This window comes from Vicia villosa, unplaced genomic scaffold (assembly GCF_029867415.1).
Source record: "Vicia villosa cultivar HV-30 ecotype Madison, WI unplaced genomic scaffold, Vvil1.0 ctg.000010F_1_1, whole genome shotgun sequence".
Classification (NCBI taxonomy): Eukaryota; Viridiplantae; Streptophyta; class Magnoliopsida; order Fabales; family Fabaceae; genus Vicia; species Vicia villosa.
Window position 1 is genome coordinate 829,505 of NW_026704940.1, and position 71,316 is coordinate 900,820.

At 34.0% G+C, this 71,316-nt stretch overlaps 7 protein-coding genes and 1 pseudogene across 7 annotated transcripts; 5 read left to right on the forward strand and 3 right to left on the reverse strand.

Moving 5' to 3' along the window:
- The first annotated feature begins 1,319 nt into the window (after positions 1-1,319).
- Positions 1,320-2,495, forward strand: LOC131621690 (auxin-induced protein 22E-like). The gene is made up of 4 exons (XM_058892722.1): positions 1,320-1,610; positions 1,705-1,904; positions 1,996-2,095; positions 2,191-2,495. Exons 1-4 carry the CDS (start codon positions 1,375-1,377, stop codon positions 2,261-2,263), a joined length of 609 nt encoding a protein of 202 aa, XP_058748705.1. The 5' UTR covers positions 1,320-1,374; the 3' UTR covers positions 2,264-2,495.
- A 492-nt stretch (positions 2,496-2,987) lies between these two features.
- LOC131621634 (uncharacterized) lies at positions 2,988-6,227 on the forward strand (annotated as a pseudogene).
- A 10,393-nt stretch (positions 6,228-16,620) lies between these two features.
- Positions 16,621-17,982, forward strand: LOC131621689 (auxin-induced protein 22E-like). The gene is made up of 4 exons (XM_058892721.1): positions 16,621-16,915; positions 17,009-17,208; positions 17,303-17,381; positions 17,481-17,982. The coding sequence occupies exons 1-4, from the start codon at positions 16,680-16,682 to the stop codon at positions 17,551-17,553; spliced, it is 588 nt and encodes a 195-aa protein (XP_058748704.1). The 5' UTR covers positions 16,621-16,679; the 3' UTR covers positions 17,554-17,982.
- Positions 17,983-19,401: 1,419 nt separating this feature from the next.
- Positions 19,402-19,803, reverse strand: LOC131621635 (uncharacterized). Its single transcript, XM_058892669.1, has one exon. It carries the CDS (start codon positions 19,801-19,803, stop codon positions 19,402-19,404), a length of 402 nt encoding a protein of 133 aa, XP_058748652.1.
- Positions 19,804-20,948, reverse strand: LOC131621636 (uncharacterized). The gene is made up of 3 exons (XM_058892670.1): positions 20,880-20,948; positions 20,395-20,727; positions 19,804-20,274 (listed from the first exon to the last, which is right to left on the reverse strand). Exons 1-3 carry the CDS (start codon positions 20,946-20,948, stop codon positions 19,804-19,806), a joined length of 873 nt encoding a protein of 290 aa, XP_058748653.1.
- Positions 20,949-39,936: 18,988 nt separating this feature from the next.
- LOC131621583 (auxin-induced protein 22E-like) lies at positions 39,937-41,359 on the forward strand. Its single transcript, XM_058892624.1, has 4 exons — positions 39,937-40,223; positions 40,319-40,518; positions 40,613-40,691; positions 40,785-41,359. Exons 1-4 carry the CDS (start codon positions 39,991-39,993, stop codon positions 40,831-40,833), a joined length of 561 nt encoding a protein of 186 aa, XP_058748607.1. The 5' UTR covers positions 39,937-39,990; the 3' UTR covers positions 40,834-41,359.
- A 12,524-nt stretch (positions 41,360-53,883) lies between these two features.
- On the reverse strand, positions 53,884-57,199 carry LOC131621691 (transcription factor UNE12-like). Its single transcript, XM_058892723.1, has 6 exons — positions 56,753-57,199; positions 55,993-56,112; positions 55,841-55,906; positions 55,233-55,298; positions 54,929-55,006; positions 53,884-54,749 (listed from the first exon to the last, which is right to left on the reverse strand). Exons 1-6 carry the CDS (start codon positions 57,068-57,070, stop codon positions 54,513-54,515), a joined length of 885 nt encoding a protein of 294 aa, XP_058748706.1. The 5' UTR covers positions 57,071-57,199; the 3' UTR covers positions 53,884-54,512.
- A 7,871-nt stretch (positions 57,200-65,070) lies between these two features.
- On the forward strand, positions 65,071-67,275 carry LOC131621584 (tryptophan synthase alpha chain-like). The gene is made up of 9 exons (XM_058892625.1): positions 65,071-65,296; positions 65,486-65,632; positions 65,736-65,801; positions 65,895-66,003; positions 66,223-66,299; positions 66,399-66,476; positions 66,548-66,625; positions 66,839-66,898; positions 67,010-67,275. Exons 1-9 carry the CDS (start codon positions 65,099-65,101, stop codon positions 67,142-67,144), a joined length of 948 nt encoding a protein of 315 aa, XP_058748608.1. The 5' UTR covers positions 65,071-65,098; the 3' UTR covers positions 67,145-67,275.
- The last annotated feature ends 4,041 nt before the right edge of the window (positions 67,276-71,316 follow it).

Below are 71,316 nucleotides of genomic sequence, written 5' to 3' on the forward strand. Positions count from 1 at the left end.
AAAGAGGTCGCTCACCGCACTAAGTTTGTTGGTTGTTTTGTCAAACAAATTCGGAAAAACAACTCGGAGAGGTTGATCAACCAACCAACAACTAAACCAAAAAAGAATATTGTTTCCTCTCTTGAACTCACATTTCACCCATTCATTAAAACCTTCTCCTAAATCATCTTCTTTGAAGTCATTAAGGACTATGTCTCGCCACCAACGTGAGTCCTCCCTATTTAAAAGGTCCTTGCTAGAAGCTAACACTTTTAATTTGGGATTATGGTATCTCAAGAGTAAGAATCTACTCCAAATAGCCTTATCTTCCTTTAAAATTCTCCATTTCCATTTAAGAAGTGGGGATTTATTCATATCTCCAATATCCCTAATACCTAACCCACCTTTCTCTCTTGGTTTGCATACATTCTCCCACTTCACCCAATGAATGCATCTTGATTTAGTGTTCCCGCACCACAAAAATTGCTAAGAAGGCTTCTTATAGTTTGGATGATTTTACTCGGAGCTTTGTAGAAGGAAAGAGTGAAAATAGGAATAGCATTAAGAACGGAGCCAATTAAAGTCACCCTCCCTCCTATGGAGATGTTCCTTCCCTTCCAATTGGAAAGTCTTGATTTTATTTTGTCGATCACCTCTTGCCAAACCTTCTTCTTATTCGCGCCTTCTCCCACCCAAATACCGAGGAATTTAAATGGAAAACAACCTTTTTTGCAAGCAAGGAACTTTGTCGCCGAATTTATGAACCAATCTCCTATGTGAGTTCCATAAAAGTTGCTTTTATGGAAATTGATCTTCAATCCGGAAACCAATTCAAAACCTCTCAACAACACTTTTATACTCCAAAGGTTATCGTAAGAAGGTTCTCCTAGAATGATGGTATCATCCGCGAATTGGAGGATGTCCACAAAGTCGTTGGCTCCATACTTGAAAGGTTTAAAATCACCCACCGCCACGGAGTTCTTAGTTAGAGCGGTTAAACCTTCCATAGCAAGAACAAACAAGAAGGGTGATAACGGGTCTCCTTGCCTAAGACCTCTTTGAACCTTGAATTCTCTAGTTGCACTCCCATTAACCATCACGGACATGAAATTGGTAAAAATGCTAGCTTCCATCCATTTCATCCATCTTTTACCAAAACCCATTTTCACCAAAATCCACCTTAAGTAATTCCAAGAAAGTGAGTCATACGCCTTTTCGAAGTCCACTTTAAGTAATAAACACCCCTTCTTCTTCCTCTTCGCCCAATCAAGAATTTCATTCACCATAACCACTCCATCCATCATACTTCTTCCCGGAACAAAAGCGGTTTGGTTGGTAGAGACCAAAAAATCAACAACTCCTCTCATTAGAATTTATCAAGACATATATCAAGAAATGGAGAGCTATATTGAAACAGAATTGATTATTAATCACAAGGACACAGAGTTAAGGTTGGGATTACCTGGAAACGATGATGAACAAGATAAACATTCATGCAATATTGGATCTGTTGTTAGAAGCAATAAGAGGTCTTTTTCACCGGAAACAAGTGTTGAAGAGTCTTCCATCTGCAATGCTTCTAGTTCCTCAACCACAAGTGATCATGACCAATGCACTCTTCAACCTTCAAAGTAAGTGGTGAACAATATATTGGTTAGAATAATTAAACTTTTGCTGATTTTGGGAATTATATAATTAATGAATGAAAATTGATGGATATTGCAGGGTACAAGTAGTTGGATGGCCATCAATTAGATCGTTTAGGAAGAACAGTTTACAACAAAAGAAAGTGGAAGATGGAAGTAGAATGTACGTGAAAGTGAGCATGGCTGGTGCACCTTACTTGAGAAAGATAGATCTCAATGTTTACAAAAGCTATTCAGAACTTCTCTTAGCTTTGGAAAATTTGTTCAAGTGCACAATTGGTAAGAAGCATGCAGGAACAAACAATAATCAATTGGTCAATTTTTTTATTACTTTGTTATCATTAATATTAATTTGTGGTTAATGAAACAGGTGAATATTCAGAAAGAGAAGGGTATAATGGATCTGAGCATGCACCTACTTATGAAGATAGGGATGGTGATTGGATGTTGGTTGGAGATGTTCCATGGAAGTAAGTTACATTAGTTAAATCAGCTTCTTTTAATTTTTTATTTTATGTTTCGTGCAATACAGTAATTAATATGTGTGTATTTGTATTGATTACAGCATGTTCATATCCTCTTGCAAGAGGTTTAAGATAGTGAAAGGATCAGAGGCAAAGGGGTTAGCATGTTTATGACCAAAAAATCATGGATGCATCTTCTAAAGCATGCGCGAAGCATATGAAGTTAAACATAGAGAACGGATGGTCCAGTAAATGTGAATGTGGAAAACATCTGATCTCGATCTCGATCTCAACAATACAATCATAGCGTGAAAAACATAGCTGTCAGAGAAATGGAATTTGAGTTCTATATAAGTGGCTTTTGAGGCTTCATTTCTTAATATAATAAGCCTTTCAGAGACTTCTAAGACCATGTGCAATGGATCATTTATTTGAAGTCAACACTACAAAAACATGTGCAATGGGGTGTGTAGTATGGTGTTGAGTGTGTGTTGGAGGAGAGAGATGTTTAGAAAACTCAACACCAATGAATCTGACCGAGGGGCTGACGTGGCAGCGCTCCATTGGTCTACCTCAGGAGCGTGCAGTCCACTCGCCTGGTGTGAGAGTGGGGCTTAATCCACGCAGAGAGAGAAAGAGAAAAGGGATAAGTGGAGCCACGTGGCTGTGTTTGATTGGCTGGCCAGATTTTTATCCATTTAATACTTTGAACTCAATTATTTCGTTGCAAATTAATTTTTTATTTTTTATTTTTTTTACCAAAATTCATGATTTTTTTTTCTCTATAAATAGAGACTTGGTTCATTTGATTTGGGCACCGAAAAAAAAACCAAGTTTTTCACTATCTTAATTTTATTATTAGTGTTTATTTTGAAGTTAAGTGTCTTTTTTTAGTGAAATGGATCCCAATAATCATTTTAACACTCAAAATTCTGCTAATTTTCCATTTAACCAAAATCCCAACAATTTTCCAAATCCCAACAATTATCAAAATCCCAACTATTATCAAAATCCAAATCAATTTTCCAACCAACATCCTCAAAACATACCTAATTTTGGTTTTCCACCAAATTTCAACCAGTCATCCTCTGTTCCAAACTTTCAAACATATTATGGATCTATGCCGAGAAATCCATCTCAAACACCCCCGTTTAATGGTTATGTGACAATGGCGAATGCAAATTTTCCAAGTGGTGGTGTACCTGAATTTCCCGAGTTTTCAACACAACTAACTATTGGTGGCATGATAGTTTCTAATGAAGTAGGTCCAAATTCAGAGGATTCAACTCCTAAGAGCAGGAAAACTCAGCAACCAGCATGGAACACTGAACAAAATTTGGTGCTAATTAGTGGGTGGATTAAATTTGGAACAAGCAGTGTTGTCGGGAGAAACCAGAAAGGTGAAACATATTGGGGTAAAATTGCTGAGTATTGTAATGAGCATTGCTCATTCGATCCTCCGCGTGATGGACCTGCAAGCCGAAACCGTTTTAATTATATGAATAAAGTGTTGGGTAAATGGATTGGCGCTTATGATGGCGCTAAGCGTATGCAAGGAAGTGGTTGGTCGGAGAATGATGTTTTGGCAAAAACGCAGGAATTATATGCATGTGGGAAGAATGTTAGATTCACTTTAATGGAAGAATGGCACGCTCTCCGTGATCAACCACGTTATGGTAGTCAAGTAGGAGGAAATATTGGCTCAGGAAGTAGTGGATCTAAGAGATCTCGCGAGAGTGATGCATGTGGCTCAAATACTGTAGAATCCAGTGCTCGTCCTATAGGAAGGGAGGCAGCTAAAAAAAAGGGTAAAAAGAAAAGCAAGGAATATGCCTCGGAGGTGGTGGACAAAGAATGGGCTGAATACAAAGAATTCAAGACGAAAGAGCTTGAACGATTGGACAACATAGCCTTGATGCAACAGCAGGCTAACAATATAGCCTTGGAAAAGACTAAAACCAAGAAAATGAAGATGTATCTAAAGCTAACTTCCGAAGAGCATCTAGATGACCGGAAGAACCAGCTGTTGAAAAAGTTGGAGGCAGAACTGTTTGATAATTAATTTCAATGAAGTATTTGTCAGTGTAGTGTTTGCTTTAATTATTGTTGTTTCAATATGTCAGTGTAGTGTTTGCTTTAATTATTGTTGTTTCAATATGTCAGTGTAGTGTTTGCTTTAATTATTGTTGTTTCTATATGTCAGTGTAGTGTTTGCTTTAATTATTGTCGAATCTATATGTCAGTGTAGTGTTTGCTTTAATTATTGTTGTTTCAATATGCCAGTGTAGTGTTTGCTTTAATTATTGTCGAATCTATTCCTTATCTGATAATTAACTCTATACAATAAATTATTTCGAATCCGTCAGTGGTCCACCACCCAATTCGAATCTATTCCTTATCTGATAATTAACTCTATACAATAAATTATTTCGAATCCTTCAGTGGTCCACCACCCAATTCGAATCTATTCCTTATCTGATAATTAACTCTATACAATAAATTATTTCGAATCCGTCAGTGGTCCACCACCCAATTCGAATCTATTCCTTATCTGATAATTAACACCTATACAATAAATTATTTCGAATCCGTCAGTGGTCCACCACCCAATTCGAATCTATTCCTTATCTGATAATTAACTCTATACAATAAATTATTTCGAATCCGTCAGTGGTCTACCACCCAATTCGAATCTATTCCTTATCTGATAATTAACTCTATACAATAAATTATTTCGAATCCGTCAGTGGTCCACCACCCACATCCATTTATATATAGGGACTCATACATCCATTTATGTACCAATATCCCAAATCCCATCCAATTTACCTCCAATATCACAAAAAATGGATCCATCACAATATCATTTTGATATCGCAGCCTACAATCAAAATCGTGAAATTGAAGAAAATTATATAGTCAATCGATTTAGAGAGCGTAGAAACAAAATATCAGAAGATAATGCACCTCGTAGTAGAAAATATCTCAATAGAGATCATGCAGCGGCAAACCAAAGACTAATTGACGACTACTTTGCCAATGAGCCTACATATGACGATGCAATGTTTCGTCGTCGGTACCGGATGAAAAAAAATGTTTTCCTTTGAATCGTTGGGGACCTTTCAAGTAGTGATAACTACTTCACCCAGCGAGTTGATGCAGCCAATAAAGAAGGTATATCACCCTTAGCAAAATGTACCACAGCAATGCGAATGTTAGCATATGGTGTGGCAGCGGATGCGGTAGATGAGTACATCAAAATAGGAGGTACTACAGCATTGGAGTGCTTACGTAGATTCTGTAAAGGAATCATACGCTTGTACAAGCAAGTGTATCTGAGAGCACCAACCCAAGATGACCTGCAAAGAATACTGCATGTTAGTGAAATGCGGGGGTTCCCAGGGATGATTGGGAGTATTGACTGCATGCACTGGGAGTGGAAAAATTGTCCTAAAGCATGGGAAGGACAATTTACTAGAGGGGATAAGGGAACCACCACAGTTATTCTTGAAGCAGTTGCATCTCATGACCTATGGATCTGGCATGCCTTTTTTGGATGTCCGGGAACGTTGAACGATATAAACGTTCTAGACCGGTCACCAGTGTTTGATGACGTGGAACAGGGAAAGGCTCCAAGTGTGAATTTCTTTGTGAATCAACGTCCATATAATATGGCATACTATCTAGCTGATGGTATCTACCCTTCTTATCCAACTTTCGTCAAATCGATTAGACTTCCTCAAAGTGAACCCGATAAATTATTTGTAAAATTTCAGGAGGGATGTCGGAAGGACATCGAACGTGTATTTGGAGTGCTCCAAGCTCGATTTAAAATCATCCGTGAACCAGCTCGCTTGTGGGACATAGCTGATTTGGGTATCATCATGAGGTCATGCATCATATTACATAATATGATTGTTGAGGATGAACGAGATTCATATTCTCAACGTTGGACGGATTTTGAGCAATCTGGGGAAGTGGATCTAGTGCACCACAACCATACTCGACCGAGGTGTTACCCGCTTTTGCAAATCATGTGCGTGCTAGATCAGAGTTCCGTGATCCAAATGTTCATCAACAATTGCAAGCCGATCTAGTGAAGCACATATGGACAAAGTTTGGAATGTTCCGTGATTGAATTATTTGTGTGTTGTATTGCATTTTAAATTATTTGTATCGTACTAATTATGTTACTTGTGTGTTGTATTGCATTTTAAATTATTTGTAACGTACTAATTACGTTAATTGTGTGTTGTATTTTAAATTAATTTAAGATGATTTGTATCGTATCCAATTATTTAAATAAATTTTGTTTTTATTACAAAAAAATAAAAAATAAATTATTAAGTATTTATTATTTTAATTTAATTTTAATCGATAATTGTAATTTTATGTAATCATAAAAATAAAAATAAAATTTAAATAAGAATATGAAAATAAAAAGTGGTGGGGTAGGGTGTTGAGTGAAAAACCATTGGAGAGGGTAAAAGTTGAATGGGTGTTGAGTTATTAGGTGGAAGAAAGAGAAAATGATGTGGAGTGTTGGGAGTTGAAAAAGTGGGTGTTGAGTTTTACAACCATTGTAAATGGTCTAAAGCCAATGCTATTTTGATTGTATACATGATATGTATAATTATACTTCATTATAAGTATATTTTGGAGGATCAACTAAACTTAGTTGGCTTATTTTTTTTGGCACTTAGAAGATAGTTAGAAGTGGATAAAGTAGTTATGAGTTTATTAGAACTCAACCAATTTATAACTCCTTTATATATTACAAACCATACCTTTGTAATCATTGAATTTTTATCAATAAACTAACATGAATCATATATATATATATATATATATATATTTTATTAATCACCATCGGTCCTTCTTTCGTTAGCCCTTTCTTTCTCTTCTCTCTCTCTCTGTTGTTCGAAGGTCTAGTCAATCGTCAATGGGGGAAATTGATGAGTCAACCCCATATGTCAAAGAACCGAGCCTCATCACAAGTTATAGGTTTATTGTTTGGCAGATTATCATCAACCTCCTTTAATGTGGTCCGAAATTGTCTATTAATTTGAAGGTGTAAACTTCATATATTCCATCGTTATGTTATTAATTCAAAGATTCCTCATATGCTCAAAGCAGGTGAAGATCGTTTAAGAAACATTATCAAAGAGAAGTATGAGACATGAATTGTAATACCCAAACATGATAATGTCTAGAATATATCATAATTAGAGCATTAAAATATTGACACAGTTACATCAACATAATATAGATCCAACATACAATGAAATACATCACTTATGCTTTCAAAATACAGTGTGTCAAATACAAATTAAGCTGAATACACAACGGAAGGTAACATAAACATAAAGCTACAACAATTTTCAAGCCATTTAAGCTTACTGTTTTCGACAACGGCCAAAAATTCGCTAGGCCCGCAAGTGCACGACTTTCCCGATTTAAGTAAAAAATATATCAAATCCCACATAGACCAAGTGACAAGTATCCTTCTCTACTACTACTACTACTACAGTGTTTATCTAAGGCGGTGCTAACAATTTGAATTTTGCGTAGACTAAAAGTTAAGGGTTTTGAACTTAATTAAAAACAAGAGGCCGGAATGCAATTTCCGTCAATCATTAGTACTTATAAAAATTGCAAATTTTACAATAACAAGAATATTTGATTGTGCCAATAAAATTAAGTTAGAGGTATCTAGTATCGGATGTCAATCCCATAATCTATCGCTTTCGCGTGATAATCGAGTTACGGCTTGAAATCTTTTTTAGAAAATATTTTATCGATTAAAGATTAATTTTATAATAGAAAACTAAGTTAAAAATAACGTCAGCTTTCGCGTGTCTGTTATTGGATTTTATACTCATAAACGCCTGTTATGGCGTGGTATAGTTTATAAGTCTAAAATCACTTTTGCAAATTAGATTTTCTTAATTAACTTAAAAATTGCTTTCAATGTGTTTAAAAGTTAATTTCTCAATTTTTTATAGTCAGATACCGTTTTTGCTCTTTCGATTCGAAATTGGTATTGCAGTATTTCTACTTTTGTAGTAAATTGCGGTTTTAAATCAGCATTTTAAGATCAAAAAAATTACTCTCGTAATGAATATATTTCATGCAATTTATATGAACATCGTCAGTACGATGGTTCTCGACTCGACAAAATTACTCACTCATGTAGGGATGTCAACGGGGCAAGGAATATTCAGAGGATGCTTCCCCGCTCCCCGCCCCACCCCAGACTTTTTCCCTGTCCCCATCCCCAATCCCCACCACGGGGGAATATTTTCCCACATCCTCATTCCCATCCCCATTGAGATCCACAGATATCAAATCTAAAAAAAAATCTTTATTTTTTATCAAAACTGTAACACTAGTACTTCGTTATTTTTTTTCTTCCTTTTTTCACACTCTTTCGATAATTTACAGCTACATTATCATAGTCGTCTAACACAAGTGATTGATTATGCTTGAGTGTGAAAAATTCACAGGTATTGGATTCATTCACACTAATCACTAAACATAACCACTAATTTATTAATTGAATGAAAATTGTGTTACTAACGAAACTAAAGTGAACTTAAAGAGGAGTTACCATAAGTACAATGAATAAAGGAGAATGATTGTTGTGATGATGATGAGAACATAGGAGATGGTGAATGAGGAGACAGAGGGTTGAGAAAATAAAAAGAGGATACAAAGTGTACATTGTATGTATTGGATGCACTTTTCTAGAGTTTGGTAATTGGAGTAGTGAAATAATACATTATTCAATAAAACAAAACAAAAATGATTCATCCACTAATGACTCTTCATTTTCTAGTACATTAATATTTTTTTAATAAAAAAACATGTAAAATTATATGATTATATATTAAATAATATATAAAATATAAAATTTAAATAATATGTTCGTGGTCGGGGAATCATACTTTTCCAATCCCCGTCCCAAAGTATCATCGGAGGAACTTTTCCCTCCATCCCCGTCCCACGGAGGAAAAAATCCCCAACTTCGGAGCTCCGAACAGATAATCCCCACGGGGATCCCCGTTAACAAATGCAAATTGACATCCCTACACTCATGTTTAAAGGGGTAAAAACAAAGCATATTTCATTAATAGCAGTAAACATGATACGTGAAATTTATTAAAAAAATCAAAGAAGTAAAGTAAAATAGAAGAAATTGGAACCTGAAATTGTAAATAATACTTGAATAAAATAGAATGCTCTGGTCGAAGGCTTTAATTCTAGTACAATTAAGAAAGCAGCGGCAACAAAATTAACAACAACAATAATTCAATAACAACAATAACAAAATACAGCAACAACATTTTGTAGAAAATAATGCTCCAAGCACCTAAAACTATGGTTGTAAGAACACCTTAATGCAAGATGTAAATGCTTTTACAAATGAATTTTTGGCTATATCAAAGCTTGAATGCTCAAATTTTAGTTCTAAAGGCCTGTTTATAGGCTCGAAATCATACTAGAAGTTATACAAAACGTGCTAAAGTAGTGGAGAAAGTGGTGGAGATTGAAAATTGATTTGTGAAACTTGGAACAAAAATTTGGGCTTTAGCGTCACGACAGGCGTCTATTGGGTTGTTGGCCAGTCCGTCATGACCTATTCAAGGGGAACACAAGATTGTGGACCCTAACGGGCATCAGATGGGCTGACGACCTTCCCGTCAGGGTACTTTTGACTTTTTTTTCCTTGTTTTATTGACTAGATGCAGACGGTTTAACCTTCCCTTGGGTATGACGACCATCATGACAGTAGTGCACCCGTCATGACAGTAGAAAACTTGTATTTTCTTCCCATTTTCGTCGTTTTTCATCATTTTAGTGCGCAAAGGCCTCTAATTAACATATACCTAAAATGAACACATCATACCAGCATAGCGCTACAAAAATCTATAAAATTGATACTGAAACATGTGCAAATCGAGTTATTCAAGTAGTTCAATTTACGTGTTATCAGAGCCATTCCTTCCTCACTTCCCATCGTGGAGATGGTAAGACTTCATCTACTACATCCCGATCAGGGGAGACCCAAACTTCAATTTGAGTATGGGGCTAAGTAGTTTGAACAACTTGTACATGTCTAGCAACCAGACTAGAGTTGTATTTGCAGGTGTACCCACGGTTGAACTCCCTTAGCATGCGTGGTACCCGAACTACTGATCAAAATATAAGCAACCTGAATCTCTTTCCTTATTTACCGCATTGCATCTTCGATCTTCATCGTGTCTTCACAATCAACAAATGAGACATCATAAAAGATTCAATAAAATAAAAAGGGAAAATAAGGCTTTTGTATCACTAGAGATTTTCTTCCTTTTCTTCTCTAATTCGGTATCCATTAACCAATGTGTCTGAATGCACTTTTTCTGCTATTTTCTTGACATTGCATTAGAATGGGCGATTCTACCAATGTTGCCAAGCTCCTTATAAAAGATCACCAGGTTTTTCTTCAAGTAAAACTCCTCTTGAGTCAGGTCCCCTACTTGTAAAAATTGGAAGTCGCCCTAGTCAAGTAGTGACTTTGGGTCCAATACTTAGAGAATATTTTTGTGCACACTGGTGGAAGTCCAGATTCTAAGTTGCATATCATTGCATGTTCTTCTTCATTAAGAGGAGTACCCGGGTAAAATTGATCTTAGAAATTCTTCTAACTGTCAAAATAAGTCTCGAAGTATCTAATATTTTTCCTTAAGGAGAGAAATACATAACCGCTTACATAGTTGGGGCAATTTTGTGTTTTAAAAAAGATGAAAGAACAACTTCACAGTCGACGTACCCCCCCCATTACTCCTACCAGTGTTAAAAAAAATTAAGAAATGCCCATTTAAATGGATGTAACTGGGAAAGTGGTGATCAACAAATGATTTAAGGGTTAATAGCTATTTACCCCTGCCATATGGGGCCTTTACAAAAAACCCCCTTGTAAAAAAAAGTCACATGGATGACCCTAAAATTTGGAAAAAGTCAGTTTTAAAACCTTTCCCTGGCCAAGTCACCCAAAAGGCTAACGTGTCAATTTTTTTCTGATTTTTCCATTTTTTTAAATGCCACATGTGTTTAGTTAGTTTTGCTTGGACATCTTTACCCTCTCTACAACAAAATGGTGAAACCACCATTTCTTCACCTCAAAACAACCATCATCATCTCAGAAACTCAAATACCACTTTTTCCACCTCCAAACATAAACCATAACAGTCTGTTTCTCTCAATCATGAGCCACCACCACACCTCTCAAACATCAGCAAACCACCCTTACTGCAAAATTAACAACCACACAAAAAACATAATACCATCGTCTTCATTACACATTCCATGAAAATCACCATCTTCCCCTCTGCACACCCTCAACACTCGCTTCATTTCAAAGCACACTCCAAAGACCAAACATCAAACACCTTCTCTGCAAGCTATAACTGGAAAATTAGAAAAAAAATTGAAGATGCAGAGATTCACAGCTCTGCTCGCTCTATTCTCATCCTCAAGCTTTCTCAGCTCAACTAGATTACGCCAAACAATACGAAGACGAAGAACAGATCGCAAGAGGGGGAAAAGGAGAAAATACTTGAGGTTTTGTTTCATGTTTGGTTCAAATCTGAACTGAGATGAGAGGACTGAAGAGAGATGAACGAGTAGGCTTGGAAGATGAGGGATGGGACCTTCACGGTTACAGTGGTCGCGTTTCGAATACGAGTTGGTGAGGAGTAGATGTTTCTGCCGTCGCGCCAGGGAGGGGAAGGCCGTCGCTGCGTCCTGAGTTGATGAAGATGAATTTGGCGCCATTCGTTCCGAAGAGGGAGAAGACGAAGAACGTGATACTTGTCATCCCGAATCCTTTTTCCATTTTAATGAAGTTATTATATTAAATCTAAATTATGCATTATCAAGAAACTAGGTTAGGTATATTTAGGGTTTAGGTTGATCAACGACGAGGGGAAGGAAATGGAAGTGAATAGTTTTTTGGGATTAGGTTTTGATTCAAACGTGAGGGTAAAAATGTCCAAGAAAAACTAACTAAACACGTGTGGCATTTAAAAAAATGGAAAAATCAGAAAAACATTGACACATCAGCATTTTGGGCGACTTGGCCTGGGAAAGGTTTTAAGAGTGACTTTTTCCAAATTTTAGGGTCATCCATGTGACTTTTTTTTACAGGGGTTTTTCGCAAAGGCCCCATATGGCAGGGGGTAAATAGCTATTAACCTATTATTTAATACACTAACTTCAAATTCATTGAAAGATAGGCGATATCCTATCAGGGAGAATAAGCATTCATGAAAAGGGATGACACGCCCATCATATTGGAAACTTACCCTCTTATCTCTATTAGAGAGAAACACTCCCAGTCAATTGAAGGACCAACGTCAATCAAAGCAAAAACACATTCACGAATAATAGCAAAAACAGTCTCCTGTATATCTTGATCTATCTAGCTGCCTGAATCCTTACAGGCCTTCTTTGTCAATGTTGACACAATCTCCATGATTAAAATCTGTTTTAAATAAAAATAAATGCATGTTGAATGTAGCAAGCAAGCAAGCTTAAACATTGTTTCCTTAGAAGAAAACACCAACAACGGAGAAAATTTTCCAAGAAAGAAGATAAGAGATTAAACACTCGCTATCTTAGAAACCTTAGAAAAATTAAACAAGAGAAAATGGATAAAGTGGAACTTTGGGACTCAAAAGAAGGACCAATCTTGCATGCAAGATTAGTGTCAACAAATAAAGTTGTTTGAACTTAATCGAATGCTAGAACAAGAGCGCCATCAGAGAAGAATGATAAAGGAATGGGAAAATCACTTTTGCATGTCGTTAATAGTAGAAAAGGTAAAAATGACGCTTTAAAACCCTTTACACCTTGTTCGAACATTGAGGATAGTACGATTCATTGCGCACCATCAATAGTTGAGATTTCCTTCAAAATTGTCAACAAAAAAACACATAATTACTCTAAAGAATAATCATCATCATTCCTGAGTAGGGTATAAAGACATGTTATTTAATCCCAACGAAACGTTACCTCTAACTAAAAAGGCATTTAATGCGCCTATACCCAAGAACAACAATGTCCCATTGAGAGATTCCACGCCCATGAATTTCATGGTCGAATAAGAATATGTGTCACAAATCTCGCTCTACAAAGAAGAAACGAGGGCTTGGAGACAACTATTCTAGTTGGTCTGCAAGGTATAGAAGACAAAGGTTCAATAACAAAGCAGCAGAGCACATAATGCAAAACAAGTAGACTCTTTCTTTCCACTGACTTGGCAGTGTTAGAAAAATAATTTAAATCAAATGGTCTGAGGCTAGATCCGTGAACGAAATCATTTTTCTTATAAGTATTTCAAGCGCTCTCAAATTTCTTAGAGTTGGAACGCAAGAATATCCAAGATATTCTGCCTTTTATCGAGGTTGCGCAAGACTGACGAAAACTCGATTGTAGCGATGAGTGTCTGGAATTTTGGTGAAGATGATAGGCTTTTCTGAAGTGTTTTTCTGAATCTGGAATGCATAATTTAAAGGCCAAACCTTTGTTGTTTCATAAGTTTGCGACCCTTGATGAAACACACACTTTCAACAACATTTTTGCTAAGTGTTTGCATTGTTTCGTCTAAAGCAGCACTTTTCAAATGTTGCACTGTTTTGTCTACAGCAAAATATTTCAAAGGTTGTATTGTTTCGCATTCTGCAACGCTTCACGAATTATTGCCTATTTCATAATTCAAAATACAAACTGCCTACTGCAATAATTCACGAAGTGTTGCCTATTTTCAAGTTCAAAATACAAACTTTACATGCATATTTTCTTGTCATTTTAGAACACACTCATGGTGATTAAATATTAATACTTTACAACTGACAATCCCTCCACGAGTATCATGCTAACCGTCCAAATTAATGTGACGCTGACTGCATCCTATGTCGTGCCTCTCACGTTCATTTCTCAACCGTTTCTCCTATTTAAAAAGCAAAATGGGTCATTCCTCATGTATTCAAATCCTTTCTCATACAAACACCACATTTCACTTTCATACGAACTTGTGCATTGAAATGCTAACTTTGCAGATCAACTCCCACTTCACCGTATCAAAAGCTTAAAACCATTGCAACAAACTTTGCATCTTCACTATCGGATTAACTCTAATTCCACTCTGAAACATTAAGAAACAAAATTTTCCAACCAAACATATCACTTTTTTAATTCTTTTCTTACCAATAAGACTAAGTATTTAAGTGTATTCTAAAAATTGGCATTGTACCACTAATTTCGTTTTGATTTACGCCTATATTTTACCGCTAATTGAAAATTTACTTAACTAGATATGTTTTTTTTACTGAACTTAACTAGATAAGTTGCTGACAGAAATTCAAATTGAAGAAGATAATTTACAATTTTAATTTAAAACTTTAATCCAATCAAAAACTATTTGGTGGGTGGAATGTGAAACAAGTGGTACACACAAACAAGAGGAATTCTTGTATGAAAAAAATCATAAATTCATATTCTTAAAACAACTAATAAAAAAGTAAAAAAATTAATTAATTTCTTTAATTTTTAATTTTTTTTATTTAAATTTATGAGGTTGTTGTGATTATAAAGGAGAGAGAAAATTATGTAATTATTTTTTAATTAATTAAAATTTTATAATTGATTGTATGTAAAAGAATTTCTTATGTTTACCTAAGAATTTTTCCACAAAGAATACAAAATGAAATTAAAATGTCAAGAAAGTAATGCCTATCCAATCAAAAACATCCACGTAGGACCCTACCCAATCATAAATCCCTCGTGATCAAACGCTCTTAAATTCCTTCCTCAAACCTCCACCTTCAATCCGAGCCGTCAGTTAGTAGTGGTTGTCCATTGTATTCACCGTCTATTATCTATAATATAAGAAAATTAATGGTTGTGGAAAAGTCAAAAATACCCTTATTTGATTTTTTGCCACCACATTAAAATTGTGGTTTTTTGGTCTTTGCACCATAAAGTTCTTAATTTTATTATTAAAATAATACAACTCTTATATTTTAACAAACTTATCAAATCTCTCTCCATTCTCTATTTTTTATCTTTCATCACTTTCTCATTTCTTTCTTCCACAAAAAAAAATCTATTACTGATATATTTTTTATATATACGAAAAATGGTATTTATGATCGAAATATTTTTAAGTCAAAAATGATATACGGGAAAAATTTACTCAAAAAATCTATTATTGATCTAAATATTTTTATATATGAAAATTTAATGTTGATTCAAATATTTTTGTAAATGATACCTAAATAAAAATAATATTTGTTTACGGAAAGAATCTACTATTTACGAAAAATGGTATTTATGATCCAAATTTTTTTATTCAAAAATGATATACGGGAAAAAATATATTATTGATCTAAATATTTTTATATACAAAATTTACTATTGATCCAAATATTTTTGTAAATGATATCTAAACAAAAGTGAAGTTTGTATATGGGGAAAAAAATCTATTATTAATCTAAATATTTTTATATACGAAAAATGTTATTTATGATCTAAATATTTTTTATTCAAAAATGGAATAGGCAAAAAAAATTATTATTGATCTAAATATTTTTATAAACGAAAATTTGATATTGATCCAAATATTTTTGTAAATGACACCTAAACAAAAATAATATTTTTATATGGAAAAAAAATCTATTATTTACGAAAAATGGTATTTATGATCCAAATATTTTTATTCCAAAATAATATACGGGAAAATAGTCTACTATTGATCTAAATATTTTTATATACGAAAATTTAATATTGATCCAAATATTTTTGTAAATGATACCTAAACAAAAATAATATTTGTATACGGAAAAAAATCTATTATTTACGAAAAATGGTATTTATGACTCAAATATTTTGTTTTAAAAAATCGTGTACGGAAAAAAATTTACTATTGATCTAAATATTTTTATATACGAAATTTACTATAAATCCAAATATTTTTGTAAATGATACCTAACAAAAATGAAGTCTGCATACGGGAGAAAATCTATTATTGATCTAAATATTTTTATATATGAAAAATGGTATTTATGATCAAATATTTTTTATCCAAAAATAATATACGGGAAAAATTTATTATTAATCTAAATATTTTTATATACGAAATAATCAATTATTTATTTAATTTTTTTTTAACATTTTTATTTAAAATAAATGATGTATCAACCCGTGCGTATGCACGTATGCACGGGTTTGTTACTAGTTAATTATACATGTTTCTTGATTGTCCCTTCTGACTTAAACAGCATGTTCTTCCATGTCCTTTATCTGATAGACAGTCACGCCGTGTGGAGTGGACCTACATCCTTAAACATTGTTCTGTCAATAGTTGATTGGTCGGTGACGATGCGCGTGTGACAGACTATGGTCGGTTTATTATCCTCCACACAAGAATAAGAGATATGTTAGTATAAAATTCACGAGATACCTATCTTTCTTCCTATCTCATTCCATATTCTCTCTCACATTCATTCTCTAAGAAATTCATAACATAGCAGTAAATTATCAAGAAATGGAAAGCTATATTGAAACTGATTTGATTATTAATCACAAGGACACCGAGTTAAGGTTGGGATTACCGGGAAACGATGATGAACAAGATAAACATTCATGCAATATTGGATCGGTTGTTAGAAGCAACAAGAGATCTTTTTCACAGGAAACCAGTGCTGAAGAGTCTTCCATCTGCAATGCTTCTAGTTCCTCAACTACAAGTGATCATAACCAATGCACTGTTCAACCTTCAAAGTAAGTGGTGAATAATATATGGAATGGATAATTAAACTTTTGTTGATTTTTGAGATTATATAATTAATGAATGAAAATTGATGGATATTGCAGGGTGCAAGTAGTTGGATGGCCACCGATTAGATCGTTTAGGAAGAACAGTTTACAGCAAAAGAAAATGGAAGATGGAAGTGGAATGTACGTGAAAGTGAGCATGGCTGGTGCACCTTACTTGAGAAAGATAGATCTCAATGTTTACAAAAGCTATTCAGAACTTCTCATAGCTTTGGAAAATTTGTTCAAGTGCACATTTGGTAAGAACCATGCAGTATAACAAACAAGTATCAGTTGCTCAATATTTCTCTATTTTTTAGTATCATTAATATTAACTTGTGGTTAATCAAACAGGTGAGCATTCAGGTGAACATGCTCCTACTTATGAGGACAAGGATGGTGATTGGATGCTGGTTGGAGATGTTCCTTGGAAGTAAGTTACATTAGTTAAATCAACTTCTTTTAATTTTTATTTTATTTTATGTTTCGTGCAATACAGTAATTAATATGTGTGTATTTGTATTGATTACAGCATGTTCATATCCTCTTGCAAGAGGTTGAAGATAGTGAAAGGATCAGAGGCAAAGGGGTTAGCATGTTTATGACCAAAAATGATGGATGCATCTTCTAAAGCATGCACGAAGCATATGAAGTTAAACATAGAGAACGGATGGTCCAGTAGATGTGAATGTGGAAATCGTCCGATCTCGATCTCGATCTCGATCTCGATCTCAACAATACAATCATAGCGTGAAAAACATAGCTGTCAGAGAAATGGAATTTGAGTTTTAAATAAGTAGCTTTTGAGGCCTCATTTCTTAATATAATAAGCCTTTCAGAGACTTCTAAAGGCAATGCTATTTTGATTGTATACATGATATGTATAATTATACTTCATTATAAGTATATTTTGGAGGATCAACTAAACTTAGTTGGCTTATTTTTTTTGGCACTTAGAAGATAGTTAGAAGTGAATAAAGTAGTTATGAGTTTATTGGAACTCAACCAATTTATAACTCCTTTATATATTACAAACCATACCTTTGTAATCATTGAATTTTTATCAATAAACTAACATGAATTATATATATATATATATATATATATATATATATATATATATATATATATATATATAGTATCAATCACCATCGGTCCTTCTTTCGTTAGCCCTTTCTTTCTCTTCTCTCTCTCTGTTGTTCGAAGGTCTCGTTAATCGTCAATGGTGGAAATTGATGAGTCACCCCCATACGTCAAAGAACCGAGCCTCATCACAAGTTATAGGTTTATTGTTTGGCAGATTATCATCAACCTCCTTTAATGTGGTCCGAAATTGTCTATTAATTTGCAGGACAACAATTACATGCTCTAGAATCAGCAAGTTGAAGGTGTAATCTTCATATATTCCATCGTTATGTTATTAATTCAAAGATTCCTCATATGTTCAAAGCAGGTGAAGATCGTTTAAGAAACATTATCAAAGAGAAGTATGAGACATGAATTGTAATACCCAAACATGATAATGTCTAGAATATATCATAATTAGAGCATTAAAATATTGACACAGTTACATCAACATAATATAGATCCAACATACAATGAAATACATCACTTATGCTTTCAAAATACAGTATGTCAAATACAAATTAAGCTGAATACACAACGGAAGGTAACATAAACATAAAGCTACAACAATTTTCAAGCCATTTAAGCTTACTGTTTTCGACAACGGCCAAAAATTCAATAGGCCCGCAAGTGCACGACTTTACCGATTTAAGTAAAAAATATATCGAATCCCACATAGACCAAGTGAAAAGTATCCTTCTCTACTACTACTACCACAGTGTTTATCTAAGGCGGTGCTAACAATTTGAACTGTGCGTAGACTAAAAGTTAAGGGTTTTGAACTTAATTAAAAAAAAAGGCCGGAATGCAATTTCCGTCAATCATTAGTAATTATAAAAATTGCAAATTTTACAATAACAAGATATTTGATTGTGCCAATAAAATTAAGTTTTTTTTTTTTTGATAATCAATGGTAAATAGCATATAAAATAGAGTACAAACTGTACTCAACACATTAGAGTAGAATGGAGTGTTTTGCCAAACTCCTGACCCAGCAATCTACAACTAATTACGTAAAATCTAGAGGACAATGGTTCCATTCATAGAAATTACAAGTTACTTTTTGTTTGTTCCCAATTGCCAACCACCACCAAGAGTACATCTTTATATTATGCAGAATTTCCTCCATGTCTACCTCGGCATTGTTGAAGATTACTTCGTTGCGATGTTTCCATATACACCAACATGTTGCCATCCAAATAACACCTGTTCTCCTTGATGAGCACTGATATTTCAATATCTCCACCATGTGTTTAAAATGACTGCAACAAATAAATCCTTCTAAAACTTCAATTCCAAGCCATGTCTGAATCTTATCCCATAGACCCTTAATTTTGATACAGTTCAGAAAACACATGGTTAGTGTCTTCCAACTGCAAACAGCCAAACACGCATAAACTTTCCTCATCAGTCACAATAATTCCTCTTTTCACCAGTTGGTCTCTTGTTGCAAGTCTTTCTTTCATTAATCTCCACCCGAACACTTGAACTTTCGATGGCATCCAAGACTTCCAAATAACTTTCAGCATTTCCTTTTCCGTTGTATCTACGACTTCCTCTGTTGATTCCTGTAAGAGCTTGTTGTAGTAGCCACGGACAGAATAATCAGACGTTCCATCCACCGGCCACACGAATCCATCAGACTCATTTCTTTTTGGAGCCACCTCTGTCAAAATCTTCCGCAATTCCAACCATTCCCCTCTTCCCTCGTCAGCCCCATTTAAAATCATTTATTCCCACCTCCACTGCCAAATATTTTCTACCCAGTCTCCCATTTCCTGCACACTAGCCTTCTTATTTTCCACACCTTGAAACAACACTGGGAATGTATCACATAGCGGGCTCTGACCAATCCAACGAATAGTCCAAAAAGGCTCATTTACACCATCGCCTAATTTGATCGATAGCTGCTTTGTAAACCCTGTAGCCTCACTATTATCTGCAATTTTCATCAAGTCTCTCCACCAAGTTGATTCCATAGCTTTGTTACCAAACTGTCTTTTGAACAGTATCCTTGCATGAAAAGTTCCATACCTTGCCTCTAAGATCCCTTTCCAAGATGGCTCATGGTTATTCAGTAGCCTCCATAACCATTTTGTTAGTAGCGCAATATTGAATAAATCCAGGTCTTTCACACCTAGGCCGCCATCTTCGTGATGCTTACAAACTGTTGCCCAACTGATCCAGTCCACACCTTTTTTCTGCTCAGCATTGTGTCACAAAAAGTTTCTCTGCAATTTTATGAATGCAGCCTTGACCTTCTTAGGTATTCTAAAGAAGGACAAATAATACACCGGTAAGTTCGAAATGACAGAATTAACGAGTGCAACTCTTCCACCAATGGATAATAATCTTCCTATCCATGGTGACAATTTTGCTTTCATGTTATCCAAGATTGGATTCCAAAACCTTGCTCTTCTCGGATTACCACCTACGACCACCCCTAAGAATTTAAATGGGATGCTATCCACTTTGCAACACAGGAACTGGCTCGCCGCTTGAAGGAAATAATGTTCAATTTCAATCCCATACAGCTTGCTTTTCAACATATTCACACGTAAACCTGACACCATCTCGAATCCACGAAGAATAACTTTTATAGCCCACAAATTACTCCAAGTACCTTCGCCCGCCAAGATTGTATCATCCGCAAACTGTAAAACATCGTACGAGACTTCTTCAGAAATTTTAAACCCTTTGAACAGCCCGTTAGAGTTACTTGTCGTACTAAACCTGCTAAACCTTCTGCCACTATCGTGAAAAGGAAAGGGGATAGTGGGTCACCTTGCCTTAGTCCTCTATATACTTTGAACTCATCAGTGGGACTACCATTTACTAAGACCGACAAATTACAGTTAAAAACTCCATCCGCCATCCATTTTAACCATTTGTCGCCAAACCCCGTTTTAACTAGCATTTCTTTCAAGAACAGATAATCAACACAATCATAAGCCTGAGCGAAATCAACCTTGAACAATAGACACGATTTCTTCCTCCTCTGTGCAAAGTCTATGATTTACAGTTTGAAATATTTGAGTTACAGTTTGAAATATTAAGTTAGAGGTATCTAGTATCGGATGTCAATCCCATAATCTATCGCTTTCGCGTGATAATTGAGTTACAGTTTGAAATCTTTTTTAGAAAATATTTTATCGATTAAAGATTAATTTTATAGTAGAAAACTAAGTTAAAAATAACGTCAACTTTCGCGTGTGTGTTATCGGATTTTAGACTCATAAACGCCCGTTATGGCGTGGTATAGTTTATAAGTCTAAAATCACTTTTGCAAATTAGATTTTCTTAATTAACTTAAATATTGCTTTCAATGTGTTTAAAATTTAATTTCTCAATTTTGTATAGTCAGATACCGTTTTTTCTCTTTCGATTCGAAATCGGTATTGCAGTATTTCTACTTTTGTAGTAAATTGCGGTTTTAAATCAGCATTTTAAGATCAAAAAAATTACTCTTGTAATGAATATATTTCATGCAATTTATATGAACACCGTCAGTACGATGGTTCTCGACTCGACAAAATTACTCACTCATGTAAGGATGTCAATGGGGCAAGGAATGTTCGGAGGATGCTTCCCCGCTCCCCGCCCCACCCCCAGACTTTTTCCCCATCCCCATCCCCAATCTCCACCTCGGGGGAATATTTTCCCCCATCCCCATCCCCATAGAGATCCACGGATATCAAATCTCAAAAAAAAATCTTTACTTTTTTATCAAAACTGTAATACTAGTATTTCATTATTTTTTTTCTTCCTTTTTTCACACTCTTTCTTTAATTTACAGCTACATTATCATAGTCGTCTAACACAAGTGATTGATTATGCTTGAGTGTGAGAAATTCACAAGTATTGGATTCATTCACACTCATCATTAAACATAACCACTAATTTATTAATTGAATGAAAAATGTGTTACTAACGAAAGCAAAGTGAACTTAAAGAGGAGTTACCATAAGTACAATGAATAAAGGAGAATGATTGTTGTGATGATGATGAGAACATAGGAGATGGTGAATGAGGAGATAGAGGATTGAGAAAATAAAAGGAGGATACAAAGTGTACATTGTATGTATTGGATGCATTTTTCTAGGGTTTGGTAATTGGAGTAGTGAAATAATACATTATTCAATAAAACAAAACAAAAATGATTCATCCACTAATGACTCTTCATTTTCTAGTACATTGATATTTTTTTAATCAAAAAACATGTAAAATTATATGATTATATATTAAATAATATATACAATATAAAATTTAAATAATATGTTCGTGGTCGGGGAATCCGTGGGGAGGGGGATACTTTTCCAATCCCCGTCCCAAAGTATCAACGGGGGACCTTTTCCCTCCATCCCCGTTCCACGGAGAAAAAAATCCCCAACTTCAGAGCTCCGAATAGATAATCCCCACGGGGATCCCCGTTAACAAATGCAAATTGACATCCCTACACTCATGTTTAAAGGGGTAAAAACAAAGCATATTTCATTAATAGCAGTAAACATGATACGTGAAATTAATTTATAAAATCAAAGAAGTAAAGTAAAATAGAAGAAATTGGAACCTGAAATTGTAAATATTACTTGAATAAAATAGAATGCTCCGATCGAAGGCTTTAATTCTAGTACAATTAAGAAAGCAGCGGCAACAAAATTAACAACAACAATAATTCAGTAACTACAATAACAAAATACAGCAGCAACATTTTGTAGAAAATAATGCTCCAAGCACCTAAAAATATGGTTGTAAGAACACCTTAATGCAAGATGTAAATGCTTTTACAAATGAATTTTTGGCTATATCAAAGCTTGGATGCTCAAATTTTAGTTCTGAAGGCCTTTTTATAGGCTCGAAATCATACTAGAAGTTATACAAAACGTGCTAAAGAGAAAGTGGTGGAGATTGAAAATTGATTTGTGAAACTTGGAACAAAAATTTGGGCTTTAGCGTCATGACAGGCGTCTATTGGGTTGTTGGCCAGTCCGTCATGACTTATTCAAGGGGAACGCAAGATTGTGGACCCTAACGGGCATCAGATGGGCTAACGACCTTCCCGTCAGGGTACTTTTGACTTTTTTCCTTGTTTTATTGACTAGATGCAGACGGTTTGACCTTCCCTTGGGTATGACGACCATCATGACAGTAGTGCACCCGTCATGACAGTAGAAAACTTGTATTTTCTTCCCATTTTCTCCGTTTTTCATCATTTTAGTGCGCAAAGGCCTCTAATTAACATATACCTAAAATGAACACATCATACCAGCATAGCGCTACAAAAATCTATAAAATTAATACTGAAACATGTGCAAATCGAGCTATTCAAGTAGTTCATTTTACGTGTTATCAGAGTCATTCCTTCCTCACTTTCCATCATGGAGATGGTAAGACTTCATAGGTCTTTCTTTGTAAACATCATAAGTTTCATCAAACTCAATGGATCTTGGGTGTCGATGGGGTGAAAACCTTAATCCACCAAAATGGATGATTGATCTTGATGATAACTTGATCAAAGCTTTGATCCAATATAGGATTTACCTCCTTCATGTTTTGATGTTTACAAGTTAATAACTTGAATTCCTTGAAAATCAAATAAATAAAAAGAGACAACAACAATTGCATCATTTGCATACATACATCCAGGTTGTCCAGAAAACTTATCCTTGTCTGTCTCCATCTTCAGAGTTTGTCTGTCTACCGTCAAGCTGATTCCTCGACACATTGAACTAGAAACATGTATCTGAAAAGTATGGAAGAACTTAAATAAGACCAAGAGTTTCTAAGAGCAGAGGTCAGCCAGTTGAAAATTCAGATGAATCAAATTATGGAAATCCTGCAAGTCTTGTTGAAGAAAGAATGCAATATTCCTCCGATTATCACAAAGCAAGTGAATACTCCTTTAGCCTTTTCCGTTGCTACTCCAACTCAGGGGAAAACATATGTTATGTCATGTGATTCATATTTTAAAGTAGAGAAGGAAACACCTGTTTGCTTTTCTCAATCAGTGCTTCATAGGACTCTGCATCAACATCCATTGTCTGTTCCTTCTCAAGGTAACAAAAAGCAGAAACAAGATCAGAATCGCGATAGGACTCATTTTGATCCTATTCCTATGTCATACACTGAATTGTATCCTACATTGGTCCATAAAGGGTTGATAACAACAAGACCCATGCCTCCTCCTCGAAACCCTCCTTCAAAAGGATTTCGGCCTGATCTTCATTGTGAGTTTCATCAGGGTGGTGCTGGCCATGATTTAGAACACTGATACGCTTTGAAAGCCATAGTGCAAGAGTTGGTTAGATCAAAGATGCTCTCTTTCAAGGATATGGGTCCTAATGTTGTCACTAATCCTTTTCCAGATCAGAGTGGCTGAAGATAAGTCAAAGCCCAATTTTCCTAAAGCCAAGTGTTTCAGACGAGATAGCTCATCTTTGTTGCTGATTAGTCACTAGGCCTTGTTTCTGTATTGTTCGTATTTCCTTTATTGTGCTATTTACTTTTAGACTTTGTTTGTTTCTGAATGGTGATTTTAATGAAATGAGCATTGCATATTTTGAATTCATTTTCATCTACTATGTTTATGTTTATGCCTTCTTTTACAAAACTTTTTCTTCCATCTGCTATTCTCTATCAAACTTGTGTTTTATGCAAAGATTGGAGGGAGGATGATGACAACGAGATACCCAAGGTGTTGAACTGTATGCTTTCGAATAAAACTTTGCTGATGATGTACAGGCATTGTTTCAATTCCCAAACACTGGAGAAATAAGGAAGTTAATCCCTTGTCAACCCCTCTGAGCCTTCGAAGTTTTGTTTCTTTCTGTATGAAAAACCCGCATTTTTAACCTGGGGCAGGGTAGTTCTCGGTTAATTTGGCTGTGCATTCTATTTTAAGAGAATCATGCAGTACACCTTTCAACAAAGGTTTCAATCGCAAGCTTCCTCCGCATACATCAAAGAAGTGTTGGAGATGTCAATCAAAAGCCAATGATGGTTCATCCATCATTAAGCAAGGCAGTCACTATCTTTCAAAAAAATATGTATCAAAAAGATATATACAAAGAAAAGCCTTCTAAGTCAAAAATCAAAAAGATGACTTAGGTAAAAATAAGGCATCCCGCTGACTGTAAGTTCAAAAATAAACAGTCCAGGCAAAAGTTAGGGATATCAAAAGAAAAAGATGAAAAAAGAGAAGTCAATAAATTCCTCAAACAACAAAATGTTGTGATATCAAAAGGAAGAAGTGACTGCCATCTCAAAAGTTCTCTTAGCTTGTGAACTATCATCATTACCAAAGGTGCAAATCCAAAAGTCTCTTGGAACCTGAATGCATAAGTTGAGTTAACTGAGTTTTAGGACTGGAGATCATCACGAAGATGGGGTGGGTACAATCAAATATTGAGCCTTATATCCTTTGTTTCTGAAACCATGAACCAGGCCACGTTACAACCTTTAAAAGACCTAATTGAAGCAAGGTTTGTTTGAAAGCATACTACAACAAGGTTGCGTAAGCTGACTCCCATGATATTTTCCAATCATTTGTTTTGATACCATATCTTTGCTTCATCTTTCACTTGAATGTCTTAACCTTTATGTTTTGACCAGTGATTCCTTTGCTTTACATCAATAATATCATTCCAAAAATGATTTTGATTTCAAAAATATGCTTTGAGCATTGCATTAAAATTACCATTCTTGAATGAACATTTTATTTGCAAGTAAGCACTCATCTTTCAGGAAGTTCAAACAGTCGAGAAACTTGATCAATGATCCTATCAGGGGCATGTTATTTCAAGATCCCGTTGTTCAGATGTTCAGTCAAGATTTGTTGATCAGAATATCCTTTCAAGACTTATACTGGGGCAAGCTATCCCAACATGCATTTCAAGAATTGAAGCCATGATCAGTTCATCCCCAATACAGTTCAACAGAAGCCATGATCGGTTAACTTACAACAATCACTCAATCAGGGGCAATCTTCTTCAGCAATCCCCAAGCAGTTTTATCAGCCCTTCTCAAAGGATCATCGTTTTGATACAGTTACCGGTGTAATAGAAGTTTGTTTAAGCATCTCTTCCCAAGCAGAGTTGGCAGAGTTCTCGTGTTGAGGAATCAGAGTTTTAATCTTGCCTCACAAAAGAGTCTCCCTCAGTTGTCACAAACAATTGCATTGCATTGATAATATATCATGCATAGAAAAATTCAACATCATGCATTGAAACAAATTTCATACTCATTTGCATTTTCCGAGGTCCTGTTGCTATCGACATCTTCACCTTGAGATCAAAGTCCAACTTACTTGGCACCTATCAAAAACAGATACTTGTTTGTCTTGTCCGTCTATTGTTGTTCCTTGATGTATCCTTTCTTCATTTAGGGCCATTCCTGGATGTTATGATTTCTCTCTCTTCTTTCAGTGTCATTCCTGAAAGATTTACACCATGTTTTATCTTGGTTCCCTTCAATCATGTTTTATCTTGATTGTCTCTGATCATGCTTTATCCCGATCGCCACCATGTTTTATATTGGTTCCCTTCAATCATGTTTTATCTTGATTGTCTCTGATCATGCTTTATCCTGATCGCTTACACCATGTTTTATCTTGTTTCCCTTCACTCATGTTTTATCTTGATTGCCTCCAATCATGCTTTATCTTGATCGCTTTCAACCATGTTTTATCTTGGTTATCTAATCATGTTTTACCTTGATTGTCATTTGGTATTTTTTCAATCATGTTTTACCTTGATTGTCATTTGATGTTATCCAATCATGTTTTACCTTGATTATCCCTTAATGACATCCAATCATGTTTTAACTTGATGGACCTGTGATGATTATCTAATCATGTTTTACCTTGATTGTCATTCGATGTTGCCCAATCACGGTTTACCTTGGTTGTCATTTGATGTTGTCCAATCATGTTTTACCTTGATATTCATTTGATGTAGCCACATTCATGTAGGCCTCAGAAATCTTTCTTCCCGAATGTCTCTGTTGATCCTGTCCAGAGTTCCTTTCATGTTTTACTCTTGAAAGCTTCTGTTGACTGTCTCTTTCTCCTGTGAAATCCAAGTTTTTTCTTTCTGAATGACACATACCTTTTCCCCAGTGGAATCCTTTCTCCCCAGTGGTGTTATACTTCTCTCCATTCCATAATCATACTTGATGCATCCATTAGCATCGCATTATACCTTAGGTTCAAAAATTGTGTGTTTTATATTTAAGTCTCTTCAATTACGTCGAGCTGAGGATTTTAACCCTCACATCTCCGGATAGAAGAAACTTAAATAGGGGCATCTGTCATACCCCAATTTTTGACCCTAAGATCCTATATCATTCATATCCCAATCATTAATCAAGAGCTTCACTTGGAAGTTTTGTTTGTGGTGTTGCACTCACCTCATCATTAAGAGGGATCATCAAGCACCAATGATTGTTTATCTTGTATGCATATTGTACTAACCCAAATACCAAAAATATTGCTTTGTTTCTTTGCAGGCTTTTGTTTTGTAGGTACCAAGCCAAGACATGCAATAAACAAGGCATTTTTCATATTTTGGATTGATGAAATCGATTTCCCTACTGGGTAAATCGATTTCCCTGCAACAATTTTCAACAAAATCACATTCTGGACAGCATGAAATCGATTTCCCTCCTGGGTAAATCGATTTCCCTAGTGTATTTTGCGCCAAATTCTCTTCTGGAACAGTGTGAAATCGATTTCACTCCTGGGGAAATCGATTTCCCTGGGGCGAAATCCAAAAAATATAAGGAGGGAAGCATGACATCATTTTGGCACCAATTTTCTTTGATCATTTTTGTCATTTTACCAATTTTCCACCTCACCAAAATTAATTCCCTTCATTAAACCTTTTTTAACCCCATTTTACCATTTTATCATTTAAATACCATTTAAACACCAATTAAACACAAGTTAATTACCAAATGCAAAAAGACCAAATTGCCACTACTCTTGCTCCCATCCTATAAATAGAGGTCTCTACTCCCTCATTTCTCAAGCTTTTGATAGCCAAAAAAGTTCTTGCAAATTCATTTCTCAAGCTTTGAGAGCCAAAAAACCCCTTGCAATTTCTCTCCTCATCCTTACCAAATTCACCAAAGCTCTTTTTCTTTCATAAAGTTTGTGAGTCACATCTTGAACCTCACAAACTTTGAGCTAAGCCACCATCCATTTCACTCTTTTTCTTCAATTGTTGAGAGATCAAGATTTGTGTTGGTGATTCTTGAAGTAGATCTAAGTTTTGTTCAAGATTTGGTAATTTTCTTCATCCTTTTTCATCTATCATAATGTGATTCTTTTGTGCTTGTGTGTGATGCATCTTTGATGCTATATTGGTCCTATTTGATGGTGAATTGATGGAAAATTCGTGCTCCAATTGATGTGTGATCATAAGGTGTTTGTATGTTTGCTTAAGTCAAGTTTTATGCCTCCTAATGCTGATTTTTTGAATGCTGCGTGCAGGAAATCGATTTCCCTCTGTAGGAAATCGATTTCCACCTTATTTTTTTTCAAAATTTGAACTCTGCACTCAGGAAATCGATTTCCTACAGAGGTAAATCGATTTCCTGCTGGCTGAATGTGGTTTTTTTGCCTTTTTTATGCTTGTTTTGGCTTCCTACTTCCTCGACTTCATTAATATCATTGGATCTAGGATGTTGATAGGTTTGAAAGGACCAAATCCATAATATTAGATGAATGATATTAATGATAGTGTGAGTTGATTTTACTTTATGCATTTTTATCTTCTTCTTCTCCTTTTTTTCTTTTGATCGATGAAAGTCTTAATACTTTGAGAATTCTTATGGATTCTTAGTAAAGACTAGATCGTTACCTATTTTCTTTTCGTGCAGTATTGCTTTCGGAGAATGATCTACATATCATGTCTCTCGCATGCATTAGCACATAAAGTTTTGACCGGCCTCGTTGTAGGGTGATTTCTATATAAATCACTTGGCGATTTGCTTAACATAGCGCAATATTTCGTGTCCCGAATAAAAAAGATCAAATATGAAAGAGAATTGTATGTGGTTGATTTAAGACTTATGGAAATTTATCGTGTAGTCGCTATGATTTTATCAAGCTTCTGATAAAGTTCCATTGAATTTAAATCCGAGAACATCCTTCACTCACCATTGATCTTTCTTACTAACTTTGATAACATACTTGACAAGTTTCAAGATGGTTATCTTTAACATCTAACAACTAACTTTAATTTCCGCACTTTATTATACCGCTCTTTATATTTCTCGCTTTATCGCTTTATTTTATCATTTCATCATATTTACATTCCGCTATTTTTCCTTTGTCCATTTGGACATATGTTTATGTTTCTGCTATTTTCGCTTTGTCCACTTGGACCATACTTTACTTTTATGCTAAAACACTAATAAACAACGAAAATCTAAAAAACACATAAGGCTCTCTTTTGGACTATTGGTTACTATCCCTAGCATTTTGGAGATTTGGACTTATGGACTTAGTACCTCTGGACCCTTGTTCTATTATTACTCTGTTGTTATTCTGTCTGTCTGGCATTGGATTGTTGTCTGTTTGTGTATGCAGGTATTTCCTTGAAATTCCTTGATGTTTAATTCCAAGGCATTGGGATAAGGATTTTACCCGAAAAACAGCCGTTACTCTACCAAATTTTTGTCAGAATTTTAATGTGCTTAATGCAAAGTGGTGCTAAGACAATAAGTTCATCTGGATCCCCAAGTGGTAATGTGTTGGTTTGATATTGATAAGTCCAAAGGATGGGAAATCTACCTTGACTCACGATGTCAAGTGTCGGCTTCTTATTTCGGTTAGACCGTTCTTTTCCTTAGCTTTTATTTTACGCAATAGGATAGCCTCTTCATCTCCTCCCCTTCTCTAATTTTCAAAATCTTCTCTCTTTTTCCAAAACATTCTTATGTTTGCAAACCTTTTCAAAACCTTTTTCTTAAAAAATATCTTTTGCCCTTAGTGGCCTTTTCCTCTTTTCTTCAAAAGTTTAGACACTATTAATTGTCGAAACGAGTGGTTATACCCCACGATTTTGAAATTGATTGATATAATGAAATCTTTTCCGCGTGAGAGAGCTAGTGGCATACTCGTTGATTTTATCCGAGTTGGAGCCCTTCTTTCATTTGCGATGCAAAGAACTCATTTGTTCTCATGCTCAAGATCAATGGTTGAGTATTTTTCTCCGACGACGATAAAGTGTTTATTCGTTTTTAAAAAAGTTTTCCCTTTTAAGCGGAACTACATTAGCTCTGACTTCTCCATTGCACCGAGGAGGTATGTAGGCACAAGGCTTAATGTTTTGCCGAGCTTATTTTAAAAATAAAACAAACCGTTTTTTAGCACACACGACACAAATTTTCAAAAAGGTTCCTGTGGAGTACCATAGATATGAGGGGTGCTTAAAACCTTCCCCTTGTATAAACAACACCCGTACCTAAGATCTCTTCTTTTTGTTTTAAAAACAAACTTTGGGTTTTATTCGTTCTTTTCCCTTTTCCTTTGGAAATAATAAAGCGCGGTGGCGACTTTCACTGAAATATTGAGTCGAGTCAATATAATGGCTTCGATCTCAGATTTTCCCCGCTACACGAAGTATCTAATATTTTTCCTTAAGGAGAGAAATACATAACCGCTTACATAGTTGGGGAAATTTTGTGTTTTAAGAAAAATGAAAGAACAATGTCACAGTCGACGTAACCCCCCCCCCCCCCCCCCCCATTACTCCTACCAGTGCTAAAAAAAATTAAGAAATGCCCATTTCAGTGGATGTAATTGGGAAAGTGATGATCAACAAATGATTTAAAGGTTAATAGCTATTTACCCCTGCCATATGGGGCCTTTACGAAAAACCCCCTTGTAAAAAAAAGTCAAATGGATGACCCTAAAATTTGGAAAAAGTCACTTTTAAAACCTTCCCCAGGCCAAGTCACCCAAAAGGCTGATGTGTCAATGTTTTTCTGATTTTTCCTTTTTTTTTTTAAATGCCACATGTGTTTAGTCAGTTTTGTTTGGATATTTTACCCACACTACAACAAAATGGTGAAACCACCATTTCTTCACCTCAAAACAACCATCATCATCTCAGAAACTCAAATACCACTTTTTCCATCTCCAAACATAAACTATAACAGTCTGTTTCTCTCTCAATCATGAGCCACCACCAGACCTCTCAAACATCATCAAACCACCCTTACTGCAAAATTAACAACCACACAAAAAACATAATACCATCTTCTTCTTCATTACACATTCCATGAAAATCAGCATCTTCCCCTCTGCACACCCTTAACACTCGCTTCATTTCGAATCACACTCCAAAGACCAAACATCAAACACCTTCCCTGCAAGCTATAACTGGCAAAATTAGAAAAAAAATTGAAGATGCAGAGATTCACAGCTTTGCTCGCTCTAGTCTCATCCTCAAGCTTTCTCAGCTCAACCAGATTACGCCGAACAATACGAAGACGAAGAACAGGTCGCAAGAGGGGGAAAAGGTGAAAATACTTGAGGTTTTGTTTCGTGTTTGGTTCAAATCTGAACTGAGATGAGAGGACTGAAGAGAGATGAACGAGTAGGCTTGGAAGAGGAGGGATGGGACCGTCACGGTTACGGTGGTCGCATTTCAAATCAGAGTTGGTGAGGAGTAGAAGTTTCCGCCATAGTGATAAGTGCCAAAATGTTGTTATTTTGAGTATATAATTGTGGCACTTATCGATTCTATTCATTCCGTTTTTGTAATAAAATCCCCACTTTTGTGTATATATTCACATTATTTAGTTTTTATATGTTTTATATACCGTTTAATAGTTTTTCCTTTGTTTTTATAGGTATTCATGCTTATTGGAGCCTCGAGGAATAAAGTGTCGAAGGCACGACTCCGATTGCGCGATTTTGGATCAAATAAGCAAGTTTTGTGCAGAGAGCGCCGCTGAGCGGCGTGTAAGCGCGCTTTCCAGGGGCGAACCAAATTTCCCTGGCCGCTAAGCGGCAGCTCTGGCCGCTAAGCGAAGGCCTGTTTACTGTTCTTGATATTTTTGTAATACGTGTAGTCCGCTAAGCGAGATTTGGCCGCTAAGCGGCCGTAGCAGAAAATGTGTTTATATTCTTTCATTTGAACCATTTTAGGGTTATGGTTTTGGAGAGTTTTAGTTCCAACTCCATCATTTTCATTCTTAGAGTAGGATTAGCTTAGAAAACAACACCGGGTCATGCACTTGGAAGATCGGAGGTGGATTTCTCATCAACCGGAGCTGACAACCCGCGAGATGTTTGGTTTATCTCTTCTCTATTCTTTGTGTATTTCTTTTGTGTTGGGTTTGTTTGTATAGTTACTCGAATCTTATGTATATTTACCGATTATAATGTTATATTTAACTTGCTTTATAAATCTGTGTTAATATTGTTCTGGATTTTTGCTCTGTGCTGGAGATTTGAGTTGCTTTAGAGATAAACTGCTTGAATCTTTATCTAGGATGATATTCTGTTGGTTCTGAACTCTAGAGATAGATTTAGAGCTAGCATTCACCGATTGTATCTGTTCTTAATGCTTTCGTGTTTGAGCGGCGCGCAAGAGATCGCCGACGCGAGAATACGGATGTTCTCGCAACTTCGCGTTAGAGATAACCTTAGTTGTGAGATGATCTCGTTTGTGCTCCAGAGATGGACGCTTATGTGAGAGATACGTGATGACATAGATGAGTATCGTAGGTTGAGTATAATGGGTTGGTAAGTGTATGTTTGTGAAGAGTGAATATATTTACATTCCTGATAAGTTATTTCTCTTCTAAGAATGTGTTTATTCTTTTACTGTCTATATCTTTGTTTACTTTTTGCTTATCAAACCCAAGCTCAAAATCATAGAAACTGTTGAATGGCATTCCACCATCTCTGTGGACGATAATTCCCGGATCAATATTTCCAAATCTTTTTTGTTGCTTGCCCTATACTGCATTCAACAAAATGGCGCCGTTGCCGGGGATGGTTGTTTGAATTGCATCGCAATAGCTTTCGTGGTTTTCAGCTTTGTATATAACGTATATATTGTATATGTTTACTTGTATATTTCCACTTGTACATGTTTACTTGTTTATGTTCACCAATTTAGCTTACTTGTTTATAATTACATATAATTATACTTTTGTATATAACATATATATTTTTATAGTTTCACTTGTATATGTTTACTTGTTTATATTCACCAACTTTACCTTTTTGTATGATAATAATTGTATTTGTTCCATACTTGTACATATGTGTTTGTTTGTGTATATAGTTGTACACTTTCGTTTTTATGTTTGTTTAATAATTGTATATATTGTACTCGTAATGTTTGTTGAGTGTTTTGGTTAGGAAACTTTCTTTAGGCTTGTGCGGTGAGACGTCACCATGGCATGACGGAAGGAGGCTACTTTCCAAACACCAAAACAATAAAGGCGTCGAGCTAACGACGTAAAACAAGCGCTTGTTGGGAGGCACCCCAACGGTTGTAAATATTGTTTATATTTCTGTTTATGAGGTATTTAGGTGAAGTGGAGGAAAATTGGAACAGCTATTTCTGTTCTGATTTTTCTGGTTTTTCTGTCATCCGCTAAGCGAGCCTAGCTCCGCTAAGCGATGACAGCAAAATTTTGTTTTCCTGCTCTATACCAGTGGGGTTCCCATTCCACTTGGTTCACTCATTTTTCCCACTTTCACCAAGGCTATTTAGTAGTAGATACTAGTTTTATTTTTCTAATTCTTTTATTGGTTGTTTGTACTCAAATTTTGTTCGGTAATTCGAAGATTTTTGAGGTGATTTTCCAAAGCTTGAGTGTTTCCACTTGCGGATGTATGGTAGGATATTGTTTTTGAAGTTGTATCATTCAAGGTACTCATTTATCGCTTTCTATAGCATAACATGTTTAGGAAACTTTTCATTTGTACAATTACCATACCATTCATTCTTTTGCATTACTTGCTTATTGATTGAATCACTTTAGTTCCCAAACCATAAATGTGAGGAAGCTTTCCATTGTTCATATATGCTGGAGGCCACAATCTTTGTTTTAACTGGATTTTATTATGCTTAATCTTTTGTTTATGTTGATTTTATGAAAGCATGAAAAGGATCAAGGCATTTTGTTTCATTTTGAGCACAACTACCATAACTAAATAGTCAATTCACCTTGTGAGTGTGTGATCATTTGTTAACCCTTTTGAGCTTTTTTTTTTGTCAATGTCCATGTTGTTTTTGCTAAATGCTTATCTTTGAGTGTTTAGTTCTCATTTTTGCATGGATGATTGATTCTTTGTTTTCTTGAACCCTCAACCATGATTTTTGTTATGAATTTTTACCTTGCCTTAGAAAGTAGGGAGTATTCACATGATGATGTGGTTGAATTCAAGTTGGGGAGAAAAATGATTGTGCACTTATTTGGTTATTGCTATGAGGTTGAAAAGAAAGAAAAAAATGTGAAAAGAAAAGAAAAAGAAAAAAAAAGGAGAAAAAGTTTTGAAAAAGAAAAAGAAAAGAGAAGTGAATAATTGTGCTAATAAGTATTGTGATTGGTTTGAGAAACTTGTGGTTAAGGAAGAAGTTTAATCGAGATTTTGTTGCTTAGAATTTTGTGGATTGATCACTCCCTTAGGTTTAGGCAAGTTTTTGTTTCGATTAGCCTTAGGACATATCCCTTGTTTGTTAACCAAGCCACATTACAACCTTGAAAAGTCCTTGTGATTCTTGCTTTTGTATCTTCAATGTAATTTTTGGATGAATGTATAATTTAATCTTTTGTTTGCAAGATTGTTGGATGAGTGTTAAAAGTCCTTCACCTTTGTGTGTTCTTCATCCATTGATGAATTTTTGCTAGGTGTGATTCATGAAGTGAGCATGTATTGTGTTAGAATGTTTTGTATGCTTTTTGTACTTAGGATTCGTTTCGTTTACATGTTGTCGTTGTAGGATAGTGGTAAGTACTTACTTTGTTTATACGTTTTTGTATTGAACCATACATTTGTTTTTGGTTTTCAAAACTTGTTGATTCACAATTCTTTGGTTTATTACTTTCAATTCTTTGATTTATTTGACATTGTTTGAGGACAAACAAAGTTTTAAGTTGGGGAGAGTTTGATAAGTGCCAAAATGTTGTTATTTTGAGTATATAATTGTGGCACTTATCGATTCTATTCATTCCGTTTTTGTAATAAAATCCCCACTTTTGTGTATATATTCACATTATTTAGTTTTTATATGTTTTATATACCGTTTAATAGTTTTTCCTTTGTTTTTATAGGTATTCATGCTTATTGGAGCCTCGAGGAATAAAGTGTCGAAGGCACGACTCCGATTGCGCGATTTTGGATCAAATAAGCAAGTTTTGTGCAGAGAGCGCCGCTGAGCGGCGTGTAAGCGCGCTTTCCAGGGGCGAACCAAATTTCCCTGGCCGCTAAGCGGCAGCTCTGGCCGCTAAGCGGAGGCCTGTTTACTGTTCTTGATATTTTTGTAATACGTGTAGTCCGCTAAGCGAGATTTGGCCGCTAAGCGGCCGTAGCAGAAAATGTGTTTATATTCTTTCATTTGAACCATTTTAGGGTTATGGTTTTGGAGAGTTTTAGTTCCAACTCCATCATTTTCATTCTTAGAGTAGGATTAGCTTAGAAAACAACACCGGGTCATGCACTTGGAAGATCGGAGGTGGATTTCTCATCAACCGGAGCTGACAACCCGCGAGATGTTTGGTTTATCTCTTCTCTATTCTTTGTGTATTTCTTTTGTGTTGGGTTTGTTTGTATAGTTACTCGAATCTTATGTATATTTACCGATTATAATGTTATATTTAACTTGCTTTATAAATCTGTGTTGATATTGTTCTGGATTTTTGCTCTGTGCTGGAGATTTGAGTTGCTTTAGAGATAAACTGCTTGAATCTTTATCTAGGATGATATTCTGTTGGTTCTGAACTCTAGAGATAGATTTAGAGCTAGCATTCACCGATTGTATCTGTTCTTAATGCTTTCGTGTTTGAGCGGCGCGCAAGAGATCGCTGACGCGAGAATACGGATGTTCTCGCAACTTCGCGTTAGAGATAACCTTAGTTGTGAGATGATCTCGTTTGTGCTCCAGAGATGGACGCTTATGTGAGAGATACGTGATGACATAGATGAGTATCGTAGGTTGAGTATAATGGGTTGGTAAGTGTATGTTTGTGAAGAGTGAATATATTTACATTCCTGATAAGTTATTTCTCTTCTAAGAATGTGTTTATTCTTTTACTGTCTATATCTTTGTTTACTTTTTGCTTATCAAACCCAAGCTCAAAATCATAGAAACTGTTGAATGGCATTCCACCATCTCTGTGGACGATAATTCCCGGATCAATATTTCCAAATCTTTTTTGTTGCTTGCCCTATACTGCATTCAACACATAGCTCCAGGGAGGGGAAGACCGTCGTTGCGTCGTGTGTTGATGAAAATGAATTTGGCGCCATTTGTTCCGAAGAGGGAGAAGACGAAGAACGTGATACTTGTCATCCCGAATCCTTTTTCCATTTTGATTAAGTTAGTATATTAAATCTAAATTATGCATTATCAAGAAACTGGGTTAGGTAGATTTAGGGTTTAGGTTGAACAACGACGAGGGGAAGGAAAGGTAAGTGAATAGTTTTTTGGGATTAGATTTTGATTCAAACGTGAGGGTAAAAATGTCCAAGAAAAACTAACTAAACACATGTGGCATTTAAAAAATGGAAAAATCAGGAAAACATTGACATATTAGCATTTTGGGCGACTTGGCCTGGGAAAGGTTTTAAGAGTGACTTTTTCCAAAATTTAGGGTCATCCATGTGACTTTTTTTTACAGGGGTTTTTCGCAAAGGCCCCATATGGCAGAGGGTAAATAGCTATTAACCTATTATTTAATACACTAACTTCAAATTCATTGAAAGATAGGCGATATCCTATAAGGGAGAATAAGCGTTCATGAAAAGGGATGACACGCCCATCATATTGGAAACTTACCCTCTAATCTCTATTAGAGAGAAACACTCCCAGTTAGTTGAAGGACCAACGTCAATCAAAGCAAAAACATATTCACGAATAATAGCAAAAACAGTCTCCTGTATATCTAGATCTATCTAGTTGCCTGAAATATCCTTACAGGCCTTCTTTGTCAACGTTGACACAATCTCCATGATTAAAATATGTTTTAAATAAAAATTAATGCATGTCGAATGTAGCAAGCAAGCAAGCTCAAACATTGTTTCCTTAGAAGAAAACACCAACAACGGAGAAACTTTCCCAAGAAAGAAGATAAGAGATAAAACACTCCCTATCTTAGAAACCGTAGAAAAATTAAACAAGAGAAAATGGATAATGTGGAACTTTGGGACTCAAAAGAAGGACCAATCTTGCATGCAAGATTAGTGCCAACAAATAAAGTTATTTGAACTTAATCGAATGCTAGAACAAGAGCGCCATCAGAGAAGAATGATAAAGGAATGGGAAAAACACTTTTGCAGGTCGTTAATAGTAGAAAAGGTAAAAATGACGCTTCAAAACCCTTTAAACCTTGTTCGAACATTTAGGATAGTACGATTCATTGTGCACCATCAATAGTTGAGATTTCCTTCAAAATTGTCAACAAAAAAACACATAATTACTCTAAAGAATAATCATCATCATTTCTGAGTAGGGTATAAAGACATGGTATTTAATCCCAACGAAACGTTACCTCTAACTAGAAAGGCATTTAATGCGCCTATACCCAAGAACAACAATGTCCTATTGAGAGATTCCACGCCCATGAATTTCATGGTCGAATAAAAATATGCGTCACAAATCTCGCTCTACAAAGAAGAAACAAGGGCTTGGAGACAACTATTCTAGTTGGTCTGCAAGGTATAGAAGACAAAAGTTCAATAACAAAGCAGCAGAGCACATAATGCAAAACAAGTAGACTCTTTCTTTCCACTGACTTAGCAGTGTTAGAAAAAAATTTAAATCAAATGGTTTGAGGCTAGAACCGTGAACGAAATCACTTTTCTTATAAGTATTTCAAGCACTCTTAAATTTTTTAGAGTTGGAACGTAAGAATATCCAAGATATTCTGCCTTTTACCGAGGTTGCGCAAGACTGACAAAAACTCGAATGTAGCGATGAGTGTCTGGAATTTTGGTGGAGATGATAGGCTTTTCTGATGTGTTTTTCTGAATCTGGAATGCATAATTTAAAGGCCAAACCTTTATTGTTTCATAAGTTTGCGACCCTTGATGAAACACACACTTTCAACAACATTTTTGCTAAGTGTTTGCATTGTTTCGTCTAAAGCAGCACTTTTCAAATGTTGCATTATTTTGTCTACGGCAAAATATTTCAAAGGTTGTATTGTTTCGCATTCTGCAACGCTTCACGAATTATTGCCTATTTCATAATTCAAAATACAAACTGTCTACTGCAACAATTCACGAAGTGTTGCCTATTTTCAAGTTCAAAATACAAACTTTACATGCATATTTTCTTGTCATTTTAGAACACACTCATGGTGATTAAATATTAATACTTTACAACCGACAATCCATCCACGAGTATCATGCTAACCGTCCAAATTAATGTGACGCTGACTGCATCCCATGTCGTGCCTCTCACGTTCATTTCTCAACCGTTTCTCCTATTTAAAAAGCAAAATGGGTCATTCCTCATGTATTTAAATCCTTTCTCATACAAACACCACTTTTCACTTTCATACGAACTTGTGCATTGAAATGCTAACTTCGGAGATCAACTCCCACTTCACCGTATCGAAAGCTTAAAACCATTGCAACAAACTTTGCATCTTCACTATCGAATTAACTCTAATTCCACTCCGAAACATTAAGAAACAGAATTTTCCAACCAAACAGATCACTTTTTTAATTCTTTTCCTACCAATAAGACTAAGTATTTAAGTGTATTCTAAAAATTGACATTGTACCACTAATTTCACATTGATTTACGCCTATATTTTACCGCTAATAGAAAATTTATTTAACTAGATAAGTTTTTTTTACTGAACTTAACTAGATAAGTTGTTGACAGAAATTCAAGTTGAAGAAGATAATTTACAATTTTAATTTAAAAATTTAATCCAATCAAAAACTATTTGGTGGGTGGAATGCGAAAGAAGTGGTACACACAAACGAGAGGAATTCTTGCATGGAAACAACCATAAATCAATATTCTTAAAAACAACTAATAAGAATGTGGAAAAAATTTAATTTCTTTAATTTTAATTTTTTTTTTATTTGAATTTATAGGGTGGTTGTGATTATGAAAGAAAAAATTATATAATTATCTTTTAATTAATTAAAATTTTGTGATTAATTATATGTAAAAGAATTTCTTATGTTCTGTGTCTAACTAAGAATTTTCCCATGTAGAATACAAAATGAAGGTAAAATGTCAAGAAAGTAATGCCTATCCACTCAAAAACATCCACGTAGGACCCTACCCAATCATAATTCCCTCGTGATCAAACGCTCTTAAATTCCTTCCTCAAACCTCCACCTTCAATCCAAGCCGTCTGTTAGTAGTTGTTGTCCATTGTATTCATCATCTCTATTATTAACTATACATGTTTCTTGATTGTCCCTTCTAACTTAAACAACATGTTCTTCCATGTCCTTCATCTGATAGACAGTCACGCCGTGTGGAGTGGACCCACATCTTTAAACATTGTTCTGTCAATAGTTGATTGGTCGGTGACGATGCGCGTATGACAGACTACGGTCGGTTTTTTATCCTCCACACGACAATAAGAGATGTGTTACTATAAATTTGATGAGATACCTATCTTTCTTCCTATCTCATTCCATATTCTCTCTCACATTCATTCTCTAAGAAATTCATAACATAGCAGTAAATTATCAAGAAATGGAAAGCTATATTGAAACAGATTTGATTGTTAATCACAAAGACACCGAGTTAAGGTTGGGATTACCGGGAAATGATGAACAAGATAAACATTCATGCAATATTGGATCGGTTGTTAGAAGCAACAAGAGGTCTTTTTCACGAGAAACAAGTGTTGAAGAGTCTTCCATCTGCAATGCTTCTAGTTCCTCAACTACAAGTGATCATGACCAAAGCAGTGTTCAACCTTCAAAGTAAGTAGTGAATAATATATTGATTTGGATAATTAAACTTTTGTTGAATTTTAAGATTATATAATTAATGAATGAAAATTTGATGGATATTGCAGGGTGCAAGTAGTTGGATGGCCACCAGTTAGATCGTTTAGGAAGAACAGTTTACAACAAAAGAAAATGGAAGATGGAAGTGGAATGTACGTGAAAGTGAGCATGGCTGGTGCACCTTACTTGAGAAAGATAGATCTTAATGTTTACAAAAGCTATTCAGAACTTCTCAAAGCTTTGGAAAATTTGTTCAAGTGCACATTTGGTAAGAACCATGCAGTATAACAAACAATTATCAGTTGCTCAATTTTTCTCTATTTTTTAGTATCATTAATATTAACTTGTGGTTAATCAAACAGGTGAGCATTCAGGTGAACATGCCCCTACTTATGAGGACAAGGATGGTGATTGGATGCTGGTTGGAGATGTTCCTTGGAAGTAAGTTACATTAGTTAAATCAACTTCTTTTAATTTTTATTATATGCTCCATGGACTAAATTAATTAATATTTATGTATTTGTATAATTGCAGCATGTTCTTATACTCATGCAAAAGGCTGAAGATAGTGAAAAGATCATAGGCAAAGAGGTTGGCATGTCTATGACCATTCAGAATTAACACAAGCAAAACTCATGGATGAATCTCCTAAGGCATGCATGAAGATTAGATTTAAATGTAGACGATGAGTTTTTTTTAATCTGAAATCTCAATCCAACATTCATAGTGCTCTAGTCGCATGAATAGCGTAACTATACAGAATCCAAATTTGAGTTCTATAAAGATGGCTTTGAGTTTCGTTTTTTAAATTCAAGTTTGCTAGAAACTTCAAAAGTCAATGCTATTTTTTCATTTAGGTTAGTGCAAAGTAGAGAAAAACTAAAGAATAAGTGAATGAATGTATTGTATTGATTAAAAGAATGTATTATATAGAAGTGAAGAGTACCAAATTGAACCTAACCAACATCAATTAATGTTAATTACCTTAACTGACTCACTAACTAATACTAACTATCTTAATATTAAGAAAATTTCTTTAGCCACCTCCCTATGAGGGTGACCCCCAGCGAAAATCCCAAAATATCCCTGCTTCGGAAATGAATTTCCGAAGCGCTTTTTTTTTAAAAAATTTCCACAATTCGGAAGTGCATCTCCGAAAACACCTCATGGGGGGTGTCTTCGGAGATGAACTTCCGAAAACACCTCATGGGGGTGAATTCTGAAATGAACTTCCGAATTATGCAGAAATTGTTTTTTTTTTTTATGTTTTTTCTTAAACTGTCTCGCATTTTAATTAAACGCAAACGCCAAATAAAAATAAGCAACAGATAAACTGAAAATACTAAGATGATAAATCCAATCCAAAAACACTGTGCGAAAGATAAAATCCGAAATCAAAACAAAACAAAACAAAGACACGTTATTCTGCCCGACGAGCGTTACAAAATACACATCAAACAAAACAAAAACACGTTATTCTTCCCGACGAGCGAACTCCTCCGAATGAAGATAATTATACCAATCCTCATCCCACTCAGTCTCAGAACCATCAGCGTTGATCACGCCTGAAGACTGAGCCTGCACGTCCGAGCAATGGACCCCAAGGGGACGAGAAGCAGAACCAGTCAAAACCTTCTTCTTCTCCTTCACCTCCTTCACCTCCTTCTTTGAAGAACCCTTTCTTCCCTTAGCGCCACCCATTCCTACGTAAAAATGAAGAAAGAAAGGTCCATGAGACCTCCTTTTATAAAAGAAGAAAGGGGACAAAAACGCTTGGGAAACAGACAAGTCATTAAAGAACAAAGACGTTGGAAACCAGCGACACGCCGTCAAAGAAGTCAGAACGCATGCACACAAACTTCAAAGAAACAGGCACAATAAACAAAGGCGTTAAAAATAAAGTACTTGCAAATTAAAACGGACACTCCCTACCCTCTCTAGCCGACGCAGGCTTGGTCTCCCTTCCCTGTCTGATGCGTGCTGGTTGGTTGTCTGACATGTTCCTGTAAACAATTGAAATCGATTAATATGCGAGACAAAATAAAAAACAAAAAAAATTTGAACTTATGATACATTTCGGAAGTTCATTTCCGAAAACTAGGATGGAGGTGTTTTCGGAAATGAACTTCCGAAACACCCCTGCGATGGAGTTTTCTGCAACTTCCATGGCAGACCCCTAAACCAAACTTCAAACCAAATCAAAATGCTTCTAAACAACCTAAATACTACTAACAACCTAACCATATATCATTTATGCAATTAAAACCCTAAATAACATGCATTTGAATAATGAATCTAAAAATTTCAAAACTTACAAAGTGTTAGGATTGAGGGCTTTTGAATGTTGTTTAGCAGTGTGATTGGAGCCTTGATGCAGCCTTGGAATTCTGTTTGCACAAATTTTCGCCCTTGCTTGTTTTTGATTTGAGTTAGGGTAAATGAATGGGGGAGGGGGAGTGTTTTAATAAATCTGCAGAACGCGCAGTATTTCGGAAGTTCACTTCCGAAATGCTGTTTTCGGAAATGAACTTCCGAAATAAGACAATTTTTTCAAAAAAAAAGACGCTTTCGGAGATATCTCCGAAAACGCCTTTTTCTTGCATTTCGGAAATGAACTTCCGAAGTCAAGGGTAGTTTGGGTTTTTCACCAGAGGTGGACTAGAAGGTTGGGAGGTCTATAGAGAAATTTCCAATATTAATTACCTCAATTACATCTATCGTCCTTAATAAAGTAACTTGAACTACAAGAAAATAGCTTGAATTAAAACAAAGTAAACATCATCCCTTTGTTCAAGTTATCTAGAGATACCCATCATTCTTCTTATAAAAATTTTCAAAAGTGTCAATCTTGACGATTTTAGTAAATAAGTCAGTTAATTGTATTTCAGTTGAGTAACAGACCACCTTCGACACTTTCTTGTTGACTTATTCTCTAAGAAACTGAAATCTTACGTTCGTGTGCTTACACATTCTATGTAGAAAAGATTTCTTGCCAAATCAATTATTTCAAATGCCATCGTTTATTTCTTGAACTTTACAATTTCAACTATGTTGTTGTCTATGATAAACAAATCATCCACATAAAGTCTTGTTCAACTTAAATATCAGTTATTCCTTACCTTTGATTTCAAAGTCCGAAGGTTGTTTCACATACATAATTTCCTCCAAAAGTCCATTCAAAAATACATAATTCACATCCAAGTGAAATAGAGGTTAACTAATTCCGTATAAGATAGCCACAGTCATCCTTACAGTCTCAAGCCTTGTAAATGGTGAGCGCACTTCGGGTCTTTGCTAGTGGTGACTAACTGACTATAACGCCAATCTTTGATTATCCTTTTTTCACAGTTTGACCAACACTTAATAAATTGCATAGCCTACCTAAGACATAACACTTCTTCAATTATTTCCGTTTTTTCATCTTCCTTCATGATAGTAGTATTTTATTTTCCATTCCTTCATTGTTAAGGTTCTATGGTATGCCAGCTTCACTTTAGTTGAATAGTTTGTATCCAAATCTCTCAACCAATCTTTATGTCATGTCATATGATTAGAGCAACCAGTATACAATAACCATTCTTCTTTTTGCTATGATTTTTGATGAACCTTTCTCATGCTTTTGAAGATTCAGGTTTGTCATCAGTTCTTGTCCATTCTTTATAACTTCTTCTACTTCATTTCTTCCAACTATTCTTTCTTTCTTAACTTGAGCCAACAATGTATATTCAACATTCTTTTATCTTCTCTTTGATTCACTTTAAGCTCTCGGTCTTCCGGTGTTCCTTGTAACTCTTCTATCTTTAAGTTTCTCAAATCTTTGTGTCCTTAATTGTCACTAATGTCGTCTCAGTGTGTGCAAAACCTGAGTTGTCAAAGCAACCAATCTTGAAAAATAGTATGCAACAAGTTCATTTTCTTTCATTTACAACATTTCATATTGGTTTATCAGTTATTTGAGTCGCACTTTCTTGATTGATGTTGGCTCATTAAAAACTTTTATACTCTTAATTGATGTTTATATTTTCCTAACATAAATACATACTGATTTTGCTGAATGTAGATCAAAAGGGATAACCGTTATTGAACCTGAGGTAAATTATACAACTATCCCAATGGATTCAACTATTTTACTTTGTTGATTATCTTTTACTGTTGTAGCCGGTAAGCACGACCCTGTACATTTTCGTAACAGAAGTCCAAGCAATCAATTTCAAACACTGACATTTGATTTCCAACATTTTGACCAGTTCCATATAAATATATTTATGATGTAGACACAACACATGATTTGTCTAGTAGACCAAACCATCTTTTTCTGTTTATTATTATATGTAGGGGTGGCAAAACGGGCCGGGGCCCGCCGGGCCGCCCGCGCACCCGCCAAAAACTGGCGGGTTGGGATTTTAGGCTCGTCGCTCGCCAAAGCCCGCCCCGCCAAAACCCGCCGCCCGCCATACCCGCCCCGCCAAAGTCCGCCGCTCGCCAAAACCCGCTCCTCCTCCAAAACTCACTTTTTTTAGTTAATTCTAGTAATTGCAATTCTTGATGGTTTATTTTATACATTTATTTATAAATATATGTAATATTTTTTAGAGTAAATTTGTTAAAAAATTACTTTTATAAAAAATTGTTTTAAAAAATAAGTGAAAAGTTTAATTAAAAGGTAAAGAAAACATATTAATCTATTAGAAAAATATAAATAAAATTAGGCGGGTAAGCCCGCCGCCCGCCAACCCGCCATCTTGGCGGGGCGGACATGATTTTGATGCCCATTTTACTTGGCAGGCATGCCCGCCCCGCTCGTTTTTTGGCGGGCATAAGGCGGGGCGGGCGGCGGGCGGGACGGGCGGCCCGTTTTGCCACCCTTATATGCAACATGCATACACCCATATACTACTTCGTGGACATATGCACACCACTATCAATTAATTGCCATCTCTATCAAAAAGGGGAGAATTCCTTCCAAACTTGTTCCTAAAAATGTTGTTGATATTGATATTCAATCATATATTTAAGTAATTTCACCATCGTGAAAAATTGTAGTAAATGAAACTTTACATTGTCATCCAATAGAAAACTAACAAAGTGTGATTTATTCTGATATAAGGTTGTGATTGGGTGACAGTATAAAATAATTTTACACTGTCAGTGTATGAACCTTTTTCTCATAAATTTTTGTTTAACACATCACAGATTATAAAATAAAAAAATTAAAACATTATTAATTATAAAATACTATCTTCAACATTCTTTCTCAAACACATGAATTAATATCAATCATTTTACGTTTATAAATACGATGATTAAACCATTGTGTTGGTAAATGAACAATCTAACTAAGAATAGAAAATGCATATGATCACCCTTAACTACCCTATAACACAATTTTAATTTGCATTAATAAAAGCTTTTTTAGGTAATTGACTAAATCAATTTCCATTGCCCAATTAAAACAACAGGTTTTGCCAAGTGGCAGAACGTTATTATTGTTTTCCCCTCACTTTCTCTCTCTTTTCTGGTCTCCCTCTTTCTCTTCATCTTCATCCTCTCTCTCTCTCTCTCTCTCTCTCTCTCTCTCTCTCTCTCTCTCTCAGATTAAACGAACAATAGTGGATCCCGTCGAGTACGACGGACGTGAGGGGTGCTAATACCTTCCCCTTGCGTAACCGAAACCCTTACCCTTTCTCTTGGTCGTAAGACCTTTGTTTGTTTTCCCTTTTAGATTTTACTCGATATTTTCCTTTCCCTTCTCTTGGGATAAATAAACAATCAATGGCGACTTTATTGATTTGATGACTTCGTACTAGTTGTTGTTTTTATAATAACCAATTCAGCTGCTTCCTAGTAGCTAATACTTATTTTCTCCATATAGCAATGCTAATATTATTTGTTTCAGATTCAAAGACATTGAAACATATGTATAGAATATTTTGTGTATTATTCTTCCTCAGCATATTGTTGTCGGCTAATATGGTTCTGTTCCTTACCATTATTTCTGATGTGGGTGTATCAAGGGTGGCGACTAGAATACCGATGGTGGTTGTTATTCGGAAACACTATTTGACTTAGACTCTTTACCTATGTACACTATTACATGCATTTTAGTATCGTCGCTAATGTCTTTCCATAACGTGCAAGTAAATCAGAAGTGCTGAATTCAGACTAGCCAAATGTCACACAAATGTCAACATGCAGAAAATATAGTCAAACACCTATTTACTATCTTGGGCCAAAGATAACACCATTTATATGCAGCTGCAATTTTGTAGTCATTGGTGCCTACCTGCCTACCTGCAGCTCAAGTTTAACTATAAATAGCTTGTGCAGTTTGTGTGGAATTGTACATATACAAATCTTTGTCTACTCTACTCAATCATTGGCAAATGGCATGAAGTTGGAAGCTAAATTTTTCCTCTTAATTCTTTATGGTCAAATACGCTAATTGGTATAACTAACTATCTGTTTGTTTGCCTTGTGTAAAGCAAATAAATTAATATGTTTGAAGATGTATACACTATAAAATATATTACAAACATATCACTTAATTTCACTTTACTTCCTATGTTTGAAGATTTGTATATTATAAACTTTTTCAAAATAGTTTTTCTTACAAATCCTTGAAAATTTGAAATAAACTAAAATTGATAATACAAATAGAAAATGTTTTCTTAACATGTTTGTCATACCCCAATTTTTCCCCCTAAGATTCCACTTATCATTCATATGCATTTGAACAAGATCACAAGCATGGTTCTCCTCCATCCCCTTGGCCTTTGGGTTTACCTTTTGTGGGAGATCACCAAGCACCCTTTGTGCTTTTTTTTGCATCTTTATTTTCTTTAGTTTCATCATCTAACTTTGCTAACCATTATTCAAAATACAAAAATATATTTGTTGCTTTTCTTTTCTTATTGTGAAAGGCATGGTTTGCAATAAAAAAGACAAGAGAATGACCAAGACTTAAGAAGATGTTATTTCATGATCAAAGATGTTCAAAAGCTCACAGTAACGTATTTTGTGGTTGAAGTTTTCCCAAAGATCAATCATTGTTTCTAAATTAGGGTTTTGGTTCCTCAAAGTCAAAGTTATGGTCAAGTTTTGGTCAAATGAACTTTTCTTCAAGGCATGACCTATAATCATAGGCCACCTTCATGTCAAGCTTCATTCAACCTCATTTGATCAAGATAAGTTCAAGTTTGTTATTTATTTTCACAAGTGATTCAAGTTTCGTTCATGGTTTATTTCCATGCCTTTTCTATACATTTTCTTAAGCAATCATCAAGATTAATCAAAGGCCATTCAAGTTTCATTCATATGGTATTCATTTGATCGTCATATATCTTTAGAATACAATAAAACAACAAAGGTTTCAAGTTGGTACAAGTGTGTTTGATCTAAATCAAGTATGGTATACCATTTGGTCCAAAAGGCATAACTTTCTAAATTTTCAACTTTTATGGACGCTTCTTGAGGCCAAATGTCCCTCTTGATGTCCTCTACAACTTTTCTTCAAAGTCCAGACATCATTTCATCCTCTAAGTGTCATACCCTAATTCTTATCCCTAAGATCCCATCTCATTTGCATATTTGCATTACATCAAGATCACATGTTTGGGTACCTCCTAGCACTCTCTTATATTTGAGCTCATCTATGCAGGGATCATCATGCACCCTATTGTGTATATTTTACATTTGTCTTTATATGCCTTATGTTTTACTAACTACTAATCAAAATATAAAAATATGTCTTGTTTTCCTTTGTTTATTTAGCAAGGACAATTGTGAACCAAGATGGACTAGTCAAAAGTATGGTAAACATTGATTATCAAGGCCTATTCATCAAGTATTTACCTATAATATTAGGTTATATCATCTTCAAACATTATTCAATCTCAATTGGTCAAGATTTCCTCAAAGATTTGATTGCTTGTTCCTCAAGAAAGTCAGGGTTCATGTGTTTATTTTCATGCCTTCATCATCAAGAAACCTTAAGCTTTAGCCACATTTAATCAAAGTTGAATCGAGAATACATCTTAAAAGAGTTCGTATGTGCATCACTGTATCTTGGATTGCAAGAAAAGCTCAAAAGATTCAAGTTTGATCAAGGAAGCTTGACATAAAAGTCAACATTTTCAAACCTAAGTTCAAAGTATCACAACTTGCTCAATATTCAACATTTTTAGTGCTTCTTTTTTAATAAGACTTTGTTTGACATCCTCTACAACTTCTCTACACAAGTCAAGAGCTAATTATTCTTGGAGAATCATCAAAGATGGAGAAACATTATAGGTCATTTTGTGGATTCAAGTGAATTTTGCTAAACTTTTTAAGATCACAACTCCTTCAATATTCAACATTTTTTTGTGCTTATTTTTACACAAATTTCATTCATGATGTTCTCTACAAGTTTTCTTCAAGGATCAAAAGATAAAAGTGCTTGAAAGGACATGAAAGATTTGAAAATATTATAGGTCATTTTGATGCATTTTGTACTTAGAAAAATTCCGAGTTTTAAGCATTAATTTTGTACCAACTTTTAGATGCCATAAGTTTTTCCACAAGCATCCAAATGTAACCTTTCTTGGCACGTTGTACTCCTTGTGATGATGTGAGCAAATTAGAAAATGAATGAGATTATAAAGCTTATTGTACAAGTTGGCACATGAGCCAGAACATGATCACTTGAAATCTGATTTTGTACTTTAGTCATAATTTTCTTATCAACTTAATCCACTTAATTGATCAGATTAGTACGCGTTTTCGATTCAAACATGATTAGTGATGTATTATAAAGAAATTTGACTCATTAAACCCAAGGTTTAGCTCAGTTTTGAGGGCGAGCAAATTCACACTTTTCAAGATTCTTGGTTCACACGAATTGGATCATTTTGCATCATTCTCACACATATGAAGCTTACATTACACTCTCTATAAATAGAGCAACGTATTAGCTTCAATTCCAAGCATTAGAGAGCCAAAAATACCCTACTCATATTCACTCCAAACCCCCCAATTATGAGTCTTCGTTTTCATATTTCAAAGCTTTTCAATCTATTTTCGGAGTGTCATTAGCTCCATCATTCTCCTCTGAAGCTAACACAACAAAATTCAAGCTCTAAGGTGCTCTGAATTGCTCCAACCAACTACTTCAATTTGCTCTTTCAATTACACTTCACACAGGTAGTTAGAAGCAATCATTTGCTTGAATATTGATACCACAATGTAGCTCTTGATTTGTTGATGATTTTTGGACGTTCAATTTTATTGAACTGATGCATTTACCTTTCGTATTTGTTGAAATTCGCTTTATTGAACTTGTTTTGAAAAATTCTCCTCATTGAGAATGAATGAATTTATGTTGAGATACTGGTTGAGATGGCAATGAAGAGACGAACATAATATTATAAGTCTCAGCTTCTCATGTTTCAACACTCAAAAACTCTGATGAAGGTTGAACGGAGAAAACGATCAGAGACTTTGTTTTTCAGTTTCAAACCAATTTCACCTCCCAGCCAATGAGAGTGTGACAATTGGAATGTTTTGGTTGGCTATACTTTTCTGATTCAATGTCATTTATTTGATTAATTTCACGGTGCACACGCGTCTCTGTATCCATGGATCAGCCGTGTCATTTAAGTGAATCAGATCCATTGCCTCTTGTTTTTTCTTAATTGCTTATTTGTATTTTCTTTTTTCTTTTAATTCATTTAACTTCAAAAATCAGTTTAAAAACAGTTTTAAATCCAAAAAATTTAGAAAAATCTCTTTTATTATCCTGTAATATAGGCGAAATTCGCTTTTCTCCCATGTAAAAAAAAATTCAAACACCCCCTTGAAATATAAAAATGTTATGTCTTTTTCTCCCTAAGTAAATTTTATCCCCCTGTAATATTTTTATTTATTCCCCCCACCCCCAGATTTGATGTTTAATTTGCACGCTTATGGGGGTAATCCAAAAAAAAAATATTACAGGGGGGAAATGAAATATATATATATATATATATATTACGAGGGGGTAAAGTGAATTTCGCCTATATTACAGGGGTGAAAAGTGATATTAACCCTTTATTATTTTACACCTAATGTTATTTTTTTGGAAATTTTATTTTATGTTTTAGTATTTTTCATTAATTTTCTCCTTTTTACATGCATTTTAAATAGTTTAAGAATTCCTTTAGGCATTAAAAATTTTTGAAAAATTTATTATATGATCCTTAGGTCATTTATGATCTATGGTGATTTTATTTGATTTTTGTTTGATGTTTAGATGCCTCTTTGCTATTATCTGCTTTATTTCCCATTTAAAATACATTTTATGTTTTATTATGTGATATTAATGTTTGATGATTTGTCTTATTGCTGGTTGCCTTGGACTATGGCTTATTAGGTCATAAATTTCATCAACATCAATAGAACTTGGGAGTTGATATGTTGAAAGACCAAATTCACCAAAATGGATGATTGATTTTTACGTAATTATACCTCATTCATGATCCAATTTGGTTTGTTCTATCTTGCTTTGTTTTACCTTATCTCTTCATCTCCATCTTCTTCTCTTTATTTTTCTTTATGATCAATTTGATGAGGATGTATTCATCTTATTCAATTAGGTTTAGATTAGTTCTTGATAAACTTTTATCATTTTAAATCTACTTCAAAAAGTGATCATGAGATTATTGGTTTGATGATAAGTTTGTCCTAAGATACTAAGAAGGACTTGGTTGATGTAATTATCTCATCTCCTTGACTTTGTCTTGATCACTCATATTTGTTTGTGTACTACAAGTTTTAGGAGAATGACTTTGTTTCATTTCTCTAACTTTTTTTGGTACATAAATTTTATTGACCGGCCTCATAGATGCAACGTCTACTTAAGTACATATACGATTACTTAACATAGCGCTAAATTGTCTCAAAACGGTTGGTTAATCATCATTACTAACACTAACCATATTATTGTACTAACTTTACTTTAATGTACTTTAATTCTTGCAATTTACTTTTTTCATATTTCATACTATTTGTTTATACTTATTTTCCTTTGGTCCATATAGACATTTTATCTTTTGTCTTAAAACATTAATACAGGAAAAACCCTAAATTTCTTATCTAATACTTGACTTGTTTTATCTGTGATTGCTTGGTTATCTGATATTTGTGGGCTTAATCCAAATGAAAGGAATTCTTATATTAACTTCATCTCAAGTGTTTGCTTCTTTATTGGTTAGATCTTTCTTGTCCCTAGCTTTTACTTTTTTGCTTTAGGATAGTCCCTTCATCTCTTTCCCGTCTTCTTAAATTTCAAAATCTTCTCCCTCTTTTCAAAAATCTTCTTGTTTTCAAACTTGAAACTCTTTCATAATAAACCTTGACTTTGTCAAGTGATTGTCAAATATTTTCTTGAATAAATGCTAAAACATCTTAAGCATGTCAAACCATTTCAAAAAGATTAAAAAGAATCAAACTCACTCAAACTCTTGTTGTGCCTTTTATGCACTCTTTTCTTTTGAAAATCTTTTTCTTGAAAGATTAGACATAAGCCATCTATATAGCTAAGATGTATTTTTCTTATCTCCATGGTAATAATTAAAGTATTGTTGATCCTTTTCCACTTGAGAGAGTTTAGTGGCATACTTGTTTATCTCTATCCAAGTTGGAGTCTTTCTTTCACGATGATGCAAAGGTTCATATCCTCATACTTGTGGGTGCTTAGTTGAGTTTTCTTCTTAAGATGACAAAATGTCTCTTCATTTAAAATCAATCAGAATAAACTTTTGATATTTCTTTGTAAGCAAAACTATAAATGCTCTGACTTCTCTATTGCATACAAGGTGTATGTAGGCACAAGATGCAATGTCTTGCCAAGCATAAATAAAAATCATAAAAAAATTTATTTTCTCGTCTCATTAATCTTTTGCACATAACTCTTTTATTTCACAACACGGATTTGCAAAAGGTTCACATGGAGTACCATGCATGTGAGGGGTGATAATATATTCCCCTTTCATAACCAAATCGCGTACCCTTTTCTCTTTGTTTTATTAGTTTTTTTTCACTTATGTGAGTTTTATTCGCTCTTTTCCCATTCCTTTGAAAACAATAAAGATCGGTGGTGACTCTTGCTTATTTGCGAGTTAAGTTAATCAATAACTTAATCTCAATTTTCCTGTCGCGATACTAAGCATCTCAATTTTGAATTGGATTTCAGGTTATTTGTGCATAAAACAAGGTCCATGACATTTTGACCTAATACTAGACCTAATTTTCAATGGCACGACCTCGACTTTACAAGCTTAAATTTTCAGTTCAAACACTCTTTTGAATCTATTCTTTTTGCATTTGATTCACCTCCATAAAAGGAAGGAACATTTGACTCGAGAAAACGCACTAGTAGATTCCATTTGGCCTAAGCATGAACATGGTGACTCAAACTCTGCATTTTGGAACATGACCTGAAATGAAAAACGCGTGAAACTTAACTTAGGACCACTCTCACACGTGCAAACCTCTTTTGCTTGATTAAATGCATTTCATTGAGTGCAAAACGACTTTTAATTCCTCAAAAATCATGCTTTTCACCCTCACTCTCACGCTTGCAAAAATTGAAATATTCTAGAATCATTTCAAATGTTTGAGATCTGATTTCACACGTATGATTTGGCGTAAAACTTTTAAACTTACACATGATATCAACAAATCCTGACTCGATTTATAATATTATACACTTCAAAACAATTTTTAAAAATTTCCAAACAATTTCTTTTACTCTTTTTCTTCAAAACTTTTTGGGTTAATACATATTTTCACCCCTGCTATATGGGCTTGGTTTGAAAAACTCCTGCCAAAAAAAATTGCAAGAATGGCCTCAACAAATTTCAAAAGTTTCATTTTGGCCCTTTATCAGACCACATCATCAAAAAGTCTGATGTGGCAACTTTTTTTTTAATTTTTTATTATTATTTTTAATGACGTGGTTGACTTAGATGGCATTTTTATTTATTTTTATTTTATGTGACATTTTTATTATTATTTTATTGTTTGGTTCTTAAAATGTTAAATATGAAAGCTTAAAAAATTAGTCTCATGGGGTGTTAAACCCAGGACCCAAAGAATACATGACAAACACCTTTACCACTAGGTTGCGCTTTGGTTTTCGTACTACAATTGATTTAGCTAAAGAATTCATGTATGCTTTGGGTCATGAGTTCAACACCTCATGAGACCAATTTTTTAAGCTTTCATATTTAACATTTTAAGAACCAAACAATAAAATAATAATAAAAATCTCACATTAGACTTTTTGTTGATGTGGCCTGATAGAAGACAAAAATGAAACTTTTTGAAATTTGTTGAGGCCATTCTTGTAAATTTTTTTTTTTTGCAGGAGGATTTTTAAAACCAAAAACATATATAAGAAAAATAGGTATTAACCCAAACTTTTTTATAATTAATTTACAAAATAATTTTAAAAACTGAATTAAAACTAATTCAAACAACCCCTTAATTTTTCAAACAAAAGGAAACATAACAATTGGGTTACTTGTCATCCTCCAAAGGAAGTAAAAGGTTGGTCCCTACTTATAGTAATCCCATTACCGTATGCACCGTATAATACTTATATTCGAGAGACAAGTTGAATAAGGACCCAGCTTAATGATTGATATAGATATGTGTTCCCACACTTGTTCCCTTCCATCTCCATCCAATACATCAAAATCCAATAATGATTCAGCACAATAGAAAAAGTTGTCCCTATCCTTAAATAACCAAAAAGCACAATTATTTTCTGCTGGACTGGACATGGCACCTCTCAGCATTGTTAAAGCAACTACTACCCTGCATTTCAAATCACTACTACTAAAATACTATAAATAATATACACACCATTCTATAATATAAACTTTTACAAGGGTCCCACAGCCCACTACACAAAAATTAAGCCCCACCATTAAAGTGCTTGCATCATGTTCCACTACTACCCACCACCCATTTTAGCAAAAGAGAGAAAAGCATATCAAGTGAACTTTTGACAATTTCTTCCTCTTGAAATTTGGGGCTGCCTCTATTTTCTAAGGCATTGACATTAAACTTTGTATGGACAAAAGCTGAGAGAAAGGCAAAAAGGAAAAAATCATGGTATCTGACTTTGATTGCAACATGATGCTTGCCAATGACTTAATTATAGGGTGTGAAACAGACAAAATGATTTGAGGGTTTCAGAAGTCTTCTACGAGCCTTTGATGGGGTCCATGGATTGTGCCCCTAGGTCTGTGGAGGTGGATTGGTTTCAGGCTTGACTATACTAGAGCTGTCTGGTGGCTGTGACTGGTATATCGCAGATGCGAGTGAGATGGGCATGATGCAAAGCGCCTTTGATTGAAGCAATTGCATCGCAGCTCCAACATTTTCTTCCATAAGCTTAGCGACCTGTTTTTCTGTGCCGTCATTCGACCACTTGTCCCAAGCCGGACGATTTCTTCCACCCTCACTGCCATCTTCCTGATCACCACTACATTTGTTAGATTGCATGAAGATATATTCAAACTATGAAATTTAATGTATACAGACTGTTATCAGGCAGAGCTACTATCCAAAAAATTACTCCCGGTAAAAATGGATCTCGACTCTATATGTATATCTACAAGTTTTTTCAACTACTCATTCTTCATAATAATCACCTCGACTGATGATAATGGGATATCGGTTACCAGTGGGGCCACTGCACCTGCTCCACCCAATCGACTCATGCTCAAAACCTGAAAGGCAGATAAATCAACAGTTATTAGTTGTTTTCATTTTTGACTATGAGCTGAATCATAACTAATGGAACTCGGTAAGGTGAGAATTAAAAAAACATAGGCGAGCAGATTTTCATTTTCATTTAACATTCAATACACGTGAGACTGTGAAAGGCCACTATAATTAAAACTGTCACTAACTACAAATTGAACGGGATTAATAAGGAGGACAGTAGCGGCTTACCTTCACTTGAAGCCTTAAGAACTTGACATAATCCACAATTTCATCTAACATGGCAGCTCTATCTGTCTGAATAGAATAGAAATTCATCATAATATTAGAAAGAACGGAATAATTCAGCATCATTACCTTCTTTAAAAAAGAACACAGCAATCATGCAACAGAAAAACTCTAATCCACAATAAATACCAGAATCAACATCTCTGTATGCAGAGGTCATGTACTAAACTCAAAGCAGTGCATGTAACTAGTTGTCAACATGGCATTAGAAAAATGGTCTAAAATAATTACTTTATACATATATGTCTCCAAACGTAAAAGCAATGGTTTTATAGAATATATTGACAGGGAGACAGAACACTAAGCAAGAGTCACGAATCGCCTCAGTCTACACTAATGCCTACTTCCCTTTAGCCATCCTAAAGTAAATGAAAGACATGTAGGAAAGTGGGCAGGGTGTAAACCAATTCACAATTCAAACTACAAATTTTATTCAATAGAGTCATGGTTTATTTAGGACTTGTATGATAAAGAAAATTAGCAACTTGATATGCCAAGAATGTTCAAATGTTTATGCTTTGGAGCAAAATTTGCACACAATTTTCACATACCTTATTGACACTTGGAACCAAATCTTGTAAGGCCCTAATTCTTTCCGCTATTCTCTCTCTACGTAACTGCAATCAAAGTTAATCTACAATATAAAATGTTACACATAAAAGCCAGCAAATAGTCAATATTCATGCAAATATCCGAAGCTCACTCGCTCAGCTATGCTGTGAGGATCCGTAGCCTGTCCTCTTCTAGCCCGCACCCTAGGACGCATGGCTGGAGGATGTGGAGCAGCAGGAACAGTTGTATGCATGGGTTGCCCATGAAAAACCTGCACAAGGATTACACATGATAATTGATCAATGCCCCCTCTTCCCTATCTCAGGCAAAAAAAAACAAGTAACAAAAAGGAAAGGAAAAAAAATACTGTTAAAACAATATATCCTATCTGATTCAAGAATTCAAAGATCCCAGAAAAGCAACCATAAGTATTGACAAAGAGATATAAATAACCAAATTTACAAATCACAATCCTGAAATGTTCAAATCAATCCATAATCAGTATAACACTTCCAAATATCTTGTCCAGTACAAATCTAATCCTAATGCATAATTCCTTCATCTTTGATTTGTATACCGATGCATTATGTTGATTCCACAAGGTTGTATTCCATGTAAACAAATTAACGTTCCACTCCCATGTGTTATTTTCATCAAAAATTACATGCAATAATAATTCCATAAGGTTGATAATATTGCATACACTGGTACATCCGTACATGTGCATGATACCTGGATTATGATTTTTTTAAAATTATTATCGGTGTCGTCATCGTGTTCGAGGTATCTGAGCTTCTTAGAAACTAAGTATACTTGTTACTAAAACAAACCCTCATATTACACTGAAACGATAAAACCACTGGCAAGAGCTCAATTTCAAAGAGAACGAAAATTGAAAGAGGAATTCTCACATTATTAGGTCTACCATGAACGACGTCGTTGCGGAAGCGTTCCCCGCTACCAGAGGCTTCCTCCGGCTTCAAAAACCCTCCTCCTTTGCCTTGGTCTAAGCTCAACCCTAACTGGTACACCGGCGCGTGAAAGGAACCTCCGGCGGCGAGGTGATGGTTGGCGTCGGAGGAGTTGAGCTGCAGCATCATCGGCGAGGTTCCCGTCAGAGAGATGTCGGGTCCGGTCAATCCAGAGTCGGCGGAAGCGAAGGTCTGAAGGCTGAGGATTTGTTCGAGGAAGTCATCGGCGGCGGGTGCGTCGGAGGGGTTATTGGCCATGAGGTAGTTGGACTCCGACGAGTCACGAGTGAGTTGGGAAAGCGAGTTGAAGACGCGGAAAGAGAGAATCTATCTACATGAAGGAAAAGTGGAGTGGTGAGTTTCCTAAAATAATGAATGGGGTGAGTGAGAAGCTTTGTCTTCTTTTAAATTTCATAAATGGGTCTCTATTTTGTTTATTTACATGTCCACCATCTTTGTTTTTTAGTTTCTCATATTTTCTCTTCCCTTGTCACAACTCACAAACATAAGTTTTACTAGTATTTTTTTTCATTTTTATTTACCTTTAATTTTGAAATTTTTAATCAATTGTGACTTATGATAAGAAGAACAATGGATCCTTACAAAATTTGTAAAAATTACACTTGGAATTAGAATTTTCTTCGATGATGGACCATTTTCACGCCTTCAATTTTATATTCCAAACGAGATCCGAAACGTTGCACACTCCATTGTTAAAAATAATATCATTCCTCAAATTCCATATGCCCCACGCACCACCAACCAAATAATGCTTTCTTTACCTGCCTTCGACTTCTTATTCTTACAACTAAAATATCAGTGAAGGAAATTTCTCCATAAGCCATCTTCCTACTCAAAACAAAAACCAACCCAATCCAGTATAATATTCCAAATTAATTTAGAGATAGGACAATTAAGAATAAGATGGTCCAAAGTTTCTTCTGCTTCTGAACAGAACATATAGAGAAGATCATTAAAAGGGAAAACTATACCTCTTAAAGTTAGCAGGACTTTCGTCGACAGCCTGTTTAGAAAACATCTCCACCAAAGCCTTTAATTTTGTATGGGACAACAACTTTCCAAATAAAACCAAGAGCAGATTCCAAACCTTCCTCCATATTGATGCTTTCATGCATCCTATCCAACAATGCATAACCAGACTTTGTTAAATATCCACGCAAGGGATCATGCCTCCAAACCACTCCATCCTCTGCATCCTTCGACTGTGCTACCACTAACAACTTATCCCAAAACCCCTGCATCATATTCGACCCAATCTAACTCGAAGTGCAATCGATCCCATAATCACCCCACTTTCACACATTATCTGACCTGCTTCCCATACAAACCACATTCTCATCCTTCATTGAACTCAAGTGAAATAAATCTGGAAACAAGCCTTTCAAGCTCTGCTCCCTCATCCAAATACCTTTCCTAAACATAACCAAAACTTCATTGCCTATAACCTGAAATTAATTTTATCTGAAAGAATCGGCGAAAGAAACCTCCTCTCTAAACTGATCAAATCTTTCTACCAAGCTGAATTGGCAGCAGAAGCTCTACAACCGTGACCTGCCATTAACTTGAAATTCAAATTGCCATATCTCGTCGTCAAGATATCCTTCCATAAAGAGTCTCCCACCTGCAAAATCCTTCATCTCCATTTGAAGAGCAGAGCAATGTTGAAATCGTCAATTCTCTTTAAGCCTAAACCACCTTTCTTATATGGCAAACATAGTTGATCCCAACTTATCCAATGAATTCTCCTTTTATCTATCGAGTCGCCCCAAAGAAAATTATGTTGAATCTTCGTAATTTCCTTGCAAATCTTCATGGGAGCTTTGTAAACAGAAAGATGGAAAATAGAGATGTCGATAATATTGATTTTAACAAAGTAATTCTTCATGTGAAACTAAGAAACCTCTCTTTCCAATTCTCGAGCCGCTTTTTAAGCTACCCCACCAAAAGTTTCCATGTAGAAATCCTCCTAGGATTGCAACCTATAGGAATTCCAAGAAAGGTAGACTTTTTATCTTCAACCCTACAAGACAGAAAATGCACAGCAGACGGCATAAAATGCACACTAAGATTAAATCATATAAGCCTACTTCTGTGAAAGTTGACTCCAAGGCCCGAAACCACCTCGAACCCTCTTAAAACAGATTTAAGAGTCCAAACTTGATTCCAATTCCACTCCCTACCTAATAAAGTTTCATTAGCATACTGAAGAATTTCCCCCACACAATTCTCCTCCACCGAAAAACCCGAAAAACTCCCCAATTTCGGACGCCTTCCTGACCAAACCAGTTAAACCTTTTACAACAATCACAAACAGAAAAAAGGGATAGCCGGACTCCCTGCCTAGGACCCCTTCCCACCTCAAACTCTTTATTGGGACTCATATTTACCAACATTGACATCCACCTCGAGAAAATTGTCGCTTTCATCCAATTGAGCCATAACTCTACGAAACACATCCTCTTCAATATATATTTGAGAAATTTATAATTGACCTTATTGTATGCCTCTTTGAAATCAACTTTAAATTAAAAATACCTTCCTTCGCCTTCGTTGTGTAATCCACCACCTCATTAACAACAGGAACTATGTCCATTAAATGTCTCCCAGGAACAAACACACTTTAAATCTTAGAAACAATACTACCTAACACTCTTTTCAACCTAGCTGCTAGGAGTTTACATAAAGCTTTATACAAACAACCAATTTGACATATGGGTCTAAACTCATCAAGCCCCTGAGGATTACTCTTCTTAGGAATTAAAGACAAGAAAGAAGAAGAGATAGCTTTAGATAAATGAGGATTACCGTGAAAACCCTTGGAAAAAATCCTCTTTCATAAAATGCCAACACTTCTTGATGAAGAAGAAGTTATAACCATCAGGTCCCAGACTCTACGATCCCTCACACCACCTCCTTAATCTCGAGATCCGAAAACTGAACTTTCAATGAGAGACTATCCACCTGAGACAATATACTGAACGGAACCCCCCTGTAACATGGGCTGGTTAAAATCAGATTCTGTGAATTCTCATGGAAATTTCTCCTAACTTCCTCCTTAACCTCATCTACCCCCTCCACTACACCATGATCAGTATCAATAGATCATATAAAATTACTCCGACACCTCTCCTTCATGATACTCTGAAAGTATTTTGTTGTTTTTGTCTCCATCTTTGTCCCACTTTATCTTAGATTTCTAAAGCAACATATTTTATTTAATATTCATATTCATCTACATCTGCCTCGTAGCTTATAAGCAATATTATGAAAGTGACGAGATATAGCAAAGAAAAGTAATCATGGGTTTCCATTTTATAAAAACACATTGTTACTGAATAATTTTAATTACATTTTTTTATATAAGCAAGAAACTTGAATTTTTTTATAAATAAAAAATGTCATAATAAAAAGTATAATGGGTGCTCAAACCAACGCTTCAACATCAAAATAGTGGAGAAACACCATCAACAAACTACACAAGGCAAACAACTATATTAGCACACCAAATAGACCAGTAAATAGGCCTGTTGAAACTATTAAAACTAAAATCCACTCCCAAACTAAGAACTGAACCATCCCTAAGATATCAAAATTACATAAAATTCCCCCATTTGAACAAAATATTATTCTTACAATTCCAAATAGTCCAACAAAAAGCTAGACCAGACAATCAATTAAAATCAACATTAAGCTTAAATTTCAACTTTCGCTTGAGTTCGCAAAAAATACAATAACACCAGACCTGATTGCATATCCAACTCCACACTAAGACAATTGGAGAATTTCTTCCAATACAAAGGAGTAACAGCAAAGATAAAAATAAATTGTCTAAGTCTTCTTCTCCAACAAAACACAGTGGACAGGTTGTATTTTGCAGCCAATCGATAACATTCTACTTACTCAATTCCATTTGACACGACAAGCTTTTGTGAATTACTCTCCAACCAAATATAAGAATTTTACTCGGAGTCTTTGTTTTCCATAAAGTCGCAACATCACTCTTTAAATCTACCTCCTAAACGTACATGCACTGCACAAATCGAAAATCCGCGAATAACTCGATTTCACCAAAAAAAACATCACTAAGACGCCACCAAACAAATATGTCTTTCACACCAGTTGCCAAATAAACATCCTGCAACAGAACTCACAATGCTGCCAAGTTTGCAACAGCACCTCACGTATCTGCTACGATAAAAGATCAGGATTCCAGTTCCAAATCCCCTCACATCATTGTCTCATGTTGCAGATTTTAATTCCTTCAGCCCATGCATACATGAATAAGTAAGGGAAAACTCATATATCAGTTTCGCTCCTATCCAACAATGCCTCCCAAAATCGAAAATTGTTTCCATCAAAAAGCTTGCAAAATCTATAATTTGAAAACCAAGGCTCTTGATTTTCTTCCAAAGAATCTCCTACAGAACAAATATCCTTCCAACATAAAGAAACTTTTTGCCATTGTTCGCCGAATAAGGAATCGACATTGAAATCTTTATATCACCATACCTGAAAGACAGAAAATTATACCACACAAAATTTTGCTCATTTAAAATCCTTCATTTCCATTTGCTAATAAGTGTTAGGTTTATTTTCTCACAATGCTTAACTAAAATGCCTCCTTCCTCCTTTGACTTACAAACTTTAGGCCAACTTACCCAATTAATTTTTTTCCTAGACACCACCCTAAAGAAATATTTTTTACAACAAAATGATTTATTTAATAATCGCCTTAGGAGCCTTATAAAAAAAGAAGGAGATAAGAAAATTACTCAAAATTGAATTCAAAGGGACCACCCTTCCTCCAATCGGTAAATGCCTATTATGCCAAGTCGCAACCTTACTTCTAATCTTAGAGACAATCGGCCTCCACACCTACCTTCTTCTAGGATTAATTCCAACATGAATGCCAAGGAACACAAAGGAATGGAAACCAATACCCCAAGCCAAAAAAGACACTGTTGTTAGTAACCTACAATCCATACACTAATTCAAAACCTTTAAGTAACACTTTAATACTCCACAATAAGAGTACAATGGGTACTCAAATCCATAAAAGAGTTAACTTACAAACTATAAATGCGTGAAAGGGGACTAAAATACCAATCACTTTAAGAGGTTTTATTTCCCTTTCCCCATAAATAATAAACCCATAGCTAAGAAGAATGTTTGATGTTGTCTGCAATTGTTGACATGGTTTCCACATTCTCGTTAAAAAGGATAGAGTTCCTCTCTAGCCAAATATTCCAGCAAGAAGAAATCCAAAACACATGAGAAAATTTTCGGATTTTAGTTCCTATAAAAATGTTGTCGAAAACGAAGAAGTTGCTCATATAATCGTCTATCCAAGACTCTGAAAACCAATTTATCCAAGTGAGTATTGCAATCCAGACATATTTGACAAACCAGCTGGAGATTTTGTAAAAATGTTGTAAAATTTTTAAAACAAAATCAACCTTGCCACTTAAAGATTTTGTCATTTTAGACCTTGTGGAAATCTGACTGGATAAAAGTGCTTTTTTGTTTTTTGTGTTTTTAATTACAGTTATGCTTATATAGACTTATGAATTTTTATTTTGAATTATTTTACTCCTAGTGGCTTTTCATTTTAGACCTTGTGAAAATCTGACTGGATAAAAGTGTTTTTTTTTTTTGTTTTTTGTGTTTTTATTTACAGTTATACTTATGAATTTTTATTTTGAATTATTTTAACTCCTAGTGGCTTTTCTTTTTTTTTTACTTTTAAGACGAAAAAAGGTAAAAATATCACAATTTTGTACACAATATGACTTAAACCCATGACCTCTCTTTCAAAGTTTAAGTGTCTTACCACTAGTATAAGTTAATTAACCTATTCAATTTTTTCATTTAAAAATATATATTACATAACTATGTAAAATTATCTTAGTAAATATTATTCTAAACTAAATCATTTTAAAAGTTAATTAATTTAATAATAAATTTAAAAAACTGTATATATATTATATTTTTAAAAATTATAAATTACCGAAATTAATAAGGCTATAAAGATTTTATTTTATTTTTTTGCCTTTATGAAAAGTAATAGGCCATGTGGCATAATATGAAGGGTAGGATCGATCTAATGGTCTATAAAGATTGAAAGTTAGAATGACTTTTACGTGCTAAAGTTAGAGAATCTTGATCCTTAGCATCTTCATCTGAATTTTGATCCATAGTATCTTCATCTTTAAAATTTAAAAATCTCTAAATTTGAATATTGTTATATAATTTTCTCAATCACATCTTGTTTCCCTGACAAAAATTCTCTTAATAAAATTATTAAAAAATACATACATAAAATGAGATAAAGAAATATATAATGGCATAAAACGTTCTACAATTTTATTTGTAAAGAATTGGACGATAAAAAATTAATATTTTAAGGATGTTAACTTAAAATTAAACATGTTGATAAAAGTCTCTCTATCATAATATCACTTGAATCCGAAAGTGTTATGTATAGTTCGACTGATATTATACGGAGGGAGTTTCATATGAGACATGTTTGATTTTAAACAAACATCTTTAAAATTATACAATATTCAAAATAATCAGTCATGTTTTTCATCTAAGGTACACATCGATTGTTCTAGTTTGGACTTCATCCTACACGACCTATGTAAGCTCTAAGACCACAAATATTATGGATGTTATCGACAATGTTCAGCGGAAAACTTCTTCTTAAGAAACGAACCTTATTTATTTGGAAGTCGGGGATTTGAGATCGAGGAAAAGGAAATCAAGGAAAGAGGTTATTTTAGAAGAAGATTTATCCTTTCTTACGAAAAATAAATGATTAACTTAACTAAATTTACTTTTTATCATATCATTTTAAAATGTTGATATGTCTTATGAATTTCATTTTTTTTCACCTACTTTTAAAAGTTCAATTTTGAATTAAAGAAAAACAAGAATTTAACACTCTTCATCTTCTTCTATCATTTGTGTTCATCTTCACTGACAAATAAAAAATTCAATCCACTTATCATACTTACAACAACATTCAGCATCTCCATTTCTAAAATTTAAAATCTCTAAATTTAAATATCGTTATATGATTTCCCCAATTACATCTTATTTCTTTAAAAAAAATCCCCTAAACAAAATTTTAAAATATATATACGTAAAATCAGATAAAAATATATATAATAGCATAAAATATTGTACGATTTTATTTATAAAGAATTGCGCAATAAAAGAATTTAATTTTTAAAATGTTAACTTAATTAAACATGTTTATAATAAAAGTCTCTCGCATAATATCACTCAAATCGGAAAGGATTATATATATTTTAAATGATATTATGCAAATGAGTGAATTTCATATGAGACATATTTTATTTTAAACAAACATTTTTAAAATTATGCGATATTAAAATAATCTCTCATGTTTTTCATCTAAAATATTATTATTTTTAATTGATAATGGAGTCAATTGTTATTTTTAGTACACAACGAGTCAATTTTGTTAAGGCAATATTAATACTAAATAACAATTTTATAAATTTCAATTTAGAAAATAATTGATGTGAAATATTAATATTAAATACAATGTTCTAAATTTTAATTTAGAAAATAGTTTATGTGAAATATTAATACTAAATACAATTTATAAATTTTGACCTTTTCTTTTTTGGCTATAGGATCCAATTAATTTAGAGTACACAATTCAAATAGGAGTGGTGCTATCTATACACCAAAAACAAATATATTACCTCTACACCGTATAAATATACCACATGTGCATGTGTTTTATGTGTCAAAAAGAAAAAAAATAATATTAATTAAATATTTTAAAAATACAAAACCGTATTTTATACGGTGTAAGTGTCAATTTTTAGTGTAAGAATATCAATTCTGTTCAAATAGATGAACCTAACCAAAAAAATAAAGTTTATGTGAGTTCGTTCAATTCATTCGGACTACACCATTATTATTAAATTAAAATATCTAAGTATATTTTATTATATTTTTATTCTTATATTTTCTTTTTAGAAAAACTAATATTAGGGGAGGAAAAACCATTGAATTGTAACCATCCTTACATTGTACATGGACAATTCATCCCATTTATGAAGAAATTCATTCAAAGTTGAATATGAAAAATAAGGAAAAAAATAAAGAAAAAAAATTAATATTTCAAACATGAGATTCATTCTCCATCATTACTAAACCCTATTTAATCACCTATGAACTTAACCTGTGTACAATTCCTGTGTAGAATTAAGAAGAAAATTGGTTATTATGGCTATTGCACTGAAATCATCATGCTTCTTGCAATTGAAGAAAGCTGAAACCGGTTTCAATAATCTCAGTTTTTCCTCTAACAATGTTTCAATAATGTCAGTTAAAAGATTCACTTCGGTTTCTGCTACTGCCAACAGGACTATTGAAGCAGTTAGCATCTCTGAAACATTCAAAAGCCTCAAGAAACAAGGCAAAGTGAGTTTGTATTTATTATTTTTTGCATGTTTATAATGGATTAGTAACTATTGTATGAGTATGAAACATTGATATTATCTGTTTATCGTGTATCAGACACCAGACACATTTTTAATATAATAGGTCAGTGTTACATATATTTGTAATGTTTTGAAATGATTATTTTCTAAGAAGCATATTTGTGTGAAGGTGGCATTAATCCCATACATCACAGCTGGTGATCCTGATCTTTCAACCACAGCAGAAGCATTGAAAGTTCTTGATTCATGTGGATCTGACATTATTGAACTCGGTGTTCCATACTCCGATCCTTTAGCAGATGGTCCTGTTATCCAGGTTTCTTTCTTTCTTCTTGCTATTCAAAACTCGGAACTGTAATTGTTATTCTAGATATCATTGTTTGATTGATTCTCAAACCGATGTGTCTTTCTGACTTCAGGCTGCTTCTACAAGATCTTTAGCAAGAGGAACCGATTTTGATTCGATTATTTCTATGTTGAAGGAGGTACTACACTATACTTTGTTTGGCAGGATATTAATTTTCGTCTAGTTAAAATAAAACTGATTTTTGTGATATTCTGAATGGTTGGCTTTTCAGGTCGTTCCAGAATTATCTACTCCAATTGCATTGTTTACTTATTACAATCCAATTCTGAAACGCGGTACTGAGAGATTTATGTCCATTGTAAAAGACACTGGCGTTCATGGTGAGACTCAATTGAAGTAATGGTATATAGTTAGAGCCGTCTTTGATAACGTGCAAGGCAGTCTATCGCACTGGGTCTAGAATTTGTCACGCTTAAACTGTGGCTAAAAAATACCTCATAAGACGGCTCTGAGTATAATATGTATTAAATATTAATACTATTTCACTGTGCTTCACTACTTAAGTGATGATATTGTTTTGTTTTTTATATGTTATGCAGGGCTTGTAGTCCCGGATGTTCCTCTGGAGGAGACCGAAACTCTAAGGAAAGAAGCTAAGAAGAATGGAATTGAACTGGTTTGCAAGCTGCCTTTGAAATTTTCTTTTATTTTGTTTCTGGATTTCGAACGAATGATTATTATGATTTGGCACATTTGATTGTTTGATGTCATGAAGGTACTCCTCACAACGCCTACCACTCCAACAAACCGAATGGAGGCCATTGCTGATGTTGCAGAAGGATTTGTCTATCTTGTAAGAGCTTCTATCAGTTATGCTAAATTCGGTTGTTTTTCTGTATTTTGTATTAACCTTTTTTTTATTAGGTGAGTTCTTTGGGGGTCACTGGAACTCGAGCATCAATTAGTGGTAAAGTTCAGGCTCTTTTGAAAGAAATCAAAGAGGTTTGTCTCTTTACAGTTCATTCATAAAAGCAATTTGGATTGAATGTTGTTACGGAGTTACTGCATTCATGAGATAAAAGTCGTTAGATGAAGATTAAATAAAAAATATATATTCATCTGACGAAAACTTTGAATCTCATGATAATAGTTTGCAGTAACTAAATTTAATTCGAAAATGTTAATGCTAACTCTAATGGTTTTCTTGAAATAAAGGCAACACGTAAGCCTGTGGCAGTTGGCTTCGGGATATCAACAGCCGAGCAAGTGAAGCAGGTAATACGTTTTTCTAATAGTTAGGATTCGAACTCTAGACCTTATTGTTTAACTCAGACAAGTGTTGGCGCATCCAGATATCTAATATTTTGAACGAATAATTTGTTTCAGGTGGCGGGATGGGGTGCTGATGGTGTGATTGTTGGAAGTGCTATGGTGAAGTTGCTTGGTGATGCCAAAACTCCTCAAGAGGGATTGAAAGAACTGGAAAATTTCACTCTCTCCTTAAGATCAGCACTTGATTGAAATTATGTCTGGAAGATCAAAGACTTCTAGTATTGTTGTCTTCATAGATAATGGATTGAATAAAGATTTTCTTCAAAGAAATTATGCAAATGTGATGTAATAGGGTCAAGTTTTTATTCACTTTCAATTATGACAGGTTATTTTCGTTATTGAAATAAATGTTCTACTTTAGATTTATCAACTTTCTCTACTGAGCTGTGCCAATTGATTCCTGATATGATTTCATATACTTAACATTGCTGCTTGTTGTTTTATGATTGATTGTTTTCTTGAAAAAAAAATTTGAGATTGGTTAATTGAATACTCTTCTTGTTCAATCATTTAGATCAGTATCTTTGATAAGTACCCGTTGTGGCCGTGTTATTTTGTTCAATATAAATATTATTGTAGAGATAAATGTCGTAAAAACAGATGTGTAAAAGATATAAATTTGTTTTCAATAGATTGGGCCAAAGTTTGGAATATTTTGATCAATAAACATCATTTTCCTTTTAATATTCAATATTCAGTAATTTTATGTTTCAGTCAATATTCAATATTTTGATCAGTAACTTCATGTTCCCGCTAATATTCATTATTGGTGATAAATTATTTTTATTAATTTTTAATGATAATTTGATTCACTCAATTTTTGGTGATACAACATCATTATAATTGGAGTACTAAATATATTTGTAACGTATTTATTTTATACCAATTAAGATATTGGTAAGTAATTGATATGATTTTAATGTATTGATTCTATAATAATTAAATTATTCCAAACGTAATGATTATAACGTATGGGTCGTTAAAAAGACTTTTATATCTTACAAAATTAGATAATTTTAAGTAAATCATACAAAAGTACAATATTTTCTCAAAATTTTTTTTGTTAGGTAAATCATACAATATTGTAAAAATAGTATAATTTTGTAAGATATAAAAGTACAATATTTCTCAAATCTAATAATTTAAAAATACATATTGTAAGTACTAAAAGAATAAGAAATCAAAAGTTGCAATCACATGCATTAAATCATAAATTAAAAGTTGCAATCAATCAATCAATGATTACTAAAGGTAATTATGATATTTAACTTTTTTATAGGTAAATATTTATGTCTTTTCATTCTAAACTCTTTATTTACCTAAAAAATGTACTTTTTTTTTATTCTTTGATTCTATTTTCTTATATATTTCAAAATTATGTATATATTTTTAATTTGTAATGTTTTATTATATTCTATCTTTATTTTTTTTTAGTTTTGTTCGACCTTACAATAAATAAATATCAATAATATTTTATAAAACTAACTTTATAAATTTTATATATATATATATATATATATTGATAAACTTAATTTTTTAATTTGACCTAACTAAAATATTCTTTAATTCTATGAATTAATGTACAATATTATGTTATTTATATATTATAATATCTATAATTTTTATAATTACTAAGATTTAATATAAATATCACTCAAACATAAAATCAATTAATCAATGAAATTTATTTATTAAAATTTGCAATAATATACCAATTATTTCTATATCAAGAAAATAGGTGTGCTGCTTCATTATTTCACCAAACCGTTTTTTAAAATCACCTTCAAATCGACCATAATGTTTGGACTATTATGGATAAGAAGTTAAAAATTGCAATCACATTAAATCAAAAATCAAAATAATAAATCAAAAGTTGCAATCAGATTAAATCAAAAATTAAAGTTGCAATCAATTAAAGATGATTATGATATTTAATTTTTTTTATAGGTAAATGATTTATGTCTTTTCATTTCAAAACTTTTATTTACCTAAAAAAATATACTGTTTTTTTCTTTATTCTTTGATTCTATTTTCTTATATATTTCAAAATTATGTATACATTTTTAATTTGTAATATTTTATTATATTATATCTTTATTTTTTGTTTTGTTCGACCTTACAATAAATAAATATCAATAATATTTTATAAAACTAACTTTATATATATATATTGATAAATTTAATTTCTTAATTTGACCTAACTAAAATATTCTTTAGTTCTATGAGTTAGTATAAAATATTATCTTATTTACATATTATAATATCTACCATTTCAATAATTACTAAGATTTAATATAAATATCACTCAAACATAAAATCAATCAATCAATCTATGAGATTTATTTATTAACATTTGCACTTAAAATATAAAAAATTAAAGTTCATTCTATGAATTAATATGAAATATCATGTTATTTACATATTATCTACCATTTCGACAAAACTTGCGCAAGCATAACCCAGTAATTTCAAACAGATTCTCCCTTGTATATTGACACCAACCAACTTGATTTCTACTTCTACTGCTCAAACTTTCAGGGCAGTCAAAGAAGAATATTTATTTCAAACGAATCGTATAGACGATGTTTGGTACTGTCTGCACCACCAGAAAAAAATCCAAAACAACCCATGTAAAAAACTAACCATATACTATGGAGTGACGCCAATTGGTACTTCAGAATGATACATTACAAATTAAACCTGCAAATAACATAAAAGATAGTATAAACCAAAATTTCCACGATTAGGTTTGATGAACATGATAGAGAATGTGAAAGTATGATCGGTTATATATAATGATAAAACCGTTTTGGAATGTGGAAGTTGGAGGGCTTGGAAAGTGGAAGTTGGAGGGCTTGGAAAGCAGAAGGCTTAAAAGTTATGGATCGAAGAATAGAAGGTTGTGGCTGCTGATGTGAAATATTGTGGAGACAGCAGCTGATGAGGACAGTCTCAATGATCAAGAAAAGGGAGACTTTTCTTATATGATAGATATGTGAAACGTTATAAATATCACACTGAGTAGCATTATTGATAATGGAGCTGCATTTGGAAGTTGGAGGGATGGATTATTAACTGCTGCTGCATGTTAGAAACAGATGAACATTTGAGAAGCCAAAAGAGTGGTGACGTGGATGAACCAGGTTGAAAGTTAAAGAAGAGAATTCCTTGCTACCATGAAGTCACGTGTCGCAGCCAGAGGAGTTGTTGAAAAAGATAGAGTTTTCTTATATTTATATTATAGATTGTGATATCTGAAAAATAATTACTCTCAACTGAAAGCACCATGAAATGAAGGAGAATTTGATTTGATTCACCCAGCTTGCTTGCTGTATTAATTAATAATAAATTTTTAAAAAAAAAAACCTTATAGAGCTATAAACTTTTCTCCATTCTTTCAAACTAGTTGATAATATTAATGACATAGGTCTTGAGATGAGAAAAACTACATAGTTTTTGGTTGAAGTCCGAAACCAGTCAATATAGCATTTTGATTAAAGTTTTTTTTCCCTTCTTTATACACAATAAATTAATGTTTAAACTAATGTTTTGTTTGTGAATTTGGAGAAGAAGGAAGACGAGAGTTTTGAAAAATAGGTAGAATTGGGTGAAAAGAATAAAAAGATTTTGGGTACGAGAGTTTTGGAGTGTTTGGTTGTATTCATAACACCATAAAATTTATAAAATGGAGAAATCAAAAATTATATTGAATGAGAGTTTTGAGGGCTTAAATAAATTTTCTAAATATCTTTTAGATTGTTATAGTATTCTAAAAATTAAAAATATAGTAATGATAATGACTCTCTAATCATTCTAAACAAAGTTATTTTTTTTAAAAATGTCAAATATTTTCTTATATTTTTTAAAAATTTCGTTTTCAGAAGTCTTCTTCCCCCACCCCTCCAAACTCGCAAACAAAATCTAAGGCAATTTCTTTTTCCACCTTCGTATGTTCTCTCAAACCCTTGACAAAAAGTCAAAACACTTTTTATTTTCGGAGATGCATTTACAGATGCACAATTTTTACACAAAATAAGCGCAAATTATTGAACACTCATCACTATGACAAAATTTAATTCGGAGATGCATCTCCGTAAGTTTTTAATGTATATATAACGCGTGTCTGACCCTCCATTTTCTCCTTTTTTATTTTTTGAATACTTTTCTTTCTAATTGGAGTTCGTGAGCAACATTGTTATAGTCAATTTTTCAAGCAACAGAAAAATCTCTACTTTAAACTTATCAATCTCAACTCACTACACACACTAACACACTACATTGAACACTATTCATCCTTATCAACACTTTTTAGAGGAAGTTTTTCATTTAACTTTTTTTACTTGTATTAAGTAAAATAGTAT

What these genes read in the sequence shown, in the direction of transcription:
- LOC131621636 (XM_058892670.1), bottom strand. Translation starts at nt 20,948, where the DNA reads ATGGCGGATGGAGTTTTTAACTGTAATTTGTCGGTCTTAGTAAATGGT. An exon ending in GTCCCACTGATGAGTTCAAA is followed by an intron (nt 20,728 to 20,879) that starts GTATATAGAGGA and finishes GATGTTTTACAG; the next exon opens with TTTGCGGATGATACAATCTT. An exon ending in TTGGTGGAAGAGTTGCACTC is followed by an intron (nt 20,275 to 20,394) that starts GTTAATTCTGTC and finishes AATGCTGAGCAG; the next exon opens with AAAAAAGGTGTGGACTGGAT.
- LOC131621690 (XM_058892722.1), top strand. Translation starts at nt 1,375, where the DNA reads ATGGAGAGCTATATTGAAACAGAATTGATTATTAATCACAAGGACACA. An exon ending in TTTGTTCAAGTGCACAATTG is followed by an intron (nt 1,905 to 1,995) that starts GTAAGAAGCATG and finishes TTAATGAAACAG; the next exon opens with GTGAATATTCAGAAAGAGAA. An exon ending in GTTGGAGATGTTCCATGGAA is followed by an intron (nt 2,096 to 2,190) that starts GTAAGTTACATT and finishes TATTGATTACAG; the next exon opens with CATGTTCATATCCTCTTGCA.
- LOC131621584 (XM_058892625.1), top strand. Translation starts at nt 65,099, where the DNA reads ATGGCTATTGCACTGAAATCATCATGCTTCTTGCAATTGAAGAAAGCT. An exon ending in CAGATGGTCCTGTTATCCAG is followed by an intron (nt 65,633 to 65,735) that starts GTTTCTTTCTTT and finishes TTCTGACTTCAG; the next exon opens with GCTGCTTCTACAAGATCTTT. An exon ending in AGAAGAATGGAATTGAACTG is followed by an intron (nt 66,300 to 66,398) that starts GTTTGCAAGCTG and finishes GATGTCATGAAG; the next exon opens with GTACTCCTCACAACGCCTAC.
- LOC131621691 (XM_058892723.1), bottom strand. Translation starts at nt 57,070, where the DNA reads ATGGCCAATAACCCCTCCGACGCACCCGCCGCCGATGACTTCCTCGAA. An exon ending in TGGTTCCAAGTGTCAATAAG is followed by an intron (nt 55,299 to 55,840) that starts GTATGTGAAAAT and finishes TATTCTATTCAG; the next exon opens with ACAGATAGAGCTGCCATGTT. An exon ending in TCCCATTATCATCAGTCGAG is followed by an intron (nt 54,750 to 54,928) that starts GTGATTATTATG and finishes AGTGGTGATCAG; the next exon opens with GAAGATGGCAGTGAGGGTGG.
- LOC131621689 (XM_058892721.1), top strand. Translation starts at nt 16,680, where the DNA reads ATGGAAAGCTATATTGAAACTGATTTGATTATTAATCACAAGGACACC. An exon ending in TGCACTGTTCAACCTTCAAA is followed by an intron (nt 16,916 to 17,008) that starts GTAAGTGGTGAA and finishes TGGATATTGCAG; the next exon opens with GGTGCAAGTAGTTGGATGGC. An exon ending in GTTGGAGATGTTCCTTGGAA is followed by an intron (nt 17,382 to 17,480) that starts GTAAGTTACATT and finishes TATTGATTACAG; the next exon opens with CATGTTCATATCCTCTTGCA.
- LOC131621583 (XM_058892624.1), top strand. Translation starts at nt 39,991, where the DNA reads ATGGAAAGCTATATTGAAACAGATTTGATTGTTAATCACAAAGACACC. An exon ending in TTTGTTCAAGTGCACATTTG is followed by an intron (nt 40,519 to 40,612) that starts GTAAGAACCATG and finishes TTAATCAAACAG; the next exon opens with GTGAGCATTCAGGTGAACAT. An exon ending in GTTGGAGATGTTCCTTGGAA is followed by an intron (nt 40,692 to 40,784) that starts GTAAGTTACATT and finishes GTATAATTGCAG; the next exon opens with CATGTTCTTATACTCATGCA.
- LOC131621635 (XM_058892669.1), bottom strand. Translation starts at nt 19,803, where the DNA reads ATGATTTTAAATGGGGCTGACGAGGGAAGAGGGGAATGGTTGGAATTG.